Source organism: Peromyscus eremicus, chromosome 1, assembly GCF_949786415.1.
Source record: "Peromyscus eremicus chromosome 1, PerEre_H2_v1, whole genome shotgun sequence".
In the NCBI taxonomy this organism is placed as follows: domain Eukaryota; kingdom Metazoa; phylum Chordata; class Mammalia; order Rodentia; family Cricetidae; genus Peromyscus; species Peromyscus eremicus.
Genome location: NC_081416.1, coordinates 187,055,319 through 187,127,407, shown reverse-complemented (window position 1 = coordinate 187,127,407; position 72,089 = coordinate 187,055,319). Strand labels below are relative to the sequence as shown.

At 39.0% G+C, this 72,089-nt stretch overlaps 1 protein-coding gene and 1 pseudogene across 4 annotated transcripts; both read left to right on the top strand.

Annotated features, from left to right (window-relative positions):
- The first annotated feature begins 3,163 nt into the window (after positions 1-3,163).
- LOC131903425 (zinc finger protein 54-like) lies at positions 3,164-6,351 on the top strand (annotated as a pseudogene).
- A 17,697-nt stretch (positions 6,352-24,048) lies between these two features.
- LOC131894214 (zinc finger protein 54-like) lies at positions 24,049-71,725 on the top strand. Of its 4 annotated transcripts, XM_059244465.1 has the most exons (5): positions 25,712-26,241; positions 31,053-31,179; positions 36,208-38,064; positions 40,167-40,176; positions 68,644-71,721. In XM_059244465.1, the coding sequence occupies exons 1-5, from the start codon at positions 26,143-26,145 to the stop codon at positions 69,227-69,229; spliced, it is 2,679 nt and encodes an 892-aa protein (XP_059100448.1). In that variant the 5' UTR covers positions 25,712-26,142; the 3' UTR covers positions 69,230-71,721. The 4 variants fall into 4 exon arrangements, with proteins under 4 accessions (XP_059100437.1, XP_059100448.1, XP_059100429.1 ...); XM_059244454.1 differs by lacking the exons at positions 40,167-40,176; positions 68,644-71,721 and adding an exon at positions 24,049-24,181 and having other exon boundaries at positions 26,150-26,241; positions 36,208-38,367; XM_059244446.1 differs by lacking the exons at positions 40,167-40,176; positions 68,644-71,721 and having other exon boundaries at positions 25,717-26,241; positions 36,208-38,367.
- Positions 71,726-72,089: the final 364 nt, after the last annotated feature.

Below are 72,089 nucleotides of genomic sequence, written 5' to 3'. Positions count from 1 at the left end.
GGGGCTGGTCTCTTAAGTCTCAGGAAGTGGCTGGGGTCTCGGGTGGATGGGCGTGTGGGCAGGGCGTGGAGATAGCAGGGTCTGTCAGGGGTCTTGGAGAAGGGGGACGGGTGTAGGGGATCCTGCCAGATGGCCAGAACCTGGGGGCAAGTTGGGCAGGTCTTTTCCGGAAGGGCTGGTACCCAGAGATGGGACCTAGGGGGTAGGCCTCTCTGGGTATGAGCCCAAGCACTCACCTCTTGTCCAGATGGGAGGTCCGGGGCAGGATGGGAGCTGGGGCCTGGTCTCTAAGTCTCAGGAAGTGGCTGGGGTCTTGGGCAGATGGGCGTGGGGGCAGGGTATGGAGATTGCAGGGTCTGCCGGAGGTCTTGGAGAAGGGGAATCTTCCCTGTGGGGGTGGAGGGGATCCTCTTGTCCAGATGGAAGGTCTGCGCTAATATATTCTTTTACTGACAGGAAATCTATGTCACTTCTGAATGCATCCACAGTTACTACACTGACGTGTACATGTTTAGCTACAACTTAAACATTGCTTGGTGTGTTTTTGGACATTGTGTGACAGTCAGCCCCTGAATAATGACACTGAGATTTACTAATTATGAAACCTCGGCCTTTTGCTTAGGCTTGTTCCCACCTAGCTCTTATAACTTAAATTAACCTGTTTCTATTATCTATGTTCTGTCATGTGGCTTTTTATCTTTCTTTCCTTCTTTCCTTCCAATTTCCTCTGTATCTTGCTGGCATCTCTCTCTCCACCAGATTCTTAGTTTCTCTCCTTCTTGGAACTCCTGCCTAACTATTGGACATTCAGCTCTTTATTAAATCAAACAAGTGCCTTAGGCAGGTGAGGCAAATACACAGACACATCTTACCACTGTGTAAACAAATATGCTATAATAGAACTTCCCTCAATTTTTATAACACTTCAGAAATGAAATAGTCTTCAAAACTTCTTCAATTGTGATTTTTACCTAAGTTGGCATATTCCTATTTTATTAGGAAATTTTTAGATTATATTAAATGTGGTTGATGTAGATTTTCCTATCTGCTTGTTAGTGGCAAGAAAATGCTTAGAAAATAATCCCATAAACTACCTGTTCTTATATGTTAATGTTAAAATTAACACTATGCAATGTTATTACACTCATTATTACTATGGAAAAAGGAAAATTCTTTGCCTATTACAGAATTCTCCACAGCTGCCTACCCTGAGGAGATTTCTACCAGGGTCCAGAACAGAAGCTACAAGCAGCTAGGATATTGATCTGGGGGATATTAAATGAATGTAAGCACACTGAGGTTTTTTGTCCATTCACTTTATTCTTCTAAGTCAATTATATCTATACAGCTTCTTTTCTGTTCTCATACTTAGCTCCTCTCCATCCCTTCTGCTGTTCTCCTATATCTATCTAGTTCTTTCCATCTCCCTTACCCTCTTTGTTCCCCCAAGCATGCACATATATATATAAATACATAAATATATACTGAATCCCCAGGGGAGTCTTTGCCCTGGAGGAGATGGGAATGGGGGATGAGCTGTGGGGAAGGGGGGTGGGAGGGGGGAGGACAGGGGAATCTGTGGCTGATATGTAAAATTAAATTAAATTATAAAATTTAAAAAATTATATATATATATATATATCCACTAACAACGTGTTATTAAAAACTACAAAGTAAACTCTCAGGGACAAGTATTCTGATAAGAGTCACATTTGGCAAATACTTGGTCAACTTAATTGGTGACTGACAACAGCTGTAGGTTGTAAAATTTTCTGGCTATCTCTTAAAGGGATAGCTACAAGGTTTACAAGGGAAGAAATTAAACCAATGAGAGATTTAAGGAAAAGGCAAAGAATATGTTTACTATTTTATGTGATTAATAATATCCAGACATGGTTAGTCAGTTAACAGCCTTTTTCTGTTAATCATCTGAATCTCAGACTTATACATAATTAGTCCACTGAGCCTAAAATCTTCCATTAAAAACTGGTATAGAAATAAATACAAAATGTTAATTGTTTTTTTAATCAGAGCAGGGAGGTGCCTGGAGAAGAAGCTTAGGGCAACATAGGTGCTATTGATCTCTTGAAGGACTAAGATATACCAAGGCCAGACACGTGCACTATCATTTCTAGTTCACTATAATTCTTCTGAAGGGTTTTGATCCAACAAGTCCAGGCACCTGCAATTCCACTCTGTGAAAGTTCTATGAGGATACTTTGTCTGGCCAATGTTTACCTAGTCAGTGGCTAAGGATGAAAAATAAGACCTCTAAGTGTCTACAGTCCACCTGGAACAATAGACCCAGTTATGAAGCATATTTTAGTATGTTTCTAATCATAAATATTGTACAATTAAATAAGAAACTATCTTGTAAGCTATCCACAATTATGTATGCTCACAAGATTAAGATGCAATCATGAGATTACATGGACATATGACAAGGAAATACAAGGTAAACGGGGAGAATCATAGCTGTTATTGCACAAGAAGTTTACAACAAGAAACAGCCAATTCACTCAAAAGGCAGTAATTCCATAACGCCTTGTGTTTCCTCCAACAGAACCCTTAGTTCAGATAGGATGACCTTCTGAACACTAGCTGTTATCTGCTGTATATTTTCATGGCCTTTTGCTACCAGCAGGTCTCAATAGCCTATGAACTCAACATGAATCCTATCTTCCATATCTTCCATGTTGCTCTATAATGGAATGGCATTGGACCTAGAGTTTTTACATATGAACTGAGCACAGGAGAATACAGTCATGTAAGGCTAAAGAATGCACAGAATTGATTGAGTGGCAGTATTTTGCCATGATGTACAGGTACAGCAATTAAAGCACATTTCTTCATCATAAATTTTCCTTCTGAGACATTTACACTGTGATCCTGTGGGACACAAACACAGCATCCATGGCAGATGGACATCCATGTCCAGACCTTAAATGTGTGTTGTTTTGTGTATATTGCATGTGAGCCTATTGTGTCATCCTGTTTCCAGAAAGTTTGAAAGTCCATCATATGATGTGACTATATTGAAATCATCTGTTTGGGTAATTGTCTTCATAATTTACATCCTCAATTTCCTCATGTCTTCTTATATCCAGGAAAGCATTCTGGCTGGTGGCACATGGTCAAAAACTTTTTTTTGTTTCAGGGTCTATTGACATTCAGGGATGTGACTGTGGACTTCTCCCAAGAGGAATGGGAAAGCCTGGACTCTTCTCAGAGAGCTTTGTACATTGATGTGATGTTGGAGAATTACAACAACCTGGTCTCTGTGGGTGAGAATATTTTGCTTCTAGAATTCCTAACTAATATTTTGTATGTACTGGTATTATACATTGTAAACTCTCTATTAAGCTGTCTTAGAAACAACAGGAGACTAGGGAAAGATTGGTAGTAGAAAAGAACATTTTCATGGTTATTTGATTTTTTTCTTTCCATTTTCCATGTTAGAGGTGTCATGTACCCCTCATTTTGGTTGCACAATGCATTCAGATGCGTAGTATTGTATAACATTTATACCCATATCTTAAAGCTCCATGTCCATAGTTGTACCTGGCATGGTTTTAATTGTGAGAGAAAACTCAAGATGTGCAAACTTAAAATTCTTCCTAAATATTCTGAAGATTCTAACATGAAATAGCAATAGAAAATCATTCTTAGATTCCTCTACTTTCTGTTCTCTTCATGTACTGGGCACAGTACTGTGTTAGACATCTGTATTCTTTCTAAAAATTCTAGCATGTGTCATGGGCTACCTCAGAGAACACTTGGATTATTGTATGGAAGGTAGGCCTGGTCACCTGTCCAGAGCAAATGAGATTGCCCTGGAATATGAAGAGGTGAGGCTAGCCACAAGCAGGGTGGGCTATGGAATGAGCAGGAAAGCAGTGATGGCTTCCAGGGAAAGAGAAGGCAAGACTGAGAGTGGTTTTTTTTTTATGCAATTCCACTTGAAAAGATTCCTGATTATTTGACTTAGTGTAACGTCCTGGTCCCAGGATGCATCCTGCCTGTTGTTAACTATTAGAACAGGTGCCAATTACACCTTAATTGTGGTGACAATATTAGTACAAAATGCAATTTTAGTCAACTATTCTGACATCAGATTGAAATAATTTTACAATATACAAGTCTAATGTGGATCCATGAAGTAGGACTAGTCTTTAATTGCCTTCCTTGCTGCCTGTCTTTATATTACATTGTTCATTTACTTCCTAGTGGAGAATACACAGACACAGTTCTGGAAAATATTCTCTGGAGCTGGTGTACAGACTAGACTTGAGAATGACCATACAAGCAAAGATAAACACAGCAGTGTGTGGATTTCAGACAATGGAGGATAGACATAAGTAGTAGCTGCCCATGACAGCCAGGCCTTAAAGATCTAGAGCCTCTGATGTCTGGCAAAATACTTGGTTTGCCTCCATTAGTTTTGAAAAATCTAATGTGTTATTCTAGAGAGAAAAATAAACCCTGTAATGCTTTTAAGTAAGACTTTAACCCTTAAAGGAATTGGGTCTTCTGAACAGTACTCATTTCCTGACACTTAGTAAGTATAAATACTGTGAACCTGGTATTGGATTAAATTCATCATCAATTCCTGAGAAGAAATATTTCAACATAGAGACATGTGTTCTAAATATAATCAGTCAATGAATTCCATCCTAAAGCTAATTACTGATTCCTCAATTTCCTGATCCATCTTGTGCCATTAGGCATTTTTCTATAAGGATAAGATATGTATTGTGATTCACAGACCCTTGTAGTCTGTCAGGTTGTATTGGAGAATACATTGAATTACAGTGAAAGAAAAATTTCTAAGTAGTTGCTGGTTAACTTATCTTAAGACAGAACTTAGAGAAACAGTTATTTATCAAATGTTTAATCTTAGAAAAAGCCCTATTAATATGACCTTACTCATTTTGCAGGGAATAATTACATATGTGCTCCTGTCCATCAGTATTTGAAGACTGAAAAAGAGTCTTGTCAGTGTAATGAGCTTGGCAAAGTGCTTCATGACCCCCCCACATGTGCAGTTTATAAAATGGCTGAAACTACAGAAAACTCTAATAATAGCAGATTCAGTAATCACAGGGATGCCTCTATTGACTCATCAAATCCAGATACACATGAAAGCATGCACACTGGAGAAGAACCTTGCAAATCTAAAGGCTGTGAGAAATCTTTAAATTTGTGTTTCAACATTACTCAAGATCAGAAACTCTACCCTGCAAAGAAAGAGCACAGGCAGGGAGAACATGATGGCTATTTTGACTCTATGCACAGTCTTTTGCAACAACCAATCTGCATTAGAGAGAAACCTTACCAGTATGGGAAATGCAGGAAATGCTTCAGTACTGCCTCATACCTCAAGGAACATGAGAGAATTCATACAGGAGAGAAGCCTTACAAATGTAAGGAATGTGACAAATTGTTTGCCCATGGATCCAGTTTCAGGAGACATCAGAAAACCCATACTGCTGAGGAACACTGCAGTTGTCAAGAATGTGGCAAGGTCTTTCATCAGCTTTCACATCTTAAAAGCCACTACAGACTCCATAGTGGAGAGAAGCCTTACAAATGCAATGAGTGTGACAGATCCTTTTTCCACCATTCATCACTTAGATGGCATAAGAAAACTCATTCTCTAGAGAAATTACACAAATGCAAAGAATGTTGTAAGTCTTTTCTTAAATTATCAAATCTTAACAGGCATTACAGGATCCATACTGGTGAAAAGTCTTACAAATGTGAGGTATGTGACAAATCCTTTACCTTGAACTTAACCCTTAGAAGACATCAGAAAATTCATACTGGGGAGAAACCTTACAGATGTAAGGAATGTGACAAATCTTTTGCCCAGGCCTCGGGCCTTAGAATACATCAGAAAATTCATACTGGAGAGAAACCTTACAAATGTGGAGAATGTGACAAATCCTTTATCCAGAGAGGAAATTTTAAAAGACATCAGAGAGTCCATACTGGAGAGAAACCGAACAAATGTAAGGAATGTGGCAAATCTTTACCTACACATTCAACTCTTAGAGAACATCAGAAGATACACACTGGAGAGAAACTTTGTAAATGTAGGGAATGAGACAAATCTTTTACTACATGCTCATTTCCTAAACAATATCAGAAAATTCATACTGGAGAGAAACCTTACAAATGCAAAGTCTGCGACATATCCTTTAATCAGATTTTAGATCTCAGACTACCTAAGAAAATTCTTCTGGAGAAAAATCTTACAAATGTATGGAATGTGACAAATCCTTTACCTACATGTCAAATCTTAGAACACATTGGAGAGTTCACAGTGGAAAAAGGCATTACAGATGTTAGGTGTAACGGTAACGCCCGCGTTACTGTCACCCATTCACCATGTCCGAGCGAGGGGCTGTGGATTAAAAAATAAGGGACAAGAGACAGCGGGTCATTTGCCTCAGCTGAATGCCAAATGCCAAATGCCGTTTATTGAAAGAGGGAGGAAACCTTAAATACAGGCTTACAGCACAATGGCGGATCCCCAGAGGGCAGAAGTTTGCTACTGAATGTTCTGCATTCTTGCATCTAAGCTGTTAACGCCCAATATGCAGGATACACAAACAAGGAACTTCCCTAAAGCATTCAGGAGGGTGGATACCGGCAGGGAATTAGCATAGGGAGGACATATGGTCAAGGTCGGCAAGCAGGCAACGGCTTTACTCAATATGGGAGGAGACCAGGGCCCTACAGGTCCCCCCTTTTTACTAAAAAATGAGCTTCTGACTTAGGTTGCGTGGGACGTCAGCAGGTCACCTTACCCATCATGGAGACACCTGCCCAGGCCCCGCAAGTGCTCTGTCTTAGGTTGGTGAGCGCCCCCCAAGCATTACCCGTCTCTGAATACTCATTATCATACAGGCTCAACCACGTGAGCTGTAGAGTAAACTGTTGCCAAAGATCTCAAAGTGGCGCTGGGCTTGCAATCTGTGCGACCCAGAAAAGACCAACAGTAGTCCTAACCCACCCATAGCCAGGAGGCTAAAGGCTATTGAGCCATTCCCTTCTTAAACGAGCCTTACTGCAAATTGGAGTCCTTGTAAGGTGGTATCCCATACGCAAATGGAACTTGAGTTTAAATAATTTTTGCAACTTTCAAAGCCAATTTAAATGTATAAATGTAGAATTAAATTTATCGTGCCCAATAAAATAAAAGATTAACTAACTGTGGTAGCTACTTTTGCTGCCAGGATCTCCATTGTGCTAGCTGTAGAACCCAATTATGAAATAGCCATCCCAGAAATAGTAGCAGCAGTGGCCACCACCGCTGTAACAGCAACAATGGCAACATCGATGTCCGAGTCTCTTCTGGAGCGTGTGAGCATCATCTGTGTCTAACTGCCATGGTCCACTGGCATGGATGCAGCTCCAGGAACACGAACCACCAAGGCCCATTTTTCTTCATCCCAGCACTACTTAGGCTGGGAGGTCTGCAAAAGAACAACTAAGAACCATAAAGAAAACAAAAACAAAAACAGCAAACAAGGAGCAGAACTAATGGTCTCATAAATGGCTACATTCAGGCTCACAAATTTTAAGGTGTCTTCAAAAGAGGCTAGATGAATTTCAGGAGGCCAATAAATGTTGCACAGAGCCATTCCTGAAAAGTAGGTACTACACCAGCTTGAAGAGGGTTGCAAAATGTGAAAAGGCTTAGCTTGCATGCTACTGTTAACAAATAGAGGTCAGTGACCTTCATGGTTATCCTTAGTCTCCAAGGTGTGACACATTCTCAACATTTTTGAAAAGTTACCATACATTACCTTCTGAAGAATCCAACCACATGGCTACAGTTCCTAGGCTTACAATAATGTTTGCCAAGGCTGGCAGTATTGGGCTCTCAATCCCCATTGGCATCAGAAGGGGAGAGTTTTTTACGAAGGCCCAATAGGTCTCTGCCATGTCAGGATTCAGCAGCAGCCACAGGGTGCACACAGCGTTCAGGAACCCAAAGAGGAACTTCATTGTCCTGCGGAAAGACACAAACAGATCCCCGGGCCCACACCAACACCGGATCGGGTCCCCTTTAAGTGCCAGTAGAAAGATCCTTCCATCGCACCAGAGGATGATTTGCAACAGGAGCCCTCCAGTGCTTATCTGCAGTGGATACTCCAGCAGAATCCACCAATAAAAAATTTAAAATATATAAAACAAGGGAAAGAGTAGAATGTGGAGAGGAGAGATGAGCCCCTAGCTCCCCCCTTTTTACTTTAGCAATATATGTTTTTAAGGTACGATGGCAGAGTTCTACTATAGCCTGTCCTTGGGGATTATAAGGAATACCAGTCTTATTAACAATAGAAAAGTCTTGGCAGAATTTTGAAAATCCCGTACTGCTGTAGGCGGGACCATTATCAGTTTTTATGCATTTTGGCACGCCCATGTAAGCAAAAGCATGAAGGCAATGATTCTTTACATCCTTAACCGTTTCCCCTGAATGGGCAGAAGCAAAAATTAAAGAAGAATATGTATCAATAGACATATGGACATATTGTAATTTTCCAAAGGAAGGTACATGTGTGACGTCCATCTGCCACACATGATTAGGTAAAAGTCCTCGGGGATTTACTCCCAAATGAGGAACAGGTAAAAATTCAACACAAATAGGACATGATTTAACTATCTGGATGGCTTGTTCCCGGGTTATGCCTGTATGATGACGAAGAGATCCAGCATTAAGATGATAACGTTGATGCAACTGAGTAGCCTTATCAAAGGCAGAACAAACTAATGTAACAGCCATACGAGTAATGGCGTCAGCCCTCTGATTACCTTCACTTAGAGGTCCAGGCAATTGAGTGTGAGCTCTAATATGACCCACATAAAGGTTATGTGAGCAGGACCATATAAGTCCTTGCACTTCCAATAAATATTCATGAATGGGAGAAATGGATGGTATGTAGGCTGTTGTCTCCAAAGGCATAATGGCATGTGCCACATATTGACTATCAGTATAAATATTTACACTCTCATCAGAAAACATCTGTAAAGCAAGCAACAGCGCCTGTACCTCTGCCATTTGGGCAGAAGTGCCCTGGACTTTTATTCTCTTTACTATGTTACCAGAAACCACCACAGCAAAACCACGTGAAGTGCCATCAATAAATACTACACGGGCCTGAGGAATAGGAGTCATCTGTACTATCTTGGGAAATATAACAGGATGCAATTTAAAAAAAATTTACACACATCATTGGAGGGGTAGTGAGTATCAAACCGACCCTGCATGGAGCATGTGAATATGGTCCAATCATTATCATTAGCTTGCAACCATGCTATTTGAGACTGGGTGTATGGGGTCACTACAATATCTGGCTCCTTACCAAAAGTTTGAACACTGATCTTGATTCCCTTAAATATAATCTGAGCAATAGCCTGTGGATAAGGAGTGATGTTTTTTGCTGGAGAAGCTGGGCAATGTACCCATAGAATAGAACCTGTTTGCCAAAACGCTCCAGTAGGTGAATGAGAAAAACAAAATATTCATGACCTAAATAATGATAGGGAAAAGATACCTGTACCTTTTCTGGGGCAATCTGTAAATTAGCCAGGCTAAGAACTTCTTGTAATTTAGAAAAGGCATCAAAAACAAGTTTTTTATCTTTAGCAGCCAATAAAATATCATCCATGAGTCAATCACAATTAAATGCCAATGTTTAGGAATTGCCACAGGAGCAGGCAAGCCAGGTTGTGTTGCTCCCATGAGAAGCATGGTTTTATTTACAGCTCTAAGATCCTGTAATAGCCGCCATTTTCCTGACTTCTTGTAGAGGCCAGTTGGGATCTCAGGATTCTTGTGAAGTTATAGATATGTCCAGCACCAGAATCCAGTAATCTTTTAATCTCAATCCCATATAATTTTATTTTTAACTTAGGCTGTTTATCATTGATAACTGTTTGTCAAAACACCTTTTTCCTATACTTTCAAAGCCTCCAGTTCTACATATAGGTGCCATTTTGCAATTAAAATAGGAAAGCAATATTAATCGAGCAATTTTATCACCAGCTTCTATTTTCATGGTCCTTTTTACATATACCAATTATAAAAGCATTAAATACAATCTCTATAGGATTTGAAGAGGTAACTTTAGGTAATACTCTTGAGTATTTTTATAAAATGTTAAAATTAGGATCCTTTTTTATAAATTCCAAGTAACATTAATGTAAATTGCCAATTATTAACAATGTGGACCAAACAATTTACCTGTATTTTATTTACTGGAAAAATAATTTTGTAACCTCTTTATCAGTAAAAGATTATTATTTATGGGTTTATCTTAGCAACATTATTTAATAAGCTAACAACCCAATCCATTTCAGGTGTTATATTTCTATAGAATTCTAGAAAGCAACTTAAAGAGCAGAGCCAAATTTTCAGTAATGATCAACAGACAAGAGCATACCTAATATATAGTTCACAATTATGAATTCTGTTCCTTAATTTATCTACCATGAGAATCAAATATTCATCCAAACATTTATTAAGACAATCAAAAGAACAGAACATCCTTTATTCAAACAGCATTGACTTAGCATTCTATGTCCTGACCGAAACCATTTTTCACCAGAAGTTAGGCCCGTTTAAACTTTTAGGCGCTAGTCCCTCTCCCGGACTCTGCTGGCTTGGTCCATTCTGTTGGCCTTGTGGCTCCACCTCCTGCTTTGGCATACCTGCCCACCCACTGCTCCGGGCTATCTCACACACTGCTGCTGCAGCATGTGCCTTTGACCACAGCCATACTGGACATGCAACACACACACACACACACATTTCTGTTTAAACTTTTAGCGTTAGTCCCTTCCTGGGCCTCTGCTCACTTGGAGCGAGCTGAAGCTGTGGCTTAGCTTTGGCTCCGTCCAGTGCCCAGGCTCTAGTGCTGGTGCCCGCCCAGGCCGCGCTCCATTGCAGCTCCACCTCCCACCGGCCTGTACCTGTCTGCCCGCCGCTCCGAGCTATCTTGTGCATGTCCACCACTGCCGCCGGTGGGCGCGCGCCCCGCACACACAAACTCATGTTTAAACTTCCTACTCCCATGAAGGGACTACCTAATGAGTTATTCCCACCATAAGGGAAAAACAGAAAAACATTTCCCACGAAGGGATCCTAAATATTGAATTGTTCCCACTCTGAGGGAGAAATAAAAAGCATTTGAACCAAAATAAGCAAACAGACAGCAGAACTTCTAACCTCTGGGCTTGCTTGCTGTTCAGCCAGCAGCAATGAGGCCTACCTGCCGATTCTTAGTAATTCAGATGCTGCACTGCAGAAAGAGGTCAGAGTTTCAGCTATCCTGAAAATTCTACAATTGGAAAGAGTCTTTTCTTCCTCTATTACCACTGGGAAGAGGCTTCTCTCTTTTCTTCATCCTTCCTCTACAGGGCCCTAATCTTTAGGCCTAGTTTCAAAAAATTTTTCCCCTTTTTACCGGGAAAATCCTTTTTTCTTGATTAAAATTTTTCTCCCTTTTCTAATGGGAAATTTCCTTTCCTTCCCTCTTCTCTTTTGGGAAGATTTCCTTTTTTATTTAAAATCTTTAGCTGTCTTGCCCTTTCTTAACTTCGGTGCCTTCCTGCTTCAACAGTCCAACTGACTGTGAGCTAGCTGCACCCATTTCAATTCACCCTCATCTTTTCTTTTTTCTTTAAATTGCTGGCCAGCCTTACCTTTCGGGTGTCCATCAGCTTGTCCCTTCTTTCTCGGATCTCGGTGACGTCTTGGTAGAATCTCGGTAGGGACCTCCATTTGTAACGGTAACGCCCGCGTTACTGTCACCCATTCACCATGTCCGAGCGAGGGGCTGTGGATTAAAAAATAAGGGACAAGAGACAGCGGGTCATTTGCCTCAGCTGAATGCCAAATGCCAAATGCCGTTTATTGAAAGAGGGAGGAAACCTTAAATACAGGCTTACAGCACAATGGCGGATCCCCAGAGGGCAGAAGTTTGCTACTGAATGTTCTACATTCTTGCATCTAAGCTGTTAACGCCCAATATGCAGGATACACAAACAAGGAACTTCCCTAAAGCATTCAGGAGGGTGGATACCGGCAGGGAATTAGCATAGGGAGGACATATGGTCAAGGTCGGCAAGCAGGCAACGGCTTTACTCAATATGGGAGGAGACCAGGGCCCTACAGTTAGGAATGTAAAAACTTTTTACTAGCTGCTTTTATGTATCTTAGAGAATATCAGAAAATTCACACTGGAGAGAAACTTCAAAATGCAAAGACTGTAATATAACTTATATTCACCTTTCAAATTTTAGAAGACATCAGAGAGTTCATACTGGACAAAAAAAATATCATTGTAAATAATGTAACATAGCATTTGTATGGTATTCTTGACTTACAAATCCCTAGTATACATAATAGAAATGTAAAGATAAGAAACTTGTGAAAGTCTTCCATCGAGTTTTAAATTTTATAAACTATCACAGAGTTTATATTCAAATAAAATTCTGTGATAGTAACTGTGTTAATTATTCCTTATGTGTGTGGGTGCTTTGTCTACAAGACTTTCTGTGCACTCCATGTTTGTCTGTGGAGGCCCAAAGAGGGCATCAGATACCCCGAAGCTGTAGTTAAAAACAGTTGTGAGCTATTGTGTATGGTGATGATTGAACCCTGGTCTTCTGGAAGAGCAAGCAGTGCTGCTATACACTAAGCCTCTCTCCAGCCCCTGGGAGTAGATGTAATAAAATTATCTTTCAACATACAAAAATTGATAATAATGCCATGCAAGGTGGTGCTCACCTTCAATTCCTGCACTCAGGAAGTGGAGGCAAGAAGATCTCTGTGAGTCTGAGGCCACACTGGTCTATACAGTGAGTTCCAGGACTTCCAGGACCACATAGACCTTTTCTCAATAATAATAATAATAATAATAATAATATGACAAAATATAGTAACATAAAAATGTGACAAAGCCCTCTAACTGTGCTGTACATCAAAAATTCATACTTCTGAGAAACCACATCAATGTATACTATAAATAATCCTCTTGTCTTGTTGTCCATTAGGAATTATAGCCGTCAAACACATTCAGTTTGAGAAATCCTTTACCTAGTGCTCAGATTGCTGACAGAAAAGCAAGTCCAACCTGAAAGAAAACACAAAAAAGGTGCTCCAATAAAGTTTCACTATTTGTTCACTTTCTAAATTTTCATACTAGAGTTAAACCTTAAAATAGAAAGAAGGCAAGAAAGCCTAAAGAAAAGCTGTCCATGTTGGTGCAGCCATGTTTGATGGGAACGGTGAAAGTCAGAAAGCCAGCAGAGCTGCTTGAGAAAGATCCAGCAAAGCCGAGCCACGTGATGGCCACCATGCCACTTTAGGCTTTGATAACTGCATCTTCCATGTTTGGGGGAGGATTCATATTTGTCCAAATTGGGGATACTGGATTCATGGGCAATTTCTTATGAATCATTTATGACTTCTACCAGGAGTACTGCTTCTAAGCTTCCCCAGTAAAGTCCTGAGCATACTACCCTGCCTGCTTTTAGGGAGATATCCTCATCTACTTTAAGCTCTTCCTTATGCCTTGGAGGTTGTGATACACATAAAGAAGCCAGAGATTTCTTGTTGAAAATCTGAGATATTCTTGAAACATCTGCCCCTATACTTACTCAGGAATAAGATAATCAGAATAAAGTACAAGCTTCTTCCTACTATACACTCTGGTGATTGTGTGGCATACCCAGTATCAAAGTTAGATTAACTGGAGTTACTTCTACCTTATACAGCGATTTAGGTTGATGGGCAAAGACTGTTGTGAAAAACTGATAAAAGAATAAGGTGTCAGGACCTCCCTTTCTTATAAAAGTTATCTTGTGCAGGGCCACTGTGGTGTCCTATGACCAAGGAATAAAAATAACAGAATTAGACATATAAATAAATTTTATAAACGTATAAAATATGAACATTGTATTATGCCAGAAACTGAATAATAACTGCAGCAGCTTTGGCCTGAGGATTTTTCTTGGGCACTCTCACCATTAAGAGTTAATAATACACTGCTCAGAACATGGCAATATGCCTGGGCTGGCTTGAGATTTCTTTTCTGTCTTGTGGCCTTAAATCCACAAGAGCTGCCAGACTGAGAATGGGCTGTAATAAACCTCTAGATTCTTAGAAGTTGGGTTATGGGGTTGTGAGTAAAAATGATTGTAAAAGATAACTTTTTTCACAGTTTATCAATGATGAGCAAACGATACAAAGGAAAGTTAAACATGTCCAGGAACAAAAATGACATGATCAATGTTTTGGAAAAATGTGAATCTATCCCTATTTACTGAGTTCTATATAAACAAAGAAGCACTCTATTAATAAGTCAGGCTGAGAGATTCTCCCAACCACCAAGGTCTGGAACCTGTCGACCAAAGCAGCTTCCCACACCCCCTTGCAGCATATGACATCACAGGCATGCTCAGAAATAACTTAGAAATCCCCAAGGGCTCTGGGCTCAGTTGTGCATAATCTCAGCACTCTGGAGGCAGAAGCAGGTGGATCTCTGTGGGTTTGACCTGGTCCATAGTCCAAATCCTAAGACAACCAGGACTACATCAGATACCTCATCTGGAAAAAAGTCAAAATAATAAAAAAAGAAATACTTGAGGGCATATAGGAATTTATTTTCAAGTACTGAATAACAATGGAAAGTGTTTACTCCACACTTTAAAATTAATGATATAGCTTCCATTGACTGCAACCTGAATGGAGGTAAGAAGACTTGTGGGACCCCCCTTCAGTCATGATGAAGTAGTAATTGGCCCAATCTTACACAGTTGTTTATTCTTAGTACTTTCTAAATAATTATGAGTCTCTGAATTACCCAATACTAACTTCAAGAGGAGACTTCTTTCACCAAGTTTGAGAGTAGTAAAAATTGATAATTCTAAACATGAATATTTAGAAGGCAGATTAACAAAAAGGTCATTAACAAAACATCAATGGGTTCTCTTGTTGGATTTATTAATTCTAAGCTTTAGTTTTTACCATGGCCTGAATTTCTCTCTATGGACCAGGTTTCAAATATAATCAAGAGAGACACTGGTCATGCCTATAAACAGTTGTGCCACTATTGCGCAGTACAAACAACTTGCCTAGAAGGATGGTATTGTATGATACAGGGTCCAGGGGTAAGTAAGACAGTTAACATCTTTTCTCTGACAACAGCCTATGAAAGGTAGCCAGGAGGGAAAAGTTTCCAGGTACATTCAACATTGTGCCGCTTTCTCTCATCTCTCTCTCTCTTTCACACACACACACACACACACACACACACACACACACACACACACCAAATATTTTGTGTCTTTAGCAACACCATCTACTTAGGGTGTTCAAGCAAGAGCACTGGCAATGACCTGTTTTGTTTAAGGTGGCTCTGAGGCCTCCCTGACTCTAAAGTCCTAGTCGGGTAACCAGTACTTGGCACAGAGAGTTCCATTTAATATCCCTGTGACTGGGAGAAGCATTATTGACCCATGTGGGATAGCTCTGTTCAAAGTTTTAAAATCGTATTTTCTATTAACTTGTAAGACAATGGGATTTTATGAGGCTTCTTCATACATTCTTTCTTTTGGTTAACCCACCCACTCCTCCTCCTTTCTTTCTAACCCATACCCAGCTGAACATCTAGCACACATTTTTCAATGATCTATACTGTGATAGCACTTGTGTTCTACTATCCTTTCTTATTGTGTATTTTACTCAGGTTGCAAAATGATAGGTTCCCATGCAGCTTCTTCATGGACATCTCATTTGGGTTGACCTTACAGCAGTCCCCTCTTGTCCATCACTGCACCACATATTTGAAATATTCTGCCCTATGGTGATATTTTATTTGTATTAAAATGTTATTTGTATGTTAATAAATAAAGTTGCCCGGGGGTCAGAGCTATTAGCAAGCCATAGGAAAGCAGGGCAGTGGTGGTGTATGCTTGTGATCCCAGCACTTGGTAGGCAGAGCTGGGTAAGTCTCTGTGTGTTCAGAGATACAGCCATTATTGGATACACATGTCTTTAATCTCAATACCAATCATGGAAAACCTGGAGGCCTATACAGACAGGCCGTGACGAGGCGGTCATGTGGTTGGGTTTACAACCAGTGAGAAGGCAGAACAGGAACTCTATATAAAGATTTTAACACAGGGGTAGCTCTGGTTCGGAGAGGTAAGACCACTGCAGGAGGAAGGGTTAGGTTTTAGCTCTTAGCTCTGACCTCTTGGCTTTCTTCTTTGCATTGGTTCTGTGTTTCTTATTTAATAAGAAGGTTGGTTGAATCTACACTGCCCACTCTCTAATTTCATATCATCTATAGTCTATTATTCAGCCTCTCTTCCTGCATCTCCCCATTAAAGGTATATTTCTGGCTTACTGGCTTCTACGTGTAGTCTTACTTGAACACAAAAAGCAACAACTTTGAAGTAGGAAGCACATTCTGATTTACCCATGTGTCAGACAATGGACATCTAAGTTGATTCTATATCCTAGATTCTGTCGATAAAGCAGCGTTGAACATGATGGGCAAGTTCTCATTGGTAAGTTGGCAAGTCCTTGGAGTTCATGACGAGGAGTGTTTACTTTGTGTCCATTTTCTCTGAGATTAAACCCTTTTATTTGTAGGATGCTCCTTTAAAAACAGGATATTAAGAGAGACATGAAAGAATGGGATGCTCCAAGGCAGTAGTTCTCAACCTTCCTTATGTTGTGACCCTTTGATAACGTTCCTCATGTTGTAGTGTCCTCCAACTGTAATATTATTCTTGTTCTACTTTATAACTGTAATTTTTCTACTGTTAAAAAATCACAATGTAAATATCTGTCTGATATGCAGGATGTCTGATATGTTACTCCAAAGGGTCCTGTACAAGAGTTGAGTGCCACTGCTCTGAGGGAAGGTGAAATATTCCATCCTGCAGATAATCTCCAGAAACTCAGAAATAGAGAACTTATAGCTTCAGGAAGTCATAGGAACTGGCAAGATTCACTATTGCCCTCCTGTCTCAATCATATATAGTCAGTAAGAACTACTGACATTGTCAAGACAGCTGAGCTGTACAGAAGATGCTCAGACCAGTCATGGAGCAGACACCAGTCAAGTTGCCTGAACCAGACCAGACAGGACAAGACAAGCTGGCTGGAGGAGGTAGTGAGTGCCTTGAAGGACACTTCCAACCTCCCTTGAGCTGCCTGCAAGCTGTGCAGTGATCCCCACGTTTCCAGCTTCATTAGCCATCACCCTCACAGAGTGATGCAGCTGTCATTGAGTCCTTTGCACTTCTATAAGTAACCCCTCTCCACCACTCTTGTAGGTCACCCCAATAAAACTCACTTACCCACTTAGCTTTAGTGATGACTCAGTGGTTAAGAGCACTATCTGCTCTTTCAGAAGATTCACTATGAATTCTCAGCACCCTCACCTGGGTATTCAATTTGTAACCACACTCCAGGGTACCCAATGCCCTGTTCTGGCCTCTACTAGCACTAGTATAGGGGCCCAAATTACTCAAGGTCAGAGAATCTGAGCTTGCATTAGCCAGCAGAGCTGCATAATGGGATGATTTGGCTATGGGCATGTTTACTAGGTATTTGGAAGGGTCTATACTTGATTGTACATTGTGCTTTGATCTTGAAAGGGGGGAGGTCTTTTGCCTTGTCCCTTGGAATTGTACAAAAAGTCCTTTGGAATAAACCTCGAGGCAACTGGGTATTGACCCAGTGCCCTCCTGAAGCTATGCTGTGTCTCCGTCTTTCTTATCATCTCTTTCTTTCTATCTATCATTTCCTCATTCCTCTCTGCTCCACCCAAGAACCCTTTGAAAGGTGGGAGCAGGTCAGAGCTGGAATCAGGTAGACACCCACACATTAGGAACTCAGATACACTAGGAACACAGGAAAAAACCTAAAAAAGAGAAAACAAACAGAACCTCATTGGTTCACCAAGATAAACATTGTTGGTTCCCAAATTTGGCTTTCATTGGTTCTTTATCTGCCATTAGTAGATGTTTGTTATTGTTTCCACAGGAATAGTATCACACATCAGTGCTGTAACTGGGTAGAAGAGTAGTTTTCTTTCTTTCTTTCATTTATTCATTATTTTTGAGAACACTAGACTAATTTTAAAAGCTCATTCTCTAATTATCACTCCCATAGCTGTGTTTGATCTCCTTTCCCCACATTTAAGCCAGCATTAGTTATCATTTCTATTCTTGATGATTTTCATTGTAGCTAGGGCACCATAGAGGCTTAAAGGAATCTTAGTCTTCATTTCTCTAATAAATATATAACTTGTCTGTTTGTTTTGATATAGTCTGGGTTTTTAATTATTTGTTCATTTATTTTATTTTTGTTTTACTTTTTTAGATTATAATTTTTAATTTATTTTATAATTACAACATTTCTCTGCTCACTTTCCTCTTTGCAAATTTTCATATATACCCTCCATGCTTGCATTCAAATTCATGGCATCTTTTTCATTAATTTTTATTGTATGCATATGTCTATTTGTATACATATATAATCATAACTAAACTGCTCAGTCCATATAATGTAACTTTGTATGCATGTTTTCAAGGCTGACTGTTTGGTACTGAATAACCAGTTGGTGTGCTCTTCCCTGGGGGAGACTAGTTCTCCTGCTCCCACCATCCCCCAGTTGTCTGTAGTTCTCTGTGTGGGGTTGAGGCAGTGTGGGCTTTTCCCCATCTACTTTGGCACGTTCATTGTTCTTGTCTTTGTCCAGCTCACATTTTGGAGGTTGTGTTAGTGAGGTTTTTACAGACAAAGCTTCTGGCATTGCTAGGTGTGATGATTATTCTTGGTTGTCAATTTGACTACATGTGGAATGAAGTACAATCCAGAAATGGAGAGCACACCTGTGAGACTATTTTGCTTGTTTTAAAGTGACTGAATCCACTTCTATTCTGGAACTTTAAGATAGGAAGACAAATGATGCCATCAATCCTCATCTTGAGGCTGAAGGACACATCCCTTTGATCAGGATAAAGAGGCTGGAAGGAAGATACACCTTTAATTTGGACCACACCTTCTGCTGAAAGACTATTAAGGACATGGAAATAGGAAATATTTTGTTCATTGCCTGTTTGTTGGCTCATTTTCTTGCTAGCATATCCATTCCTTCACTGGCATTGGAACCTACTTCTTTGGGATTCCAGCATATACTGAAGACCAGCCAAAACATCCAGGTTTGTGGACTAAGCAACTACTAGATTTTTGGACTTTCTGTTACACTCAGCCATTGTTGGATCAGTTTCTCTCCTGTTAAGTGGGTCTTAAGTCCAATGAGACAGGTGTCAGTTACCACCAATGTATGCTTGACACGACTACATTCTTAGGGCTATTGTGCAAGGGTGACAGTTGATGTGGTTCATAGTCTGGCTAGGATTTGATTTAGCTCCCTCCTTTGGAAGCTTGCATGTGCTTCTGGTATCATGAAAGCTATTCCTCAGGGAGCAATTTACATTGGTTTTTTTTTTTTACAATGTCTACTTCCAAGACTCATGATATATAGACTTGCCTGCCCTTGAGCTCAGAGTTCCCCTTGACTGTGCCTCCTGAGTTAAATGGGTTAGAAGACTTGCATGACCTTGCTCAGCTATACATATCTTTTTGAATCTATGTCTTTTTGGTGGGTTTTTTTTGAGACAGGATTTTGCTGTGTAACCTTTGCTGACCTGGAACTCACTCTGTAGACCAGACTGTCCTGGAACTCAGAGATATGCCTCCCTCTGCCTCCTGAGTGCTCGGATTAAAGGTGTGTGCCACTACCACCCATTCTGTTATCATGTCTTCACAATTACCCAAGATAACCACACAGTCTACATGATGGAAATGAGTGACCAACTGGATCTTTTCTTTACTGACATTAAAGATTTCTATTACACTAAATTGGAAACTCTAATTGAAATAGATTGATTTCCAGGTGAATATAACATACAAAATTTCAACAACATGAAATAAATGTGTAAAAAGAACATCAGTAGCAATGTGACTGAAGCAGGTATAAAATGCCACCCTAAAACAACCCCTTGACCAGATCGATAGGATTCTAACAGAGCTCCAGAGAAAAACTAACAGTAAAGTTACTTAAAATACTTCTTGACATCTGGGTAGTGGTGACACAGGTCTTTAATCCCAGTACTCTGGAGTTCAAAGCAAGCCTGGTTTTCAGAGTTCCGGGACAGTCAGGACTACACAGTGAAACCCTGCATCAAATAAAACAAACAAAAAACCTTCTTGACATGAAAAAAAGAAGATTCCCCCAACTCTTAGTGTTACCTGATATTAAACCAGATAATAAGTGGATCTTGGTGGCATACTCCTTTTATCCCAGCATTACGGAGGCAGATATAGGTGGTTCTCCATAAATTCAAGGCCATCGTTGCGTATAAAGGGAGTTCCAGGAGAGCCAGTGCTGTTACACAGAGAAACCCAGCCTTGAAAAAAATAAAAAATAAACCTCACCATATATTGATACAACCAAAAAAAAATGCTGACTGATGTGATCATTTAAAATTTTTTCTGAATTGGGCAAGGTGGGACACACCTTTAATCCCAGCATACCTGAGACAGAGGAAGGAAGATCTCTGAGATTTTGAGGCCAGCCTGGTCTACAAAGGGAGTTCCAGGAAAGCCAGGGTTACAAAGAGAAACCTAACAAAAATATTTTTTTCTATTCTTAACTATTTCATACTCACACACATATATATTCATACTTCATGTGTGTTTGTGCCTGTGCACCTCAAACACTGTCCACTCTCACTTCCTACCTATCTACTATCCTAGTCCGCAATTCCAATAAACCCCTGTTGTGTTCATCTCCATTCATTTTGCTTGGGACCCACTGAGATTATCCAGGGCCATCTGTGAGACTGTGGGTTTGGAGCTATGTGTTGGTGTCTGGTTGGCTCAGCAGAGAACTGCAGCTAAAGGCAGTGATTCTTCTATAATCCATCCATAGACAACATTTGAGAGATAAAGGTAGGCCCTATGAGCCTTTCCTTTTCCTAAACTAATTGTGGTCTAGTGTGAGGTCCATGCAGGTCAGTACAGCTGCTGTTGGTTACTGTTTACAACAGCTGTGTGGAGTCTAGAGAATGGCATGTCTTAGTCCTTCCTCCTCTTTCTCTTCTTATTCCCTTCTTCCTCCTCTTCCTCAATGTTCTCAGAGCCATAGATGGGAAGGTATAACTGACGTTTTTAGCCCAGGAATCACATACCTTACTTATTTTCTGCATTCGGCACAATGAGTTTCTGTGCTCACCCCTGCTTAAAAAAAAAAAAAAAAAAAAAAAAAAAAAAGCTCTGTTTTACTGTTTTATCTCAAAGCACCTTTAGCATGAGTCACAAACTTGTCTGAGTTAGTGAAATGACAAGACCACCATTTAATGGTGAGAGCTGTACAGAGCGGGATGAATTCAGCCCTGGGCTGTTAGGGATGGGCTGACCACTGACTTGAGACACCTATTTCTTTTCAAAATCCAAGTTCCCGATATGATTCTAAGTCAAAATTGCAGTATTTGGTTTTGAGGTGTCATGTTTGTGTTGGCGATGGAACGCTGGCATCTGAATTTAGCGGGTTATCGTCTGTTGTAAATATGTAGCCCGGGAGGCTGGTAGTCAAGTTGAGGTTAGGTTGCCTGTGTTTTATCTGAAGGGCTCGGAACTCACTGTGGGGTCAGATACCGGGGTGCAGCGTCCTCCTAGATCCAGTTCTGGTCTAGGCTGGCAGCAAGCATGTGGGGAGGCTGTGCAGAGCGGGTCCAGGGCAGCCTGACAGCTGGAGCTGTGTGGAAGGCAGCCTGAGACCCAGTGGGAAGGACGAGTCTAGAAGGGCGGGGACACACAACCGGAAACAGCCGCTGGGTGCTGAACATTACGTGAGTGTAGGGGAAGAGCGGAGAAGTGGGAGGAGTTAGTGGGGTGACGTGAACGGAAGCTGTGAAACCCAGGGAGAGAGAACTGGGAAGTGGAGTGGAGAGCCAGACAGAAGTGTCAAGTGTCCATTTCTGTAGGAGCTCGGGACCCTGCACGGTGGGGAACCGCGTGGTGCAGACCTGGGAGCGGAGGACACGGCGGGGTGTCGCGGGGACCCGAAACCTCCCCGGAGCCGCAGTCTCCGCGCCGGGCGGCCTGGGAAAGTCACCAGTCAGCAGCGCAGTGGCGGGAACCGCAGCCCGGCGGCCCTGGAACCTCCCAGGTCAGAGGAGCTGCGGGGCTGGGACACGGGAGGGGAGGGATCGGGGTGCGAGCAGTTTCTCTGCTGTTCATGAGGAAGCCGGCTCCGAAGTTCTGCTGTGGGTGTCTTCCCTTGTCAGTAAATTTTAGGTCATATGAACTGGACTAATCCTGATTCTTTTTTTCATTGATCTTCATTGCCAAAATATTATACAAATTATGTAGTAGAATATTTGAATTTATGTGTTGATATTTGCAAACATGGTTCTTTTTGCGACGGTGGAAAGGGCAAAGCTCTTTAAATTTGTGTTTGTCCAGGCTAACTTCCATGTTAAACCACTTTCCTCTTCAACAGATTAGCATAGAATTAGGGACTTGGACTCCCAGAGAGCTTTTATATATTGGTCATGAAAAGAACACCTGTAAATGTAATTGAATCGGAAAGTATAGTTTTTGCAAGTTGCAAGGCTATGGCTGTAAACATTAACATTTAAAAGTAAACTTTTTATCCACCATATTATTTTTTCATCTGAGACGTATGCACTCTGATGTAAATACAGTCTTCTAAAAAATGTCTTTGACAAGCTTGGTGGCACACACCTTTAATCCCACCACTGGGGAGGCAAAGGCAGATGGACCTCAGTGAGTTGGAGGCCAGCTTGGTCTCCATAGTGAGTTCCAGGACAGACGAAGATTCATGGTGACACCCAGTCTCAAAAAAAAAAAAAAAAAAGAAAAGAAAAGAAAAACGAAAGCATAGAGCCTGGGGAAGCACAGTATGCTTTTTTATGGTATTAAGTCATAATATTTTCTCTGTTAGAAATGGCATTATAAGCCACATGGCGGTGGTAGGCACGCCTTTAACCCCAGCATTTGAGGCAGAAGCAGGTGGATCTTGGAGTTCCTTGCCAGCCTGGTCTACAGAGCAAGTTTAAGGACAGCTGGGGCTACACAGAGGAACCCTATCTTGTGTGGGTGGGAAGGGGGAGAAAAAGGAATTGAAAACATATTAGAAGCATCTCTTAAATAATTATAATCACTCATCTACATCAGAAAGATATCTACAATGGTCTTTTGTCCCCTTGGTCAAAGAAAATCTCTCTGTCCCTAGACACATGACCAAACTGTTTTTGGTTTGGTTTGGTTTTTGTTTGTTTGTTTGTTGTTGTTGTTGTTGTTGTTGGCTCTTGTGTTTGAGATCTGAATTCATTGTCTGGCTCAAAACTGACCATGAAGAGCAGGTTAGACTGGAACTCATAGTTCTACCCACCTCTGTCTCACTTTGGCTGACATTAAAAGTGTGCACCAACACAACCTTTATAACTGTTGTTTTATTTTCTGGTGTGTTGACAGCCAGTGTTGTGACTGTGGACTTCTCCCAGGAGGAGGGGCAATGCCTGGATCCTGCCCTGAGGGCTTTGTACAGAGACCTGGATGTTGCAGAATTAGAGCAGTCTGGTTTCTGTGGGTGAGAACAGTTTGCTTGCAGTCTCCCTTGCTCCTCCTCAGGGTTTCTTGACACACTAAGCTGCAAGTGTGTATCTTTTTGAGAGATGTGAAGCTTCTTGGGTCTGTGATAAATTCAGAATGTCACTAGTGTGTGATATTTTCATCCCAATCATTCAGTCCCATTTCTGCCCCTAAGATTTGACTGAGCTGTGATTGGAAGTGGCATTCAAGTTACACTAACTGAAAATGCTTTCTAATTGTCTTCAGTATTCTGACATTGCATCACAATTAGGGAATCACTTGTATGATGTTGTATTTAGTTTTCTCTTTATCCACTGAGCACAATACTGTGTAAGAAATCCAGGTGCTTCCTGAACAATCTCTTTCTCTTGTGCAGGGCTCACTGGTCACCCAGACCTGCTCACCTGTGCTGCAGAACAAAGTGGCCTGGAAGGAGAGAGGAGACAGTAGCTAAGGGTCCAGGTATGGTGGAGACATTGGTGAAGGAGTGGAAAGGGGATTAAGTGAATGTGGAAGTGGGACATGAAATCAGTTTTGCCACATTCTGTTTCACTAAAAATATTTCCAGAGAGTTCCACTAAGAAAGATCTCCTCAGGATTTTCCTATTCTAGGCATGAATTTACTCTTCCTGTGAGTGACAGTGGTTGTAAGTTCTCCTCCAAGATCCATTACTTCCATAACTGTACTGAAACTGGCTAGGTGTCCAGTACCAGGCATGATTTCCCTCTTCTTGAGAGGGTCTTGAGTCCAACTAGTAAGCTGTTGGTTACCACCTAGTTATGTGTACCACTCTTGCACCCTTAGGGCTATCATGCCATGCAGATTATTCTTGTGGTTCATAGGTGTCATAGCTGGGCAGGACTGTTGGTTGGCTCCTTCCTTTGAAGCTTGAATGTTGCCTTCTGGTACCATGAAAGCTGATCCACAGGAGGAAAGTTTTACGTTCTGACCCATCCCGAGTCCTCTGAAGTGCATGGCTTCTTCAACAGGAACTCTCCTTCTACCTCTGAGAGGCAAACCTGGATGACAGCAATAGGCTACAATGTTTTGGGACTCTCTTAGACAGCTGTGACCAACAGTTTCAAAATAGGCTTCTCATGCCTGTGTTATTGTTTTTGTTAGAAAATCTATGGCTCTTGTGGGATCATTATCAGCTCAGGTGGGAAATTTTCATTTACACTCTAAATGTATATGCTTACACAGACTTATATGTATTGTAGGCATATTTGGTGAATGAATAATCGTATGATTCCTTATGACTTTTTAGACATCCTTGCTGTTATTGTACCCTCCTCCTTCTTCTTTGTTTATTTCTGTCCCTTCTCCAGAGTTAAATCCTCACCCCTGTTTTCCCATTTCCCCCTTCAGACACTTGGTCCCTGTTACTCCATCTCTATTACTCCCCCACACCCCACAGTGATCTCTTCTTACTTTTCTGGTTACTGCAGTCACTCCAGGTTGTGGACTCACATCTGAAGATTTGGAGCTAGGAATTTCCTATGAGAGAGAACACGCAGTGTCTGTCTAAGTCCATCCATTTAGCTGCAAAGCTCATGATTTCAATTTTCTTAACAGCTGAATACTATTCCATAGATTATATGTACCGCATTTTCACTATCCATTGTCAGTTGAAGGTCATTTAGGTTGTTTCCATTTTGTAGCTATTGTGAGTAGAGCAGCAATGAACATGGCCAAGCAAGTATCAGTGAAAGTAGGATGTTGAGTCCTTTGAGAATATGCCAAGGAGTGGAGCAGCTGGGTCATGTGCTAGATTTATTTAACTTGAGGAGTTATTTATTTAATTGAGGATACTCCATATTGATTTCCAGAGTGGCTAGATATTTTGTTGATAGGGTTTTCCCTATGTTTTTGTTTCTGATGATGCTCTTGGATAAATGGTAGTATTTTTCTTCCTTCTCTGTGAGAATTAGTGGTTTGCTGTCTTGCCTGTGAATGATTATATCCCAGTTCTCCTGTATTTATCTATTCGTTACATGAAATTTGTTTCCTGTCGTGTAATGCACTTATGTCTCCATCAATTATAAGAATTTTTATGGATGCAACAATATTGGTTTTGGGTTTTTTGTTTTGTTTTGTTTTGTTTTTTTGGTTTTTCGAGACAGAGTTTCTCTGTGTAGCTTTGACCTTTCCTGGAATTCACTCCGTAGCCCAGGCTGGCCTCGAACTCACAGAAATCCACCTGCCTCTGCCTCCCAAGTGCACCACCACCAACCAGCGTGCAACAATATTGTTTACAGTGATTTTCTCTTCAGGCTTTGAATGTCAACCCATGCTCTCCCAGATTTGGGATCATTGTTTGGATACTTGATCGTATTGTGTTGCTTGGGTCTTTCATGTGGTTTGACATTGTTCTCTAACAGCTTTCACTATTAATTTTTGCCTTTTCCTTTTGACCCCTTATATGAAAGGGCAGCAAGTCATCTATTCCTTGTTCCTGAAGGAGAAACTCAAAGAAAAGAAACAGAAAGAAATGGCCGATTCTCCAGTAAGCATGTCCCAGGTCAGTGGTCATATCCACTATTTTTCTAGAAATGTTATATATTCAGACATTCTAAGCCTTTAATTTATGCTTCTGAATTTTTTAATTTTTTTATGAAAAATTTTCAAACAACAACAATAAAAAAAATCACACACCAAAATTAACCAGACCTAAAGAGTATACAACTCAATGTACTTTTATGCAGTTAGAGTAGTCATTGGAAACAGAAGCTCTGCAGCCTCAAAGGGATTTTATACATTTTTCTATCAAATATGTTTTTATGAATTTATCCACCACACACACACAAAAAAAATCTGTGACAGAATTAGAGCTCGAAAGGCACTTAGCTTTATATCCTTTTTCATACCTGGTGTTCATTACCTGCGTTCAGTCCCTGATAATTAACATTTCTTGTTCTCTCTTCTCCATGTTCTGCTGTGCCCACACGTACATTTTTTCCATATACACATATTTTTGGCTAGATTCTGCATATGAGGAAAAACGTGGTTTCTTCTTTCTGACACTATCTGACTGCACTTAATATTACATGTTTTGAGTCTATCCATTTTCCTGCAAATTTTTATTACATGTTTCTCTTCAGCTGTATAGTATTCCATTTTATATGTTTACCATTTTCATTATCCATTGACCTGTTGATAGGCAATTAGGTTGATTCCGATACTTTGCTATGGTGAATAATGCAGCATTGAACATGTGGTGTAAATATCTCTACATTGGGGTGTGGAGTTCTCCGGTTATGTTCCCAGGAGTGACATTGTTTGGTCATACATTAGTTCTCTCTTCAATTTTTCTCAATAACCTCCAAATTGATTCCCACAATGGCTGTATTAATTTACACTCCCCCACATACACCAACAGTTAATGAGGGTCCCTTTCTCAAAACATTCTCCTTAACAATGGTTGTCAGGTTACTTGATGACAGCCGTTCTGCTGGGGTGAGACAATATTTCAAAGTAGTTTTTGTTTGTGTTTCCATGATGGCATTTTAGAGATCCTGAAGACTTTTTGCAATATTTATTGGCCATTTGTGTATATGTCTTTGAAATTTGTCCATTTGGTTCATTTGCCCATTTGTTGACTGGCAGTTTTATTTCCTTGGTATTTAATTTATGTAATTGTTTATAAATTCTAGGTATGAGCCCCTATCCAAAGTGTTGCTGGTACAGATTCTCTCCCATTCTGTGGGGTGTCCGTGTGCTCTGCTGATTGTTTCTTTTGATAAACAGAAACTCTTTATTTTCATGTAGTCCCATCTGTTGATACTTGGGTTAGTTCCTGTGCTGGTGGTTTTCTTTCTAATCCATATGTTCTTGCCCATCCCAGTATCCTGATGGGTATTCCCTATATTTTCTAGGTTTCTGTGTGTTTTCTGGTTTTAAATAACGTTTTTTTATACATTTTGAATGGATTTTAATATAAATGAAAGATAAGAATCTAATTTCATTCTCCTGCTGGATCCAGTTTTGCCAGCACCATTTGTTGAAAAGGCCATATTTTTTTTTTTGAAAATAAGTTTTTATTGATTCATTATGAATTTCACATTATGCACCCCAGTCCCTCTGTATCTGCCTTTCACCTTTGTAACGTCCTCCAAAGGAAAATTTAAAAAGAAAAATAGAAAAGTAAAAAAAAATAGAAAATACAATAATGATAATAATAATAATAATAAAGAAAAAAACAAGCAAACAAAAAAAGAACACTTTGCTCTTCCATCTTTCCTGCCTCTCCATCATCTCTTTGTCATTTGTCTTGTGGCATTGGGAGCTGTGCTGTGTCACTCAGTAGACTCTTTTGTCCATACGCCTTTACTTGCAAATGATCATTGTATATTGAGTAAGTCAAATTCAGGACCTCTAGATTCTGGTACACCATCAGTACTGGACCATCACCAAAACGTTGTCTCACATCATGGAACATGGTAATCCTAAGACTATGGTTCCACAGGACCAATCCCTTCACTCATTCCAGCAGGTCATTGATAGGGTAGATATTGGGGTATGCCAACTTAAAGCACTGGATGTGTGCCTGGGAGGTAGCTGAGTTCTCATCCAGGCCTCAGATGAAGGGTGGGGCCAGCTTTCCAAATTGTGTGTTGGGGGTGGGGCTCCACTATGAATGGCAGGCCAGGGTCCTTGAGCCTCTATCCCAGGGCCAGTGAGGGGCATTGCTGGCTCAGCACAGCCTTTGGACTTCAACAGGCATGGTTTGCATGGGCTCCTGTAATAACACAGGCCATGGACATTAACACAGATCTCAGCTACAGCAGGACCATGGACCCAGACATAGAAAAGGCCATATTTTTGTAATGTATCTTTTTACCTCCATTGTCAAAGCTTTTTGATAGCTTTATGGTATTCTTTCTGGATTCTGTATCATATTCTGTTATCCTCTAGTCTATTTGTATGACCAAACCAGGCTATCTTTATGACTACAGCTATACAATATAATTCCATGTATCTATACCTATAGTACTTTTCTCCACTCTGTCCTTCCCATATTAATTACCTTTTCCCAGGGGCTAATATCTCACATGAACTTATGACCTGTAATTTTGAAAGTATTTCCACTTCAACACATGAACAAAAAAATATGTTGATGCCTAATTGCTATAGAGGATGAACTATATCTTTATATATTAGTGAGTGAGGACTCCTGCGTAATCTGTCACATTTCCTTGAATCATGGTTATAAAAAATCGAGTATTGAGGCTGGTTGTTGGTGGCTCATGCCTTTAATCCCAGCACTCAGGAGGGAGAGGCAGGTGGAGCTCTTGTGAGTTCAAGGCCAGCCTGGTCTACAGAGTGAGTTCCAGGATAGCCAAGGCTACACAGAGATACCCTGTCTCGGGGGGAAAAAAAATGAGTATTGAAACACATGGAAGAGTTGTCACAACACCTTAGCAATCTGTGGAATTAAAAGAGACATATCTTGGTTTTTAGTACTAAATAATATTTGGGTCCTACTACTAAAAATTTAAGCACACTAGACAATGTAGAACATAGCTTGTACCTGTGGCTTGATCCTACCATGAAAATGATGTTCTTGAGTATAGATTCAGATTGTAGTCTGTTTGTATTTCTTTTTGGTGTTTAATATCACAACAGTGATGATGTGTCCATGTGTTTGTTGACACCTGCTGTCTATTTGTCTCAGGAGAATTGCTGCTCACATCACTCACTTGGTTAGGGGGCTCAATGGTAACTTCCCAAACAGAGATCAGGTTTCTGGTTTTTCATTTTGTTTTTTGAGACAGGGTTTCTATGTGTAGTTCTGGCTGTTCCTGGAACCAGCACTGGAGACCAGGCTGGCCTCAAACTCACAAAGGTCCCTCTGCCTCTGCCTCCCAAGCACTGGATTAAAGGCATGTACCACCACACATGGCCTGAGATCAGTATTTTTTTTATTTCTCTTTTTCTTTTTGTCCCAAACAGGATCCCACTGTGCAGCCCTTTCTTGCTGGGACATGTTTTATAGCATTATGTGGAATGCATCAGTGATAATGTCTGGAGAGCACTGACTGATTGATGTGCATAAGCCATGACATATGTTGCAGAATGAACATTCCTCATGATTGCCTTCCTCTAGTCAGTTCCTGTGAGAGTCATGGCTCGACTCCCCTGTGCTGAAGCTGCAGTGTTTGAAAGTGGAGATTTGGGGAATAGGCTCTGTCTGACCTGCAGGTTTGCATTTCCATCCCTTACTCATGGGTCAGACAGAATAAAGGAAGAATCATAAGCACTACTAACCTGAAATCTGTTAGACAATACAGCATAAGTACTAAAAAGGAACACATTGAGGACTACAAAATTCAAATGCAATAGCTCAGATTTTCTCCTGAGCCATTCTTTGAGCTATATTATGTTTGCAAAGCACTGAAAAGTGACAATAATTCCCATAGAATTTAATATCTTCATTTACTCACAGGAAATCTATGTCACTTCTGAATTATGTTACTTCACAATAACTACACTTATGTATACATACTTAGCTGCAATTTAAACATTATTAGACATGCTGTCTAATGGACTTTTGGACTTCCCTCAATTTTTACAACTCTTTTGGAATGAAATATTCTTCAAATCTTCTGAAATTGCCATTTGTCTAAGTTGCCCAATGCCTATTTCCTAAGAAAATTTTAGATTATATCAAATGTGGCTGATGCAGATTTTTCTGTCTGCACTAGCTAAATATTCTTATAAAATATTCATAATCTACTTGATCTTATATATTAATGCTAAAATTGATAGTAGACAGTGTTATTACACTCTTATTGTGGAAAAAAACAAAATGTTTTGTCTATAAAGTCAATCATAAATTCTGCCTTCCATACATGCCCCTTTTCTCTTTAATAGAATGAAATTGGATCTAGAGTTTAAACATCCCAACTGAGCCTGTTATAATATAGTCATATAAGGCCCAAGTACACACAGAATTGATTTGTGTCAGTATTTTAGCATGGTCTACAGATCCAGCATTTAAAACATATTTCTTCCTCACAAATTTTCCTTCTGAGACTTGTACACTATGATCCTGTGCAACATAACACAGGATCCATTACAGATAGATAACCCTAGCTGGATCCATTACAGATAGATAACCCTAGCTGTGTGTCTTGTTACAGGGATATGCTTGTAAGACTATTATGTTTTCACAGAGTTGGAACATTCATTGTAGAATGTGACTACATTAGAAGTCATCTTTTTGAGTAATTATTTTCACTCATCTACATCCCTAATTTCCTCAACTCTCCTTATATCCAAGAAAGCACTCTGCCCGGGATCATGTGGTCAAACTGGACTTTTTCATTTCAGGGTCTGTTGACTTTCAGGGATGTGACTGTGGACTTCCCCCAGGAGGAGTGGGAATGCCTGGACTCTGCTCAGAGGGCTTTGTACATTGATGTGATGTTGGAGAATTACAGCAACCTAATCTCTGTGGGTGAGAACATTTTGCTTCTAGAGTGTGTAACTCATCCTTTCTATGAACTGACTTCATAGGTTATAAACTCTCTGTTAAGCTGTTTTGGAAACAATGAGAAACTAGGGAAATGTTTGGTAGTAGGAAAGAACTTTTTCATGCAATTCAATTTTTTCTTTCCATTTTCTATGTTACAGGTGTCATGCACCACTCATTTTGGTTCCTCAATGCATTCAGAAACTTAGTATGGTATAATATTTATACTCATATCTTAAAGCTCCATGTCCATAGTTGTAGCTGACATGGTTTTAATTGTGACAAAAACTCAAGATTTACAAACTTAAAATTCTGAATATGCTAAAGAAAATATGCTGAAAAAAGTATGCTGAAGATTCTGACAGGAAATAGCAATAGGAAATCATTCCTAGATTTATAGTAGAATATTTTAAGGTGTGTTACTTTTGTTTATGTTGCATTTGTTTAACTCTATGAAGCTGCACTACTGTGCCTGTCTAAAGCACCGGATGGATGGTCTAATAAAGAACTAGCCAATAGCAAGGCAGGAGAAAGGATAGGCAGGGCTGGCAGGCAGAGAGAGTATATAGAGGGAGAAATCTAAAAAGAGAGATCTAGCAGCCAGAGGAGGAGGACTCCAGCGGCCAGCCACCCAGCTACACAGCAAGCCACGGAGTAAGAGTAAGATTTATAGAAATAAGAGAATGGGAAAAGCCCAAAGTAAAAGGTAGAGGGGATAATTTAAGTTAAGAAAAGCTGAGTAGAAACTAAGGCAAGCTAAGGCCAGGCATTCACAATTAAGAATAAGCCTCCACGTGTGACTTATTTGGGAGCTGGGTGGCAGGTCTCTCAAAAGTCTAAAATACCAGCAACAACATAGATTCCTCTACTTTGTGTTCTTTTCATGTAATGATCACAGTACTGTCTTAGACTTCTGTATTCTTTCTAAAAATTTTATCATGGGTCACAGAACACATGGATTATTGTATGCAAGGTTGGCCTGGTCACCTGTTCAGAGCAAATGAGATAGTCCTGGAATGTGGAGAAGAGAGAGTAAATACTGTAGTAGAATATTTTAAGGTGTGTTACTTTTGTTTACGTTGCATTTGTTTAACTCTGTGAAGCTGTGTTAATGTGCCTGCGTAAAACACCTGATGGTCTAATAAAGAGCTGGCCAATAGCAAGGCAGGAGAAAGGATAGGTGGGGCTAGCAGGCAGAGAGAATATATAGAAGGACTAATCTGGAAGAAGAGGATCAAAGAGCTAGCAGCCAGAGGAGCGGGGACTCCAGGGGCCAGCCACCCATCTACACAACCAGAAAGCCATAGAGTAAGAATAAGACATACAGAAGTTAGAAAATGGGAAAAGCCCAGAGGCAAAAGATAGACAGGTTAATTTAAGGAAAGCTGGCTAGAAACTAAGCCAAGCTAAGGCCAGGCGTTCATAATTAAAAATAAGCCTCCATGTATAAATTTATTTGGAAGCTGAGTGGCTGAGTTTTTTAAACTCCCAACAACATTTTGGCCTTCCAACGTGGGCCATATTTCCATGTAGGGTTTAAGAAAACAGAAAAAAAATGGAGGAGTTATGGCTCCTTTAAAAGTTTTGGCCGGACCATCTCTGCTGGTCACCGAGCCCTTGAGCTAAGTAGGAACAAAAAACTAAGTAAAAACACCTTGCTGCAGTGCAAGCACTGGCATTCTAGAGTTCTAAGAAGGTTTATTGCATGCAGTTTTTGGTCTCCTACCTCTGACCAGGACTAGGGTTTTAGGCTTGGCTTTCATGACCGAAGAAGTGGGCAGAGCAAGACAAGAGAGCCATGTGGAGAATCAAGGAGTACCTGAGCAGTTTAAAAGTTTGCTTGTGCAGTCAAAAAAGACTAGAGATACGCAGTAAAAGAGATCCAGAAGGAAAAACCTCTAAGCAGATTTCAGGGTGTTTAACAATGGGTGTAGGCTTAAGAAAAGGAAAATGGTATAGTCATAGAAGAAAAAAAAGAATACTTTATAAAATAAATTCTTTAAAGAGATTAAAAAAGAATAAGCCATGTAAAGATGGGAAATACATGGGTAGTTTGGATCCTATATGTGTTGATTTTGAATTTTTTTACTGTTGAAAAGACAGCTGCTAGGACACATGGGATTGTGAACTGGACTGCTAAATTGAACCATTCTAGATATTTTAGGAATGCCTTAACTTTAAAGAAGTCAAAAAATATATTTGTCAAATGGAAATCAAAAATGCTTTGGAGTTTTTTTCCCACAGATGAGAGGCTGTGGATTCCTTCAGGGTTAATATGGATCAGGTTTGATCAGGCAAGACCTCCTGAAACTTGACAGGTGATATCTATCAGCAAAGGTTACTGCTGGTCTTCCCAGGACTTGGTCATTATCTCAAAATTTTCTCTCTAGGACCTAAAGATAATTCATCCACACACAGCAGAAAGAAGCATGGAGAAACTATGCCCATATTCCCATGAATTGGGGGGTGTGGGTGGCTGTTGGTTATTTGGTGGGTTGTAGATGTTTATTATCATTTGGGAGAACATAGAATATTGATACAATTTTAAAGTTATTTTTGTTACACTGTATATGTGTTTCTACTCTTGTTTAAGGTATTGTATCTATGCAGTTCATTTAAAAATGTAAGGTGAAGTTCTAGTTTTTGAAAGGTATTATAACTATATAGGACAATCAGGAAACATAGGTTAGTAGTTAGTCTTTTATAACAATCAAACTGGTAGATATGTTAGGTATGATTTCCAGATCATATAGAGATACATTTTATATAGATAGATGGTTTTCAAACCTTTCAAAGACCTACAGAATATGGCATTTAAAATGTTTTGTTAACTTAGGGCTTTTCATGACAAAAGCACATCTGCTCCTGGTAGCACTAATTTATCTCAGAGAAGATGATGGGCATTGAAGATACTCCTATGGAGTTTGCTTTCATTGTGGCAAGATTAGCCACTGGGCAAAGATACTGTTCTTGCCTCTGACTGCTGACAATGTGCTGAACAGACCGGACGTGCAGGACAGACAGGAAAAAGACTTTAACTTTGCCAAAACAAGGCAGGACAGTCCTTCAAAATTCTGTATCACAGAAAAGTCTGCCAGATATTCTGCAGGACACAAAGGAAAGTGACTGACAAACTTTGCCAAAACAAGGCAGAACAGTTCAAAATTCCTGCTTCATAGAAAAGTCTGCCCAATACTCTAGGCCTGTAGGCTAAAGATGGATGCCCCAACATTGCAAAGGAAATTTGGGTGACTTTCCAGGCAGCCAGATGTCTCTGGTGTTAGATAATAGTACTTCCTTCTGAGTCTTTGATGGAGTTGAAGACTAAATAGTTATATTTGCATGTTTTCCTAGTTATGATAGAAAGTAAGTTAGGTATAAAACTTTAGATTCACTAAGACAGGATAGATAATGCATTATTTTCTTTGAATATGCTAACTACAAATGGACTGAATATTGTAAATTAATTCTTACTTGATAAATGCTTTTGTTATGTTAAAGTTAAAACTTTTTTTTAGTCAAAAATGAGTAAATGTAGTAGAATATTTTAAGGTGTGTTACTTTTGTTTATGTTGCATTTGTTTAACTCCATGAAGCTGTGTTAATGTGCCTGCATAAAACACCTGATGGTCTAATAAAGAACTGACTAATAGCAAAGCAGGAGAAAGGATAGGTGGGGCTGGCAGGCAGAGAGAATATATAGAAGGAGAAATCTGGGAGAAGAGGATCAAAGCTAGCAGCCAGAGGAGGAGGACTCCAGGGGCTAGCCACCCAGCTACACAACCAGAGAGCCATGGAGTAAAAATAAGACATACAGAAGTTAGAGAATGGGAAAAGTCCAGAGGCAAATGATATAATTTAAGGAAAGCTGGCTAGAAACTAAGCCAAGCTAACGCCAGGCATTCATAATTAAAAATAAGCCTCCATGTATGAATTTATTTGGGAGCTGGGTGGCAGCCCCCCCCCCAAAAAAAAGAGTGAAAAACTACCAACAATAAAACACAACTAGGGTAGGCTAGTAAATGAGCAGGACAACAGTAATGGCTTCCAGTGAAAGAGAAAGCAAGAGCTGAGAATGTTTTGGCTATGTTCAATTCCACCTGAAAAGAGTCCTGATCATTAACTGACTGTAGTGTCCTGGTCCCAGGATGCATCCTGTCTGTTGTAACTGTTAGAAGGCATTGTGTCCATGGCACCTGAACTATGGTGACAATACTAGTACAAAATGAAATTCTATTTGACAATGCTGACATCAGATTGGAATAATTTTACAAAAATTTAAGTCTAAAGTGAGTCCATGAAGTAGGATTATTCTTTAATTGTCTTCCTTGCATGTATGTCTTCTTATTACATCCTTCATTTTCTTCCCAGTGGAAAATACACAGACATCTTTCTGGGAGATAATCCTAGGAGCCGGTGGACAGAGTGGACTTGAGAATAACCCTATGAGGAAAGTTAAGAAACACAGCAGTGTGTGGAGCTCAGACAGTGGAGGATAGAAATAAGCAATAGCTGCCCATGACAGCCCTGCCTCAAAGGATCTAGAGCCTCTGGTGCCTGGACGAATACTGTCTTTGCATTCATTACTTTTCAAGAATCTAATGCCTTGCTTTAGAAAAAAAATAAAATAAACCCTTTGATGCTTTTAAGTAAGACTTTAATCTTTAAAGAGATTGGGTCTTCTGAACAGTATTTCTCATTGCTTATCACTTAGTAAGTACAAACACTTGTAAATCTGGGATTGGATTAAACTCTTTATCAATTTCTGAGATGAAATATTTAAAAAGAGATGTGTGCCATTAGACATTTTTGATAAGGAGGAGATATCCATTACATCACACACCCTTGAAGGCTGTGAGGCTGTTTTTATGAGAATACATAAAATTACACTGAAAGAAAAATATTTAAGTAGTTGCTGGTTGACTTATCTTAAGAGAGATCTTAGAAACAGTCTTTTATCAGATGTTTAATCTTAGAACAAGCCCTATTAATCTGAACTGTACTCATTTCCAGAGAACTTTTACATATGTGATCCTGTCCATCAACATGTGAAGACTGAAAAGGAGTCTTGTCAGTGTAATGAGCTTGGCAAAGTGCTTCATGACCCCTCCACAAGTGCGTTTTATAAAACAAGTGAAACTACGGAAAATGCTAATAACAGCAGATGCAGTAATCACAGCGATGCCTCTATTGACTCATCAAATCCACATAGACATGAACACATCCTCCCTGGAGAAGAACCTTGCAAATCTAAAGACTGTGAGAAATCTTTAAATTTGTGTTCCAACATTACTCAAGATCAGAGACTCTTCACTGCAAAGAAGGAGCACAGGCAGGGAGAATATGATGACTATTTCAGCTCTACATACAGTCTTTTGCAACAACCAATCTACATTGAAGAGACACCACACCAATGTGAGAAATGTGGGAAATGCTTCAGAACTGCCTCACACCTCTCTGTACATCAGAGAATACATACTGGAAAGAAACTTTACAAGTGCAACAGTTGTGATAAATCCTATAACCAGTGGGCAAATCTTAAAACACATCAAAGAATTCATACTGGGGAGAAACTTTACAAATGCAAAGAATGTGGAAAGTTGTTTCCTCAGGCCTCAGCACTTAAAAGCCATCAGAAAACACATACAGGAGAAAAGCCTTACAAATGTAAGGAATGTGACAAGTCCTTTGCCCACTGTTCCAGTTTCAGGAGACATCAGAAAATCCATACTGATGAGGAACATTGTAGTTGCCAAGAATGTGGCAAGGTCTTTCATCAGCTTTCACATCTTAAAAGCCACTACAGACTCCATAGTGGAGAGAAGCCTTACAAATGCAATGAGTGTGGTAGATCCTTTCCCCACTATTCATCTCTTAAATGGCATCAGAAAACTCATTCTCTAGAGACATTTTATAAATGCAAAGAATGTGGTAAGTCCTTTCTAGAAATATCACATCTTAACAGGCATTACAGAATCCATACTGGTGAAAAACCTTACAAGTGTGAGGTATGTGACAAATCTTTTACCGTGAATTCAACTCTTAGAACACATCAGAAAATTCATACTGGAGAGAAATCTTACAAATGTAGGGAATGTGACAAATCCTTTACCCGGGACTCACATCTTAGAAGACATCAGAGTGTTCATACTGGAGAGAGACCTTACAGTTGTAAAGAATGTGGCAAATCTTTTACTACATGCACATATCTTAGAGAACATCAGAAAATTCATACTGGAGAGAAACCTTACAAATGTGGAGAGTGTGACATGTCTTTTATCCAGCGTTCAAATCTTAGAACACATCAGAGAGTCCATACTGGAGAGAAACCTTACAGATGTAAGGAATGTGGCAAATCTTTAACTACGAGCTCAACTCTTAGAGAACATCAGAAAATTCATACTGGAGAGAAACTTTACAAATGTATGGAATGTGACAAATTCTTTACTCATAACTCACATCTTAGAATACATCAGAGAATTCATACTGGAGAGAGACCTTACACTTGTCGGGAATGTGACAAATCTTTTACTACATGCTCATATCTTAGAGCACATCAGAAAATTCATACTGGAGAGAAACTCTACAAATGCAAAGACTGTGACATGTCCTTTCTCCGAATTTTTAGTCTTAAAATACATCAGAAGACTCATACTGGGGAGAGATCTTACAAATGTAAAGACTGTGACCTATCTTTTAATCAGAGTTCAGATCTTAGAAGACATCAGAAACTTCATACTGCAGAGAAACCTTACAAGTGTCTGGAATGTGACAAATCTTTTACCTACATGTCAAATCTTAGAACACATCAGAGTGTTCATACTGGAGAGAGACATTACAGATGTAAGGAATGTGACAAATCTTTTACTAGTTGTTCTTATCTTAGAGCACATCAGAAAATTCATACTGGAGAGAAACTTCACAAATGCAAAGACTGTGGCATATCCTATATCCACCTTTCAAATCTTAGAAGACATCAGAGAGTTCATACTGAAGAGGAAAATACTGTTGTAAATCATGTGACATAGCATTTATATGGTATTCTCTACTTACAAGCCCCAAGAGTATACATTATAGAAACAAAGACAAGAAATTTGTGAAAGCCTTTAATGAAGTTTTAAATCTTACAAAATATCACAGTTTATATTCAAATAAAATTCTGCAATAGTAACTATGAATTATTTTTAATTTGTGTGGGTGCTTTGTCTACAAGACTTTCTGGGCACTATATGTTTGTCTGATGCCTGTTGAGGCCAGAAGAGGGCATCACATTCCCTGAAGCTGGAGTTCCAGACAGTTGTGAGCTATTGTATGTGTTGAAAATTGAACACGGTGCTCCTCTGGAAGAGGAACCAGTGCTCTTACCCTCCAAACCATTTACCCAGCCCCTGGGAATAACTGTAATAAAAAAACATTTATCTTGTTCAACATCCAAAAATTGATAATAATACCAGGCATGGTGCTGCATGTCTTTAATCCCAGCACTCGGAGGCAAAAGAATAAAGATCTCTTGAGTCTGAGGCCATCCTGGGCTACATAGTGAGTTCCAGGAGTGCCAGGACTACATAGACTCTGTCTCAAAAGAATAATAATGACAAAATTACTAACAAAAATGTGACAAACTCTTTAGTTTTCTGCTGTGGATATTGCTCTGTGTAAATAAAATGCTGATTGGCCAGTAGCCAGGCAGAAAGTATAGGAGGGACAAGTAGAAAAGAGAATTCTGGGAACAGGAAGGCTGAGTCAGGAGACCAGCTGCCGCCATGAGTAACAACATGTAAAATACTGGTAAGCCATGAGCCATGTGGCAAGGTATAGATTTATAGACATGGGTTAATTTAAGATGTAAAAACTAGATAACAAAAAGCCTGCCACGGCCATACAGTTTGTAAACAATATAAGTCTCTGTGTGTTTACGTGGTTAGGTCTGAGCAGCTGTGGGACTGGTGGGTGAGAGAGATTTGTCCTGACTCTGGGCCAGGCAAGACTGGAAAAAACTCCGACTACAGTTTTCCTTCTAAATGTGCTGTACATCACAAAATTCATAGTTCTGAGAAAACATAAAAGGTACACCATATATAATCCCTATATCTTGCTGTTCATTGTAAATTACAGTCACTAAATTCATTGAATTTATAAAATCCTTTACCCATAAAAGAAAACACAAGAAAATGCTCTAGTAAAGTCTCATTTTTTGTTCACTTTCAAAAATCTTATGCTAGTGTTAAACCTTACAACTAGCAGAAGGTGAGACACTGTAATAGAGAGAAGCTGTGCATGTGACATCACAGGCATGACACTAACAGTTTAGAAACCCCCAAAACTCTGGATGGTGGTCCCTGCCTTTGTTGTAGGAATTTAGCAGAATGTAAGGGGTAGATATTACAATGAACAGCTATTTTATAGGAGTACTTAGACCTAGAAGAATCCTTGTGGAAAACAGTGATTATTTGCTGAAGGGACATTGCAGCCATCCCATGACTTTGGTCACAAGACACCTTAGACACACCTGAGGATCTTGTATTATTGTGTATTGCAAACAATACATAATAAAGGACGAGAGTCATGGGGGCATGTGATGCTCTCTTTTAGTAAGACGTATAAATTAGATTATAGATCTTGGTATGAGGAAATACTTTGTATAACTTTCAATAAATATGCCTTCGCATGGCTGTTCAGGGTTCAGTCAATCAGACAAGGTCGGACCTTCCTGCTGCCATAGAGGCCTTAAAATTTCATGCCTTCTTTCTTCAACTGACCCATGCTACAGGATACACCCTAGCATTTGGTGACCATGGTATAGGGTGTGAGAAAAGAAGTGTCCAGACACCCCAAGACTGGAAGTAACATATGTCCATAGTAGTAGTCAAGACTCTAGGACAGGGCAGGAACATGGAGAATTTAAATTCTCCCTCTCAAGTGTGGCAACAAGTAAAATGACTCCTGAAACAAAGGATAAATCCAGGAAAAAGAATCTTCCCAGTAGAGAAAGAAAAAAGAAAGGAAGTTTAAAAAAAAAAATGTATCTTCAGAATAGAGAAATGTGAAAGAACGGAAATGAAAAATTTTTCCCTCAGAGCAAGAATGACTCAATATTAAAGGTCATTATATGGGAAATGTTTTTTGTTTTTGCATAATAATAATAACTTATCAATGGTCCCTTTGAGGGAGAAAGAAAAAAATTAAAACAAGCCCAACTTCTATTTAAAAAAAAAAAAATCCGGGCGGTGGTGGCACATGCCTTTAGTCCCAGCACTCGGGAGGCAGAGGCAGGTGGATCTCTGTGAGTTCGAGGCCAGCCTGGTCTACAGAACAAGATCCAGGAAAGGCGCAAATCTACACAGAGAAACCCTGTCTGGAAAAACCAAAAAAAAAGAAAGAAAAGAAAAGAAAACAGTTCCAGTCAAAATACTAAGCCAATGCTGTTTGAATTTCCAGAGGTATTATTCAGTGTATGGAGGATGTTCTCCTCTCTTGATTGTCTAATTAATGTTTAAATGACTTTAATTTTCATAGTAAATGGACTAAAAACAAAACTCATGATTTTAAACTGTAATATTGGGTATTGGGTATGCTCTTGTTTGTTTATCATTTCATTACTGAAAATATGGATCTGCTCTTTAAGTTGCTTTCTGGAAATTACATTCTATAAAATGTAACTTATTAAATAATGTGATTACTAAGGTAAAAGTTATAAAAATTAATCTCTTACTGATAAAGAGCTGGTAGTAACTATTTAGGAGAAATCAATAATAAATACCCCAAAAGTAAAAGACTTCAGTTCATAAAAAGAACTGAATGGATTCTTCCCAGCATAGTGAAAAGAGCACCTTTTTCTGGGGTTCTTACATTCTATACTAATGCAAATAAATTAGGACTGGCTGGTTATACAGCAAGAAACACAAGTAAAGTGATTTGAAGTCCATATGATTCCATTAAAACATCAGAGTTGTATGCAATTCTAATGGCTTTATTTGACTCTAATGAATCTCTTGATATAATTACTGATTCTCAATATGCAGAAGGGGTTGTATTACATATTGAAACTGCTGAACTTATTCCTGATAATTCAGAATTAACTTTGTTATTTGTACAATTACAACAGGCAATCTGAGAAAGGAATTGCCCACTTTATATTACCTATATTTGGTCCCATACTGGAATGCCTTGGCCATTAGCAAAAGGAAATGGAGAAATTGATCAAATATTAATAGAAAATTTACTAGAAGCTTCAGAATTTCATAAAAAATGTTGATAGTAAAGGCTTTAATAAATTTTCCATAACCTGGCAATAGCTAAAAAGATTATAAAAAATTGTCCTAATTATTCTTTGTATAATCAAATTCCTTTACCTACAGGAAGTAATCCTAAGGTTACTCAAAGAAATGAAATTTGACAAATGGCTATATTTCATTTAGCAAAATTTGGAAAATTAAAATATGTTCATCATACTATTGAAACATACTCTGGACTTCAATGGGCATCTGCCTTAAATTGTCAATAGGCTGATTCTGTAATTACACATTTATTAAAGACAATGGCTAATACAAATTAAAATTGATAATGCTCCTGCTTATGTTTCCAGTAAAATAAAGTATTTTTACATATTATAACATAAAATACACACATACATATATATATGTATATATATATCATGTAATCCAACAGGACAAGCAGTTGTTGAAAATCTAATTTCACTCTAAAAGAGATGCTTATAAAACAAAAGGAGGATATAAGGACTCCCAAAGATAAATTACATAATGCTTTACTAACATTAAAATTTTTAAATGCTAGTGAGTCAGGGACAACAGCTGATGAAAGGCATTGGACCATAGGAAAAAACTGCTGAATTAAATATGACTGTGTACAAGGATGCCATGAGATCTTCATGGAGAATGGGGAAGTTGTTACGATAGGGTTGAGGTTATGCTCGTGTTTCTGCAGAAGACAAGAAGTTGTGGATGCTATCAAAATTAGTTAAATTAGACATGAGCAAGAGAAGTCTCCCAGATGCCTTGGCTGCTGATATGGATAGCATATCTCTAGGGAGAAAAATACAGAAAGCCTTTAAAGCAAACAGCTGATCTCCTACATGGGGACAGCTTAAGAAATTGGCTGAAGAAGGAAAAGCAATAGTTTGGCTGGCTTGGGAACCTTTGAATGCTACAACATTGTTCCTTGCTATGCTGTCTGTGGTAACTGTACAGGTAACAGGGACCAATCATACCTACTGGGCTTATATTACCAATCCTCCAATTAACAAAGGGGTAAGTTGTGGAGATATGAATATTTCTGTTGTGGTCAATGAATCCTCTCGGCTACCTGGTCCTTATGACCACAGAGGACCTACTAAGCCTGAGGAAGAGAGTAAGGTAACAACTTTTTCTACCATCACAGCAGCCGCACCTGAATTTACTGCTGTTTCAGCCAGTAAATGTGATTCCAAAATCACTACCCCACTTCTCAGGCAATAGGCAGGCAGGCCTTCTACATCCCACCAGATATGCATCCTGCCAATGCCACCAAATGTAGTTTTTAACAAAATCGCTATCATTCTATTTACTAATAAAGACTCAGAGTCAGAGGCTAGGGTGAAAACCTGCTAGCTCAGAGAGGTTGAGGAGCAGCTAGCTGACCTTCCCTCTTTGAAGGGACTTCAGAAACAGAGAGTGTCTCTTCCACCACTCCAAACCAAAAAGGACCACTACACTCAAAGTCCCTCCCTACTACTTCCTACACATTTCTCTATCATTTTCTGGATGCCCTCTGACTCTCTATGCTTACTATCTGTAAACTAGTTGTTGACCCCACCTCCTGACCCAAGATTGATTTTATTTAATTAATGCAAACGCAAACTCAAGATTCACAGTGTGACCATATATCCCAAAACAGGTGATTACAAATTATTCCTTGGGAGTACAATGAAGTCCTATTTGTATGAATAATGTTAGAAATCACTGTCTAAAAATAACTTTTCAAATTTGGCTATCTATATTTAATCATAATACTACCCAGGATTTTCATAATAAATTTTATATGCTTTATTCATCTGGTTTTAGAGGACAGGAGATTAATGCTGCTAGTTCCATAAATCTACTGTCTTGTGAGACATGTGTTACCAACAAGGAATCTGACTGGGTACTTTGGCAATAGCGTAATGGTAAGAAACCTCAAGTGCTTACTGATTTTTCCAAGGAGACATCATTGATTGGAGTCCTTATAGCTTCCCTCAAGAAAAATATTCTCAGTCAGAATTAAGATGGCAGAAGTATAGTTTTAATGGAACTGTGGAAATTACCTCTATTGTTAATGAACCTATCCAATAGCATGGAGTTGGGAGGTCAGGCCCTATGTTGCACTTTGGCAATTTAGTTCAGACTAATTTATGGAAATTGGCAAGTGCCTTACACCCTCTTAAAATATGAAAAGGAATATAAAAAGTGAAGGACCTGTTTGATAAGAACTTTAAATCTCTAAAGAAAGAAATTGAAGAAGATATCAGAAAATAGAAGGATCTCCCATGCTCATGGATAAGTGGGATTAACATAGTAAAAATGGCAATTTTACCAAAAGCAATCTACAGATTCAATGCAATCCCCATCAAAATCCCAGCACAATTCCTCACAGACTTGGAAAGAAAAATATTCAACTTCATATGGAAAAACAAAAGACCCAGGATAGCTAAAAGAATCCTGTATAATAAAGCAACCTCTGGAGACATCACCATCCCTGACCTCAAGCTCTACTATAGAGCTATAGTAATAAAAACAGCTTGGTACTGGCATAAAAACCAACATACAGACCAATGGAATCGAATTGAAGACCCTGACATTAATCCACGCACATATGAACACCTGATTTTTGACATAGAAGCCAAAACTATACAATGGAAAAAAGAAAGCATCTTCAACAAATGGTGCTAGCATAACTGGATGTCAATATGTAAAAGATTACAAATAGGTCCATATCTGTCACCATGCACAAAACTCAAGTCCAAGTGGACGAAAGACCTCAACATAAATCTGTTAAACTGAACTTGATAGAAGAGAAAGTAGGAAGTAATCTGGAATGCATTGGCACAGGAGATCACTTCCTAAATATAACATCAGCAGCACAGACACTGAGAACAACAATTAATATATGGGACCTCTTGAAACTGAGAAGCTTTTGTAGGGCAATAGACACGGTCAATAAGACAAAAAGACAGCCTACAGAATGGAAAAAGACATTCACCAACCCCACATCTGACAGAAGACTGATCTCCAAAGTATATAAAGAACTCAAGAAACTAGACATCAAAATACTGAACAATCCAATTAAAAAATGGGCTAGAGAGCTAAACAGAGAATTCTCAAAAGAAGAATCACAAATGGCTGAAAGACATTTAAAGAAATGCTCAACATCCTTAATCATCAGAGAAATGCAAATCAAAACGACTCTGAGATACCACCTTACACCTGTCAGAATGGCTAAGATCAAAAACACTAATGATAGTCAATGTTGGAGAGGATGTGGAGCAAAGGGAACACTCCTCCACTGGTGGTGGGAATGCAAACTTGTACAACCACTGTGGAAATCAGTATGGCGCTTTCTCAGAAAATTGGGAATCAATCTACCTCTTAGGCATATACCCAAGGAATGCTCAATCATACCACAAAGATACATGCTCAACTGTGTTCATATCAGCACTATTATTTGTAATAGCCAGAACTGGAAACAACCCTAGATGCCCATCAACTTAAGAATGGATTAAGAAAATGTGGTATATATACACAATGGAATACTACTCAGCAGAGAAAAACAATAACAGCATGAAATTTGCAGGCAAATGGATGGAACTAGAAAATATCATCCTGAGTGAGGTAAATCAAACCCAGAAGGACAAACATGGTATGTACTCACTCATAAGTGGATACTAGATATAAAGCAAAGAACAATTAGACTGCAACCCACAGAATCAAGGAGGCTATATAGCAGGGGGGACCTTTGGATGACTGTGGCTTATAATAAGTTTTGGTTTTACTCAATTACTGGGCAAGCCTCAATTAAACATTTCACTATTAGGATAAGAATTTATACTGTATCAAGCTGATAATAGAAAAATAAATAAATAAAAATGAAAAAAATAAAAGTGTAATGTAAAGTTCTAGTACTTGAAATCTATTAAGGATAATAAAGAATGACAGATTAATAATTAGTCATCTATAACAATCAAAAATATGAAAAGTAAAGGTAAATGTTTATGATGGTAAGTATACTTTGTCCTTTAGATTAAATCAAAATCAAACATTTATAGCATGTATACCATTACCTAAAATATTATATAATGGCACCCTAATAACTATAGTATCATGTATGAATGTTGTACTCTTCATACATTTATTAATGCTAGTATATTATTGGATGTCACTTGCAAAAGATTAAAAATTCTTAGAAGAAAGTCAGCAGTCTGGATACTGGTGAAGCTATCAAGGCCATGGCAAGACTCACTTCTGCAGAGTCTAGTCCAAAAATGTGATGAAAGAATATTAAGATATTAAGAATATTAAGATCACATTGGATAATTGGACTGATTATTGCTATATTATTGCTCTGACAGCTACTGCTCCAACAGCTTGGATTGGCTCTTTGAAAATAAATTAAAACTGTTGAGTTTATTAGTGACTGGCATCAACATTCCACAGAACTTGGAGCTCGACAGAATAAAATAATGAGACAGTTAGTGAAAGAGGTGACTGGCGACAAGCTGTGCTACTTTTGGGAGGTCAATTAAAGACTATGAAGGAAAAAATTAAAATGTAATTGGAATATTAAATCTTATTGTTTAATGAAGCAAGTATGATTGGGGAAAGTTAAAATGCATTTGTTGAGACACCCTAATTCTTCCTTAAAAACTTGTGATTTACAACAAAAAATTAAGGAAATCTCTTCAAATAAGTTGCCTGATATAAGCCGGGCGGTGGTGGCACACACCTTTAATCCCAGCACTCGGGAGGCAGAGCCAGGCGGATCTCTGTGAGTTCAAGGCCAGCCTGGGCTACCAAGTGAGTTCCAGGAAAGGCGCAAAGCTACACAGAGAAACTCTGTCTCGAAAAACCAAAAAAAAAAAAATTGCCTGATATACCTGGAATGGATTTTATGAAAAGCCTTATAGATGCCATAGCTTCATTTAAACCTATGCATCACTTTAATAGGTTTCTTATCCTAGTGACTGTTATACTTGTTTTTGCTGTAATAATTTTACTGTTCTAGATCTATCTACATAAGACTATGAGACAGCACAAAATAGAAAATGTGCTCTTCACAGTGTGGATACATAATCATCAAAGTAAATAATTTAGCTTAAACAAAAGGGGGAAATGTTGTAGGAATCTAGCAGAGTCACTGCATCTAGGGTAAACATTAGAATGAATAGTTTTTTTTTTAAAGAAGCACTTTGTCCTTGAAGAAATCATTCTGGAAAACAGTGATGGATTTCTGTGAATTATAGAATTGTTTTTCAGAAGGAGCTTTACACCCTTTGCGTGACGTTGGTCACAAGATGTTTCTTATATTACTGAAGCTCTTACATTCCTGGATACTGGAAATGGTATGCAAGAAAGACTAAAGTGGTGGGGGTTTGATGCTTTCCTTCAAAATAAAAACCCATATAGATTAGATCAGGAACTTTGGTATGAGGAGCTTCTTTACTCAAAAAAAACTTTGTTTAAAAAATCAATAAATATGCCTTCGTACCTGTGTTCAAGGTTTAGTTCATCTGAGTCTGGACCTCCCTGCTGCCACACAGGCCTAAAAAATTCATCTTGGAGTGACCATCTTTGTAGTGATATATAAGTAAAGCCTTTATTCCTGGCTTTCAGTGAAATGTATCATAAAGCCTTTGTGTCTGACTTTGAGAGAAATGTTTAAGGAAAGCCTTTGCTATATTTAATCAGTAGAGACTGAGAAATTATTTTGGGGATGTTTAAACCTTCAGGAAATGTTGTTTCTCTGGAAAGTCTGCACTTGGTGCTAGATGAGAGCTTGCAGCTGTACTGACCTTGTCCATAAGACACTCCTGGAAGACCTGGAGCTCTTACCTTTCAGTATGGCTTGCCATAGTCAAAAGAGACTGAGATTTGTGTGGGTTTTCTCCTCTCATGGGCAGCAAAAACAAAATGACTTTAGTGTTGGAACCTTTCCCAGCCCCTGTTAACCTTGTCTGTGTTCAAATAAAGTAACTGGAGTAAGCTAGATGGGGGGTCAGTCTTTTTCAAGAAGGTTGTACCTCTCTGCTCGTTCAGAACATGAAGGCTTAACATCTTGGTGAGCTTCTCTCTCTCTACCGTGGCACCTACTGTGCCCAGATCGCATCCCCAAGGAGACCACTGAAGACCGAGGATGTCCAGAATGCAAAAGCAAGGTTTATTTCCTTTTACAAATTTACAAGCCACAGCAGGGAAACTCATCCCAAAACACTCACTCATGGCTGTGAGGCTGGGAGGAGCTCCCCCTTTCTTTGTGAGGCAGCTCTTAAAGGCACAGACCACATAATTCATTCTGCACAACCCCCCTCCTTCTCCTTGGTTAGTATCAGTTCCTTTTTTCCCAGTCTTCCATGTTATCCTTATCGTTTGTCTGTTTGTTCAGCAACTGTGTCAGGAGTTTTACGAGCTGTCTCCAGGGTTGAGATGTTTTATAGCCAATTAGTCCCCACCAGATGGCCGAATAACCTGACTTTGTATTTTTAAGTTCCTGTAGCTGATATCACCACCTGGGAACTTGAAACGGGCCTAATTTTTTATCTACACTAAGATATCCTGGATTAAGCTTCTCTTTGTCTGTACGAAATAGAGTGGGGGTCTTACTGAGGTTTCACAGCACCTACAACCCAACATCAAACAATATCTGGCACAAACATCATGGACCAGAAAGAGAAGTCCAACTTACTGGGACTGGAGTGAACAAAGTTGTGCTTACAAGGGGGTAAGTGTGTCTCCAGGATTTTGGCAGAGGTCATGGGAAATTTAGCAGCTGGTCTGAGTGTTTTCTCATCTCAGGAGCAGAAGTATGTGCAGTTAATTCAATGTTTCCTGAGCAGAGTGAAAGAGAAAGAAAGACAAATTGTTGAGCTCTTTGCAGTAACTAAAAACCATTGTCTACAGTTTAAATCAACTCCAAATGTTGAATTAAAATTGTTGGTATGGAAACAAGTGACAGGATTTAAGACAGGCCCACCAGAAAGGAGAGGAAATATTTATAAAGATTTGGTCTTTATGTAATTTAATTTCAAATGCTTTAGAACCATTACAAAGTGAACAGAAACATATAGAGCTAATGTACAACAGGATAATCTGTCAATAAATGAGGAGGTTAACTTGGAAGAAACTGGCAGTGAGGCAAGTGAGAAGGATGGAGAGGAATGTCCTCCTCTTCCTCAGATGTGATAGACTCAGAAAAGGAAGACTTTGAGTTTACTGCACAACTTCAAATGTTACGTAAACAAGTTTAAAAGCTCCTGAGACAAAAAGGTTACCTCCTGAGACAACAAGAGGAAAGGTATGAAAATAAAAATGGTTTCTTCCTGATATAAGAAGGTTGTAAAAATTTTTAAAAAAAAAGTTACTTCCCAAAACAAGAAGAAGGGTATGAAAGACAAATTTTTTTAAACGGTGTTTAGACAAGAATTGAACCAAACAAAGCCCTTCTCCTTAAAAAGAGAAGTGTTTAGCCAGGTGGTGTGGTAGTGGCACACACCTTTAATCCCAGCACTTGGGAGGCAGAGGCAGGTGGACCTCTGTGAGTTCGAGGGCAGCCTGGACTACAGAGTGAGTTCCAGGACAGGCTCCAAAGCTACACAGAGAAACCCTGTCTCAAAAAACCAAAAAAAAAAAAGAAAAGAAAAGAAAAAAAGAATGCCAAAAAGTGATAAGACCATTAAAGGCTCAAAGTGCCTCCCTACATAAATGGATAAAAGCTACCACTGATATTGGATCTGCTGCATATAATGCAACTTCAATTGGAAAACCCTTAGCTAAAGTTTTAACTCTCAGAAAATATGATGCTCTAACTGTGGGAGGCTTGGACATTTGAAAAAAGAATGTAGACATTTGCCTACTAGAGGAAATACAACATTCAAAAATAATCAAAATATACCACCAAGAATTTGTAGTAGATGCACAAAAGGCAGACATTGGGATAATGAATGCTGATCAGTAAGAGATGTCCAAGGCAATTTTTACCATCAGGAAACAAGATAATGGGTTCGCTTGGGGCCCAAGAACAAACAGCATGAGCCAATAATATTCTGTCAACAATGGAAATAGTTCACCAAAAAGGCAATCTGGGGAATATAAACACAGTATTGGAGATTTCATAGATGCTATTTCAGGTAGTGATGCTCTTGACTTAGTAGTTGGTAAGCACTGTCTCCACTGATTACTTGTTATAAAATAGCCATGGGCATATATGGTCCTATTCCTAGAGGAACAATAGGGATAATTTTGGGAAGTAGTTTTGCAGGTCAAGTGTTTATTGAACATCCCAGATTAATAGATGAAGATTATCAGGGTGAAATTAAAATCATGGCTTATGTTAAGAAAATTATACAACTAGAGCCAGTTATTTTCAAATCATAAAGCTAAATCAGTTCCAATAAATAGGAAAGTAGGATTTTGAAGTACTGGGAAGAAAGTATTTTGGCAAACTGTTATTAAGGATGAAAGGCCAAAATTAAGGTTAATGGTAAATGATATTAAAATTGAAGGCCTGGTGGACACTGGGGTGGATGTATATTTTCAGAGGAATATTGGAATCAAAATTGACCTTTGGAACAAGTCTCCACTCAGTTTCTAGTGTTGGAACACTATCTCATGTGGAACAGAAAGTTGACTGGATTAAATGTATAGGGTCAGAAGCACAAGTTGGAAAGTTAAAACCATATAGTGCTGACCAATGGGGAAGGGATTTATTAGAACAATGGGGAAGTCAAATTAATATTTCTTCAATTTCAGAAACAGTTTGTAAAATCATGATTAAAATCGATTATATTCCTGGAAAAAGATATTGGGAAAAAAACTATCAAGGAACTATACAGGTTGTCCATAAGCAGGACAAAGCAGGAATTGGCTTTACAGATTTAGACTGGGGGCCACTGCTAATAATACACCAACTACCCTGCCTTTAAAATGGCTTAACAATAAGCTATCATAGATAGAGCAGTGGCCTTTAACAGAAGAAAAATTACAGGCACTGGAGCAACTGATGCAAGAACAATTGGATGCTAAACATATTGAGGAGTCTATTAGTTCTTGGAAGTCTCATGTATTTGTAATAAAAAAGAAACCTGGAAAATGGAAAATATTGAAATATTTAAGAACAGTAAATAAAGTAATTCAGTCTATGGATTCTTTGAAGTCTGGAATTCCTTTATCTTCTATACTACCCAGAGATTGGCCTATTATAGTTATTCACTTTAAAAAAAATTTTTATTACACCCATGCAAGAAAAAGACAGAAAAATTTGCTTTTACTGTACCCACATATAATAATGCTAAACCTGTAAAGATTCTTCCTTAAGGAATGTTAAATAGCCCAACCTTATGTCACTATTTTGTACAACAACCTCTAGAAATAATTCAGAAACTATTTCCTCAATCCATTACTTACCTTTACATGCATGATACTTTATTGGCTGATTCTGATATAGGTACCTTAGAAAAATGTTTAATAAAAAAGAAAGATTTTATCTTACTGGAGACTACATATTGTACCTGAATAAATACAGAAAGGAAGTTCTATAAATTACTTAGGATTTAAATTGAGCCAACAAAAAATTCAACAACAAAAGGTTCAAATTAGAAGAGGTAAATTAAAAACTCTTAATAACTTTCAAAAAATTATTGCAAAACTTTAACTGGTTATGTCCTACTATTGGAATAACTCCATAATTAAGTAATTTGTTTCAAACCCTGCAAGATGATTCAAATTTAAACAGCCCATGAAAATTAATAACTGAAGCAGAAAAGGAATTGGTCTAGGTAGAACAGAGATTACAAGATGCCTATGTGGACAAGTTAGATACTAAACTTGATTGAATTTTAATTATTTTACCCTCCACTCATTCTCCTACTGGGATAATTTTGCAAAGAGAAGATAATATTTTAGAATGGATTTTTTAGCACATAAATGGATTTAAAAATTAAGAACCTATATAAAATAAGTTTCTGAATTAATTATTAAAGTCAGAATAAGATTTTATCTATTGAAAAGAATTGATCCAGCAGAGATTGTAGTCCCATATACAAAGGCTCAAATTATACAATTATGGATGATTGACAATAACTAGCAGAGAGCTTGCAGTAATTACTTGTAATAAATTAACAATAAATATCCCAAAAGCAAAAGACTTCAAGCTATGAAAAGGACAGAGTGGATTCTCCCATGAATATTGAAAAAAATCACCAATACATGGAGCTTTAACAGTTTACACTGATGCAAATAAATTAGGAATGGCAGGTTATAAATCAAGCAACAAAAGTAAAGTAGTTCAAAGTCCCTATTCTCCTGTTCAAAAATTAGAATTTTATGTAATTCTTACAGTATTATTAGATTTTCCTGAAACTCTCAATATAATTACTGATTCTCAATATGCAAAGTTGTTTATATACAGAAACTGTTTAACATGTTCATGACACAATAGGTAATTAGAGACAGAAATTATCCATTTTATATAACTCATATTCACTCTCATACTAGATTTCTAGGACCATTGACACAAGGAAACGATGAAACAGATCAATTAACAATAGGAAAGTGTTAGAAGCACTGAAACTTCATGAAACATATTACATTAATAGAAAAAGTTTCTTGGTGACATGGCAAGCTAGAGAAATATAAAAAAAATTGTCCTAGTTGTTCCTTATATAATCAAATTCTTTACCTGCAAGCAGTAATCCTAAAGGTGAACACAGAAATGAAATTTGGCAAATGGATGTATTTCATTAAACAGAATTTGGAAAGCTAAAATATGTACATCATTCTATTAATACTTATTCTGGGTGTCAATGGGCAACTGCCTTAAGCTCTGAAAGGGCAGATTCTGTAATTACACATTTATTAGAAACAATGGCTGTTATGGAAATACCATTACAAATTAAAACTGATAACGCACCAGCTTATGTTTCTAATAAATGAAATAATTTTTACATAATATAACATAAGACATATTACAGGTATATCTCATAATCTTACAGGAAAAGCAATTGTAGAAAGATCTAATCATACATTAAAAGAGATGCTTTTAAAACAAAAGGGAGGAAATAATAAGGATCCCCAGAGACAGATTGAACAATGGCTTATTAACTTCAAATTTTTTAAATGCTAGTGAAACAGGAACAACAGCTGCTGAAAGGCATTGGATTATAGAAAAATACTGAGTTAAATCACACAGTAAATACTGTGTATTACAAGGATGGAATATCAGAATGGAAATCAGGGAAGGTATTATGATGGGGTTGAGGCTATGCTTTTGCTTCTACAGGAGAAGAAAAACTGTAGATCCCATCAAAACTAATTAAAATTTGACATGAGAAAGGGAGGTCTCATGGAAGCCTTGGCTGCTGATATAGACAGCATGGCTTGAGAAGAAAATACAAAGATTTTGAGGCAGACAGCTGATCCTCCTACTTTAGGACAGCTTAAGAAATTGGCTGATGAAGGAGGCACAATATCTCAACATTCTGGAAAGCCTCTGAACACTACAACCTTGATTCTTGCCATGCTTTCTATAGGAACTGTACAGGTAATGAGGATAAACCATACTTACTGGGCTTATATTCCTAATCCTCCAATTAACACAGGAGTAAGTTGAGGAGACATGGATATTCCTGTGATGGTCAATGAATCTTCTTGGCTACCTAGCTTGTTCTTATGACCCTCATGGACCTGCTCAACTTGCAGAGGAGGGTACAGAAATTGTGCATTATATTGTGGAAATAAAAGGAATTTCTATTTGTGTGGTGATATATTGTGTACACTAATAAACTTACCTGGGGATCAGAGGACAGAGCCAGAAACTAAATTAGACATAGAGGTCAGGCAATAGTGACACACACCTTTAAACCTACCACTTGGGAGGCAGAGATCTGTCTGGATCTCTTTGAGTTCAAGGCCACTCTGGGAACAGAGCCGGGCAGTGGTAGCACACATCTTTAATCCCAGTACTGGGAAGCACACATGCCTTTAATCCCAAGAAGTAAGATGGCAGGGAACAGAAAGGTATATAAGGTGTGAGTAAACAGAAGTCTCACTCTTTGAGGCTGAGGATTTCATAGAGGTAAGAATGTGGCTTGCTTGTTCTGTTTCTCTGATCTTTCAGCTTTCACACCAATATCTGCCTATGGGTTTTTTTTTTATTAATAAGACCTTTTAGTAATTAGTGTTACATATTTGTATGGGTAATGAAATTCATTGTTTAAATATAACTTCTCAAATTTCGTTATATAGAATTAATCATAGTACTACCCAGAATTCTCACAGAAAACGTCTTATTCTTAGTGCATCTGGATTTGAAGGGAAAAGATTAATGCCACTAGTTCTATAAATTTATCATGTTGCAAACTATGGAATCTAATTGGATACATTGGCAGCAATATATAGGTGAGAATCCATGGGTGCTTGTTAATATCTCTCAAGGAGAAGTCATTGATTGGAGTTCTTATGGCTCCCCTCAAGGACTATATTCTCACTTAGAATTGATAAAGCAATGGTCCAATTCAAATAAAACTATGGAGGTTATCTCTGCTTTTAGAGACTCTTTTGAGTGGCATGAAGTTGGAATGTCAGGCCCTCTATTACAATTTGGTAATTCTACTCAGATTTATTCATGGAAATTGGCAAGTGCTTTTCACCCACTTAAGGCATGGAACAAAAAGTCAAACTTTAATAATGACAAATTTCATCAGTCCTTTAATTTAGATCAAATTCACACTTTTGTGGCCTGTGTGCAGTTTCCTTATCTGTTACTGAAAGGACCTGTGCAATGTCACCCTAATAATGACAGCAAATTATAGCATCACTTGTACATCATGTACTCTTCACGCCTGTGTCAATGCTAGTATGTCTTCAAATGTCACTTTTGAAAGTTTCTATATTCTCAGAGTAAGACCAGCAGTCTGTATACCGGTGAGGATGTCGAGACCATGGCAAGACTCACTTGTGATGATGCTAGTGAGCTTCCTGAAAGAATATTAAGTAGAACATAGTGGACGCTGGGATTGATAATTGCTGAGGTCCTGGGAACCACCACATTAACTGCTACTGCTACCACAGCTGTAGTTACACTTCATAAAAAAATTTCAAACTGCTGAATTTGTTAAAGACTGGCATATACATTCTTACAAACTTTGGGCTCAACAAAATAAGATAGATAGGGAAGTGTTGATGAAATAGCTGAATTGAGACAGGTTATAATACTCATTGAAGATCAGTTAGAATTATTAAGAGAACAAATGAAACTGAAATGAAATTGGAAAATTACTTCTTATTGTATAACGCCTTTAAGATTAAATGACAGCAAATATGATTGGAAAAAGTTAAGATGCATTTGTTGGGTCATCCTAATTCTTCTCAAATGATTTATAATTTGCAGAAAGAAATTATAGAAACATTTTCAAAGAAGCTGCCTGAAGTAACAGGATGGATGTTATAGAACATCTTGCAGATGTTGTAGCCTCATTTTATCCCAGGAATCATTTTGATTAGTTCCTTGCTTTTGTGATTATTTATAATTCTCTTTATTGTGATAGCTTTGCTGGCTTTGAAATGTATGCTGATTTATCTGCATAACACTGTTAGAAAGATAAAAGGCCATATTTACAGAACAAACTTCATAATCTACAATACAATTGTTATCCCTAACAACTCTGCACTTTGATTAGGTGTGGATTTTTGTACTGGTGTCTGTCTAATGAGAAGAAATGTTTCCTGGATGAGGGTTGAAAACTAAGCTTACCTGTGGGTACAAGGAAATATGTTTACTTATTTATAGGGATTATGATAGCTTAGTAAAATGGTGGTTCTTTCTTGTCCTCCAGGATTCATAACTTCACCAGCACCAGTAGGTAGCTAGATTTCAAGTACCAGTCATGATTTCTATTTTGTTAAGAGGGTCTTAAGTCCAGTGAAATAAATCTTGGTTATCACCAAGGTATGCTTGCCACTGCCACATCCTTAGGGCTATTGTGCCAGGATGATAGTTGATGTGGTTCATAGCTGGCTAGGACTGTTGGTTGGCTCCCACCTTTGGAAGCTTGCATGGTGCTTCTGATATCATGAAAGCAATTCCTCAGGGAGCAATTTAATTTATTTTGAGACAAGATCTCTGTATTTCCAGCTGTCTGAGACTCACTATGTAGAGCTTGCTGGCCTTGAACTCAGAGTTCCCCTTGCCCATGCCTCTTGAATGCTGGGTTAAAGGGCTTTCCTGACCTTATCAGACTATACATTACTTTTTGCTATTAAGTCTTTTTGTTTTGTTTTGTTTTTTGAGACAGGGTTTTGTTATGTAGCCTTGGCTGACCTGGAACCCATTCTGTAGACCAGGCTGGCCATTAATTCACAGAGATACACCTGCCTCTGCCTCAGTAGTGCTGGGATTAAGGAACTGTGCCACTACTACCTGGCCTGACAATTGCCCAAGGTAGCTGCACAGCTTACTTGACAGAAATGAGTGATCACCTGGAACTCTTCTTCATTCACATTAAAGACTTCTATTCCACTAAATTGGCAACTCTAATTGAAATAGATGAGTTTCCATGTGCATAAAACATACCAGATTTCAACAACATGAAATAAATAATGTAAACAGAACTACTAGTAGCAATGACACTAGTAGCAATGAGACAGTTACAAAATGTCCCCTTAAGAAAACATCAGGACCAGATTGACAGGATTCCATCAGAACTCCAAAGAACTAACAGCAAAGCTACTTAAAATACTTCTTGACATGAAAAAGACTTCTTGACTTTTATTATAATATTACCTGATATTATACCAGATCATGATCCAAGCATGGTGGCACACACCACATTCTAGAGGCAGAGATAGGTGGATTTCAATGAGGCCAGCCTGGTCTGCTAAGGGAGTTCTAGGACAGTCAGGGTTACACAGAGAAACCTGTTTCAAAAAACCAAAAAAACAAGCCAAAACAAACAAAGAAAAACCCACAGATAATATTACAACCAAAAAGAAATTAGACTGATAAGGTCGTTTAAAATTTTTTTCTCAGCAGTGCAGGGTGAGGTACACCTTTAATCCCAGCACACCTAAGTCAGAGGTAGGCAGATCTCTGAGATTTCCAGGATAGTTTGGTCTACAAAGCTAGTTCCAGGATACCCAGGGTTTCAGAGAGAAACTCTGTCTCAAAAAAAAAAAAATCTATTACTCTCTATTACAAACACACACACACACACACACACACACACACACACACATACAGACAAACTCTGTACGTGTGTGCGCGCACTTCAAACACTGCCCACTCTCACCTCCTACCTCTCTACTATCCTGGCCGAGAATTCCAACAAATCTCTGTATTGTGTTCATCTCTATTCATTTTGCTTGGGACCCACTAAGATAAACTAGGGCCATCTGTGAGAATGTGGATTTGGAGGTATGTATTGGAGCCTGGTGGGCTCAGCAGAGCACTACAGCTAAAGGCAGTGATTCTTCTACAATCCACCCATTGCCAACATTTGAGAGGTAAAGGGTGTGCCCTGTGAGCCTTTCCTTTTCCTAAACTGATTGTGGTCTAGTGTGAGGTCAATGTAGGTAAGTACAGTTGCTATTGGTTACTGATTACAGTAACTAGGTGGCATGTCTTAGCCCTTCCTCCTCTTACCCTTCTTATTCCCTTTCCTCCTCCTCCTCTTCCTCAATGTTCCCCATAGTCATAGACAGTTTGATGTAACTGATACTTTTAGGGCTGAGACCATGTACCTTAGTCATTTTCAGCATCTGGGACAGCAAGAGTCTGTGCATTCACCATTGCATTTTTTTCTCCAAATAATTTTTCTATGTTTTATCTCAAATCACCTTTAGCATGAGTCACAGACTAACTTGTTTCTGAGATAGTAAGATGATGAGACCATCTAGTGGTGAGAGCAGTACAGTGCGTGATGAACTCAGCCCTGGGCTGTTCCCAATGGGCTGATTACTGACTTCTTTTTGGGGTGTGTTTGTTTGTTTTTGTTTTTTGTTGTTTTGCTTTGTTTTTTTTTGTTTTGTTTTTTGGTTGAGACAGGGTTTCTCTGTGTAGCTTTGGAGCCTTTCCTGGAACTTACTCTGTAGCCCAGGCTGGCCTCGTACTCACATAAGTCCGCCTGCCTCTGCCTCCCTAGTGCTGGGATTAAAGATGTGCACCACCACCGCCCAGCCAACCACTGACTTCTTGAGTCAACCTATTCCTTTGCAAAATTCAAGTTCCTGTAATGTCCCTCCCCAAGTCACAGGTGCAGTATTTGGTTTTGACTTGTCATGTTTGTGTTAGCGATGGGACGCTGGCATCTGCATTTACCCTGTTATCCTTTGGTGTAAGTATGTAGACCAGGAGGCTGGTAGTCAAGTCGAGGTTAGGCTGCCTGTCTTTTATCCGAAGGGTTCAGACTCACTGTGGGGGTCAGATACCGGGATGCAGCGTCCTCCTAGATCCAGTTCTGGTCCAGGCTGGCAGCGAGCATGTGGGGAGGCTGTGCAGAGCGGGTCCAGGGCAGCCTGACAGCTGGAGCTGTGTGGAAGGCAGCCTGAGACCGAGTGGGAGGGACGGGTCCCCAATGGGCGGGGCCACCTGCCTGATCATTGGCCTTTAGGAGAAAAGAAACAGCGGGGTGGACCTGGGAAACAAGGCGGGGCGGGGGGGGGGGGGGGGGTACATAAAAGCCCGAGGTAGGCGGGTTTAGAGAAATCACGTAACCGGAAGCGGGGTGCTTCGGGCGGGGCCAGGAGGTGCGGCTCCAAGGAACCAGACTGAAGGGACAGGAAATTCCACCATTCCCTGTTGGACTTGGGGAATGGCGTGGTCCGGAAGTGCATGAGGAAGACCCGTCCAGGTATTCGGGACCCGAAACCTCCCCGGAGCCGCAGTCTCCGCGGGGCGGCCTGGGAAAGTCACCAGTCAGCAGCGCAGTGGCGGGAACCGCAGCCCAGCGGCCCTGGAACCTCCCAGGTCAGAGGAGCTGCGGGGCTGGGACACGGGAGGGGAGGGACCCGGGGGTGCGAGCAGTTTCTCTGCTGTTCATAAGGAAACCGGCTCTGAAGTTCTGCTGTGGATGTCTTTCCCTTGTCTGCAACACGTGTTTGTGTTATTTTGGTGACAATCACGTGGTCATTGCTATTGGGCAGGTTCTGGATCTGCTGCTGTAGTACATTGGGCTGTTCCTTTGTTTTCTCCCGTTTCTATGATGCTGTGGTTGGGTGGCTCTGCAGTGTCATCTGGAATCACACTGGGGTAGCTACAGCATTGTAACATTTGCCTAGGGTTTGCTCTGTACCCAGGGAATCTGTGTCAATATAAATTCTAGGTTTCTCCTTACTATTTCTATGAAGTATGTTGTGGGAAGGTTAAGTGTCATGGAGTTTGAACTGATCACATAAACCACTTCAAGAAATACTGCAAATTTCACAATATTAGGTTCCCTTCCATCTGTGTGAAACATCTTTGTCCTAGTTAGCTCAAGGATTTTTAATTTGGTTCTCGCTCTCTCCTAATGTTTATTGACTATTTGGGTTTTTGTTAAGGGGTCTCTAAGAGAACAACAGGTGCTCTGAAGCACTGAGCTATCTCTCTAGCCCCCTACTAAGTTTAATTATGTGAAGAGCAGTTATAGAAAATACAATTTTTTTAATTGAGAGGATTCAGATTTTTGACTTTACACAGGCATTTATTATTTCTTAACTTTTTCTTTCATTGTTGTTGTATGTTTGTGTCAATTCCTGAACACAAAAATACAACCTACTCAGTGTGTATGTTTTCAGGGATGAACATTTGGTATTGGATAACCATAGGGTGCATTCTCTCTGGGGAAGACTATTTCCTCTAGCTCTCAAATCCCTTGATGTTGACTAGGGTTGAGGCCTAGTGAGCTTTCTCCCTTCTATATTACCATGTCTCATGGTGTTGTCTTTGTTCAGCTCATGTTTACTCAGCCATGTTTGTATGATTTCATGTGTGTAGCTTCTCTGACATTTCTAGGAAACACAATCTCACAGCAAACATCCTTTTCTTCTGTCTCTTCCAATGTTCCCACCCCTCTTTCTCAGTGTTCCCTGAGCCTGAGGTGAAGAAGATGTGTTGCTTATGTATCATTGGGCATGAACATCACAACTTGCATTTTGACTGATTGTGATTTTCTGTTTTAATCTCCATGTGTTCCAAAAAGAACTTTCCATGAGGGGTGAGAACTCAGTTATCTGTGTGAATAAGGAAAATATTTAAAATGCAGTTAGGGATTATGCTGATTTAGTAAAATAGTGGTTGTAGATTCTCCTCCAAGATTCATGCCCTTACTAGCACTAGGGAAACTAGCTAGGTTTCCAATACCAGCCATGATTTCCCTCTTGTTGAGAGGGTCTTAATCCAAATTGAAGCTGTTGTTTACCACCAAGGTCTGTGTGCCACTCTTGCACCCTTAGAGCTATCATGCAGGGCAGATCATTGTTAGGGTTCATACATGTCATAGTTGGACAGGACTGTTGACTGGCTCCCTCCTTTGGAAGGTTGCATGTTGCCTTCTGGTACCATGAAAGCTAGTCCCCAGGGAGGAGGCTTTAGGTCATATCCATCTGGAGTCCTCTGGGTTTTGTGTCTGAAGTACATGGCTTCTTCAACATTAGTGGCTCACCTTCAACAGTAGTGCCTGACCTCTAGGAGGCAACCATGGGCAACAGCAATAGCCTATGTTTTGGGAGTCTCTTCGACATTTGTGACCAACAACTTCTAAGTAGGCTTCTCGTGGCTGGTTTCAGCGATTCTGTTAGAAAATCTGTGGCTCTTGTAAGTAGCATCATCAGTCCAGATGGGAACTCTTCATTTATACTGTCAATGTATGTGCTTATGCAGACTTACATGTATTGTGGGCAATTTAGGATACATCAATGGTAGTATAATTCATTATGGCTCTTTAACATCTTTACTGTTATTTTACCCTTCTTTTTGTTTATGTCTGTCCCTTCTCCATAATTAAATCTCCCCCCCACCCTGTTTTTCATTTCCCTCTTCAGATCACTTGTTCCCCGTTACTCCAGTCTCTATTACACCCCACTGTGGTCTCTTTTTACTTTTCTGGTTACACAGTTACTCCATGTTGTGTACTCACATCTGAATTTGGAACTAGGAACTTACTATGAGAAACAACGTGCAATGTCTGTGTTTGGGTCCGAGTTCCCTCACTCAATGTATTTTCTAGGTCCATCCATGTACCTGCAAAACTTATGATTACAATTTTCTTTACAGATAAATACTATTGCATATTGGATATGTACCACATTTTCACTATCCATTTGTCAAATGAAGGACATAAAGGTTGGTTCCCTTTTGTAGCTATTGTGAGTAGAACAGTAATGAACATAGCTGAGCAAGTATCTCTGGAATAGGATGTCGAGTCCTTTGAGCATTCCCAAAGCTTCAGTGGGGTTCAGTTCCCAAAGAGGAGGTGTGGAGTCGAGTGGGGGTGGGGGTGGAGAAAAGGACAAACGCACATCTGAGGGTTCAGCAGCTCTTTCTCTTAATCAGAGAAACTCTTTATATAGCATATATACCACATAAGTCATTTGGCAAGCATCAGAGCGCTGAATCTCTTAGGTGTTTCCCCATTAAATGTTCAGACTGAAAAAGCAAAGTATAAAACAGACAGTCTTATTCGAAACAATATCTTCAGACAGTATCTGTAAAATCAGCAAGTTACTAATTTCTCAGGGTCTGCAAAGCGTAGGACCTTCTGATTTTACAGCCTGTAACTAAGCTGGCTGCTCATGCAATTATATTATATTAGACAGTCTGAAATTATTTTTACCTTAACCAAGTTACATATAGAATCACTTGATATTTTCTAAAATGTAGGGGTTACGAAATATCTCATAATAAGCATTTAACTAACTGATTATAACATTTTTCTGTTCCTCAGTTCTATAGTAGAGGCCTGCTCTTTTCAAATGCTTTCAGAAAGGAAGACCCTGGCATCTCATTCCTTTTTCATCAACTCACACTTTTTTTTGTTTTTGTTTTGTTGTTTTGAGACAGGGTTTTTCTGTGTAGTTTTGGAGCCTGTCCTGGAACTCGCTCTGTAGACCAGACTGGCCTCGAACTCACAGAGATCCACCTGCCTCTGCCTCCCAAGTGCTGGGATTAAAGGCCTGCATTACCACCACCTGGCAACCCACACTATTTCCTCAATATAGGCTGCTATATAGGGTAATGGATATGCTTGTGACATCTTGTATCCAGAGCTGAGTTAAGAAATTTCTCAGCATTTTCCCTATTGGTACCACAGTCCTTAGGGCACAAGGAAGAAGACTCTTCTTACTCTGACTCACCTTTCATGCTATGACCCCCTGTCTTCAAAGTTTTCTCTTGGGAGCATACATATATTTCCACAGGAGCTGCATAAGCAGAATTTGCCCCCCCCCACCTCCCATTTTGCAAAGGAATGCTCCTGAAAGTGAAAGCAGAAGCCAGCATGCTAGTGAACAAATCTCTTGGCAAAGTTTTGCTGGAATTTTGTCAAGCAGTGTCCTTTGCCCCAGGACTCAAGCTGTCACTTGTGCCATGCCTGTGCCAGAGCAGATACCAAGGAGTGGAACAGCTGGGTCATATGCTGTGTTTATTTAACTTGAGAATTTATTTATTTATTTATTTATTTATTTATTTGAGGACTTTATATTTCTGGAGTGGCTAGGTATTTTGTTGCTAGAGTTTTTATTCCCCGTGCTTTTGTTTTTGATGTTGTTGGTTGGGTTATTCATAGTATTCCTCTCCTTCTCTGTGAGAATTAGTGGTTTTCTGTCTTGAACATGGATGATTACTTCCCATTTCTCCTGTGTTTATCTATTCTTCACATGAAGTTTATTTTTGCCCGCGTTCTCATGGGTGATTCCTCTGATTCTCCTGTATGTATTTTGCCTTTGATAAATTGTCTGCTGTCCCGCTTTGTTGAAATGAATTGTTTTACTTCATAAATATCTTGAACTGTACTTACATCTCCATCAATTTTAAGATAGAATTTTTCTGGATGCAACAATATGGTTGACGGTGATTTTCTCCCCAAGCTTCAAATATTGTTCCATGCTCTCCTGGCTTTAGGATCATAAACTAGACACCTGGTCATATCCTATTTCTTGGGTCTTTTCAAGTGTTTTGACATTTTTCTTCAATAGCTTTCAGTATTAATTTTTGCTTTTTCTTTTTGACTCCTTATATGAAAGGGCAACAAGCCATCTGTTCATTGTTCCTGAAAGAAAAACTCAAAGAAGAGAAATGGCTGATTCTCCAGTAAACATGTCCCAGGTCAGTAGTCATGTCTTCCTTATTTTGTAGAAATGTTATAGTTTCAGACATTGGAAGCCTTTAATTTTCTGCTTCTGGTTGGTTGTTTTAACTTTGTTACGAAAAATGTTGTGAACGAACGAGCAAACAAAAAAATTACAGGCTGAAATTAACCAGATCCAAAGATTACACAACTCAGTGTCCTTTTATGCAGTTAGAGTAGTCATTGGAAACTGCAGCCTCACAAGGGATTTTATATTTTCATTATAGAATATATTTTTGTGAACTTGTCCACCATGAAAAAGGGAAAAAAAAAAAACTGTGATAGAATTAGAACTAAAAAAGAAATTAGCTTTACATCCTTTTTTATAACTTGTGTCCATTACATGCATTCAGTCTACCTCAACCCTGATATTTAACCTTTCTTGTTCTCTTTTCTCTGTATTCTGCTGTGCCCACATGTACATTATTTCCATATACACATATTGTTGGCTAGATTCTGCATTTGGGAGAAAATATGATTTCTTCCTTCTGACACTGTATAACCTCACTTAATATTGCATATTTTGAGTCCATCCATTTTCTTGCAAATTTTTATTCTTGCAGGCCGCAAGAATATATTATAGAGATTCAGCTGTGTATTAAAGCTATACTTTGACACACCAAGGGTCTGTCAAGAGGCAAGCCATTTATTATGAATATTCGGTGTTATCCAGCCTTTAATATTTCAGCTGTCTTCTGCTATGAAATTCTTGCTTACCCAGTCCAGTTGGCAAACAGTTCAGCTGCCCAGACCTGCTGATCTTCTAAGTTACTAACTCCCCCCGCTGAGCCTAGGAGACAAGCTGGCTGGAGACACATAGGTTTCCTTCTTGAAGCTCAGACCATCCTCCCCATGACCGGAGGCCTAGTGGCTCTCCAGCAACTGACTGAGAACAAAAGAGGTTTTTACATATCAAGGTGAGAGGTAGAGTAACATTCCTGAGGAGGCAGAGAACCACATGCCCAGGGAAAGAAAGGGCAGGCATTTTCTGTAGAAACAGGCAAACAGCATGGTGAGAGAGAAGAGAGGAAGACAGAGGTTCCATAGAGGGTAAGCAGATCTCCAGTAGAGTTTTCTGAGTGCCAGAAGTAGAGAGTAGCAGAGATGGAGAAAGAGGATACAGAGGACGAAGATGAGGCTGAAAGCATAGGAATTTAGTTGTTAGCAGGACTATGAGCTAGGGAACTGGACGAAACTGAAGCTATGGAAATAGGATTTCATCTCAGAGAAATATAGTAGACAGATACAGAACTTGGTGTATCTAGAGGTATTTCTGCCTTAAATGCCTGACGGAGCTATAGCTGTATTGATAGAATTTTGTCTTAAAGGAATAAAGTTAACAGACACAAGAGCATAGTGTACATAGATTTTTTTTTTCCCCTCAGATATCCCACGCCAGACGTAGCTAACCCCCAGACCCCTGGGTACTCTATATTTTATTGCATGTTTCTATTCAGCTGAATAGTATTCCATTTTATATGTGTACCATTTTCATTATCCATTGACCTGTTGATAGACAATTAGATTGATTCCAATACTTTGCTGTGGTAAATACAGTAGCAGTGAACATGGGATGTAAATATCTCTATATTGGGGTGTGGAGTACCCTAGGTATATGCCCAGGAGTGAGAGAGCTGAGTCTTACATTAATTCTATCTTCAATTTTTTCAATAATCTCCGAACAGATTTCCACAATGGCTGTATTAATTTACACTTCCACACACACACCAACAGTTAATGGGGATTCTTTTCTCTGGGGTGAAGCAGTATTTCAAAGTAGTTTTAGTCTGTGTTTGCATGATGGCATTTTAGAGATCCTGAAGTCTTTTGCACTGTTTTTTGGCTATTTGCGTATTTGTCTTTGAAAGTGTCTATTTAGTTCATTTGCCCATTTGTTGGTTGGCAGTTTTATTCCTCTGGTATTTAATATCTGTAATTGTTTGTAAATTCTATATATGAGCCCTTATCCAAAGTGTCACTGGTACAGATTCTCTACCATTCTATGGGGTGTCTTTGTAGTCTGCTGATAGTTTCTGTTGATACTGGGGTCAGTTCCTGTGCTGGTAGTTTTCTTTCTAATCACTAAATCCTTGCCCATCCCAATATTTTCATGGGTATTCCCTATGTTTTCTAGGTTTCTGTGTTTCTGGTTTTAAATAAGGCTTTTGATCCATTTTAATAGATTTTTGTATGAATAAAAGATAAGAATCTAATTTTCTTGCTGGATCCAATACTAGAGAGATCAGTATTTTTTATTTCTCTTTTTTACCCCCCAAACAGGATCCCATTGTGCAGCCCTTTCTTTCTGGATGGTACTCATTATGTAGCATTATATGGAATGCATCAGGAATAATGTCTTGTGGGCATTGACTGATTGATGTGCATAAACCATCATATTTAAGGCAGAAAAAAACATTCCTCATGATTGCCTTGCTCTAGTCAGTTCCTGAGAGAGTCTTGGCTCGACTCCCCTATCCTGAAGCTGCAGTGTTTTAAAGTGGAGATTTGGGGAATGGGCTCTGACCCAAAGGTTTGCATTTCTATACCCGACTCATGGCTCAGACAGAATATGTCACCAGTATACACTTCCAGAGAAATAAAGGAAGAATCATAAACACTACTAACCTAAAATCTGTTAGTCAATACAGCATAAATACTAAAAAGGGACGCACTGAGGGCTACAAAATTCAGACACAATAGCTCAAGTTTTCACCTGAGCCAGTCTTCTGAACTATATATTTGCAAAGCACTGAAAGGTGACAGTAATTCTCACACAATTTAATATATTCATTACTCACAGGAAATCTGTCACTTCTGAATGCATCCACAGTTACTACACACACGTGTACATGCTTACCTGCAACTTAAACATTATTTGATGTGCTTTTGGACTTCCCTCAACTTTTATAACTCTTTGAGAGTGAAATATTCTTCAAATCTTCTGAAAATATTACTTGTCTAAGTTGCCCTATGCCTATTTTTTAAAGAAAATTTTAGATTATATCAAATGTGGCTGATGCGAATTTTTCTATCTGATTCATTGTCGCTCAAATATTTTTATAAAAGTAATTCTATAGACTACTTGATCTTATATTTTAATGTTAAAATTGACAGTATGCAGTGCTGTTACACTCCTTGTTACTGTGGGAAAAAAAACAAAACAAAATTCTTTACCTATAAAGCCAATTATGAATTCTGTCTTCCATATCTACCTGTTCTCTTTAATGGAATGGCACTGATGGAATGGAGTTTAAACATATGAACTGAGCATGTTAGAATACAATCATGTATGCATAGAATCAAGAAATGTACAAAATTGATTCACTATCAGTATTTTAGTGTGATAGAGCAATTAAAGCACATTTCCTCATGACTATTTTCCTCCTGAGACATGTACACTGTGATGCTGTGGGACATAAAAACAACATCCCTAAGAAATAGAAAGTCATGTCCAGGCCTTAAATGTGTGTCTCTTTTTTATGGGTCTGCTTGTGAAACTATTGTGTCATCCTGATTTCAGGGACTTAGAACATTCAATATAGAGTGTGACTATATCAGCAATCATCACTTTGACTAATTGTCTTTGCTTGTCTATATCCCTAATTTCCTCAAGTCTCCTTATCTCAAGGAAAGCATGCTTCCCGGGATCATATGATTCAACTCTACCTCTTCATTTCAGGATCTGCTGGGTCTGCTGACATTCAAGGATGTGACTGTGAACTTCTCCCAGGAGGAGTGGGAATGCCTGGACACTGCTCAGAGGGCTTTGTACATTGATGTGATGTTGGAGAATTATGGCAACCTGCTCTCTGTGGGTGAGAACATTTTGCTTGTAGAACACCTAACTCATCCTTTATATGTACCTACATCATAGGTTGTAAACTCTGTTAAGCTGTCTTGGAAACAAAGTGAGACTAGGGAAAGTTTGGAAGTAGAAAAGAACTTTTTCATGGAATTTGACCTTTCTTTCCATTTTCCATGTTAGAGGTGTTGTGAACTCCTCATTTTGGTTCCAAAATGCATTCAGAAACCCAGTAGCATATAATATTTCCATATATACCTTAAAGCTCCAAATCCATCATTGTACCTCACATGGTTTTCTGAGAAAAAAACTCAAGATAGGGGAGCTGAAAATTATTCTTAAATATGCTAAAGCTTCTGACAGGAAATATCAATTGGAAATCATTCCTAGATTCTTCTACTTCATGTTCTTTTCATGCACTGAGCACAGTACTGTGTTAGACATCTGTATTCTTTCTAAAACTTCTAATATGAGTCATGGGCTACCTCACAGAACACGTAGATTGTTATATGCAAGGTAGTCCTGGTCACCTGTCCAGAGCAAATGAGATTGCCCTGAAATATAGAGAGAAGAGAGTAGCTACAACCAGGGTGGGCTAGGGAATGAGCAGGACAACAATGATGGCTTCAGAACAAGAGCAGAAAATGGTTTTGCTGGATTCAATTCCACCTGAAAGGATTCCTGATCATTTAACTTAGTGTAGTATCCTAGTCCCAGGATGCATCCTGCCTTTTATAACTGTTAAAAGGCTTGTGTCTTATTGCACCTGAATTATGGTGACAATATTAATACAAAATGCAGTTTTTTTTTAAACTATGCTGTCATCAGTTTGGAATAATTTTACAAATTATAAGCCAGATATGAATCCATGAGGTGTGATTATTTTGTAATTACCTTCCTTGCATGTTTGTCCTGATATTACATTTTTCATTTTTGTCCCAGTGGAGAATACACAGACAGCCTTCTGGAAAATAGTCTCAGGAATCAGTGTACCAAATGGACTTGAGAATAACCCTGTGAGGAAAGTTAAGAAACACAGCAGTGTGTGGAGCTCAGACAGTGGAGGATAGAAATCAGCAATAGCTGCCCATGACAGCCCTGCCTCAAACGATCTAGAGCATCTGATGCCTGGCCGAATACTGTCTTTACATCCATTACTTTTGAAGATCAATGTGTTTTTCTAGAGAGAAAAAACCTCTGATGTTTTTAAGTAAGACTTTAATCTTTAAAGGAATTGGGTCTTCTGAACAGTACTCCTCATTGCCTATCACTTAATAAGTGTAAATACTGTGAACCTGGGATTGGAATAAACTCCTCTTCATCCATTTCTGAGAAGAAATATTTAAAAAATAGTGGCAGGTACTCTAAATAAAATCAGTCAATGAGCTCTATCCCAAAGCTAATTGCTAATTCTTCAATTTCCTGATCCATCTTTTGCCATTAGACATTTTTGATAAGGATGAGATACCTATTATAACATAGACCTTGAAGGCTGGCAGGCTGTTTTTGAGAGAATACATTCAACTATAGTGAAAGAAAAATGTGTAAGTAGATGCTGGTTCACTTAAGAGAGAATTTATGGAGACAGTTATTTATCAGAGGTTTAATCTTGGAACAAGCCCTTTTAATCTGAATTATACTCATTTTCAGGGAACTATTATATATGCGATCCTGTCTATCAACATGTGAAGACTGAAAAGGAGTCTTGTCAGTATAATGAGTGTAGCAAAGTGCTTCATGACCCCTGCACATGTGCACTTTATAGAACAAATGAAACTATAGAAAACACTAATAACTACAGATGCAGTAATCACAGGGATGACTCTATTGATTCATCAAACACAGATCAACATGAAAGCATGCACACTGGAGAAGAACCTTCCAAATCTAAAGATTGTGATAAATCTTTAAATTTGTGTTCCAGCATTACTCAAGATCAGAGACTGTACACTGCAAAGACACAGCACAGGCAGGGAGAATATGATGACTACTTTGACTCTACATACAGTCTTTTGCAACAAAAATTCTCCATTGGAGAGAAACCACACCAGTGTGGGAAATGTGGGAAATACTTCAGTGCTGCCTCAAGCCTCACTAGACATCAGAGAATTCATACTGGAGAGAAACCTTACAAATGTGGAGAATGTGACAAATCCTTTAGCCAACGTTCAAACCTTAGAGCACATCAGAAAATTCATACTGGAGACAGACCTTACAAATGTATGGAATGTGACAAATCCTTCACCCATAACTCGTATCTTCAGACACATCGGAGAGTTCATACTGGAGAGAGACCTTATAGTTGTAAGGAATGTGACAAATCTTTTATTAGGTGCTCCTACCTCAGAGCACATCAGAAAATTCATACTGGAGAGAAACTTCACAAATGTGAAGAGTGTGATATGTCCTTTCTCCGGATTTCAAGTCTTAAAAGACATCAGAAAATTCATACTGGAGAGAAACCCTTCAAATGCAAAGATTGTGACATGTCCTTTCTCCGGATATCTCTTCTTAGGATACATCAGAAAATTCATACTGGGGAGAAACCTTACAAATGTCTGGAATGTGACATATCCTTTAAATGGATTTCAAATTTTAGACGACATCAGAAACGTCATACTGGAGAGAAACCTTACAAATATCTGGAATATGACAAATCCTTTACCCATTTGTAAAATCTTAGAACACATCAGAGAGCTCATACTATAGAGAGACCTTACAGTTGTAATTTTTCACTATTCTCTGCTTATAAATCCCAATAGCATACATAATATGCTACAGGATAACTTTTTATGTACTGTGAAGATGTGTGTTTTCAAAAGAACCTTCTGATTGGTTTAATAAAAAGCTGAATGGCCAATAACTAGGCAAGAGAGAATAGGCAGAACTTATTAGGAGAGAGAGCAACTTGGGATATATCTGGTGTAGCAGGAGATGCCAGCAAGACATGAGAAGAATCATATGTACAAAATGGAGGAGAAATAAAGAACCACTTGGCAAAACGTAGGTTAGTAGAAACATGTTACTTTAAGTTATAAGAGCAAGTTGGGAACAAGCCTAAGCTAAAGGCCAATCTTTCATAATTAATAATAAGTCTTTGTGTCATTATTTAGGAGCTGTCAGTCCAAAGAAAGTCTAACAAGAAAGACAAACTACAATAATAGAAACATAAAGATAAGAAGCTTGTGAAAGACTATACGAAGTTTTAAATCTAAGAAAATATCACAGAGTTCATATTTTTAAAAATTCTGCAATAGTAACTGTGAAATTTTTTTAATGTGTATGGGTACTTTGCCCATTGTGTAAAGAGTTACTTTGCAGCTCTTTCTGTATACTACATGTTTGCCAAGTACATCTGAATGCCAGCAGAGGGCATAAGACTCCCTAAGAGTGAAGTTACATACAATTATGAACACCTATGTGTGTGTTACAAATTGAACCCCAGTCCTCTGGAAGAGCAACCAGTGCTCTTAATCACTAAATTTTGACTCCAGCCACTGTGAAATGCCATAATTATTTATCTTAGCTGGGAAATGGTAATACACACCTCTAATCCTGGCATTCAGGAGGCAGAGGCAAGTGGATAGGTGTGAGTTTGGGGCCAGCCTAGTGTACACAGCTAGTTTCAGGATAGCCAAGGCTGTTACATAATGAAATCTTTTCTCAAAAACCAAACAAACAATATTGTTCAACATTCAAGAATTCATAATAAAGACAGGCTACATGGTGTATGCCTTTAATCCCAGCACTCAGGATGCAGAGGCAAGAAGATCTCTATAAGTCTAAGGCTATCCTGGTCTTCATAGTGGGTTCCAGAACTGTCAGGAGTACATAGACCTATCTTGAAAAAGTTAAATCATAATAAGGACAAAATATAGTAACATAAAAAATGTGACAAAGACCTCTAATTGTACTGTACATTACAAAATTCATAATTCTGAGAAAAGATATAGAGGTATACCATACATAATCCCCATGTCTTCTGTTCATTGGATGTTATAGCCACCAAATGAATTGAATTTGACAAATCATTTACCTAGTGCTGAAATTGCCAATATAAAAGCAAATTCAACCTGAAGGAAAATGTTCTAATAGAGTCTCATCTTTTGTTCACTTTCAATAATCTTTATACTAGACTCAAACCTTCCAAATAGCAAGAAAGTGAGAAACTGTAGAGAGATAGGCTGTGACTGACAACAGGGACATATCACAAACAGCTTAGAAATCTCCAAGGGCTCTGGGCTTGGTGGTGCATGCCTTTAATCCCAGCTCTCTGGAGACAGAAGCAGGTGGATCTCTGTGAGTTCAGCCTGGTCTACAGTGCAAATTCCAAGACAACTAGGACTACACAGAGAAACCCCATCTCAAAAAACCAAAACAACAGCAACAAAAAACTCTCTGAGGACATGCAGAAGTTCAATTTGAACTACTGAAGAAAAATGGGGATTTACTCCACATAAAATAATAAAATGATATGGCTTTCACTAACTGCCAGTAGACCCTCATGGAGGTAAAGGAGACTTGTTGAGACCCTCTCTCAGCCATGATGACATGATAATATGTAGTAGAACAGGCCCACAAGGTCGAGGAAATTGGCTCAAACCAGTTGCCAAGGTATGTACATAATGTACTTCCTTATAAGCCAACCTGGAGTCTGCCTTAGGGCCTAGCAACAGGTGCTGTTCAGAGTTCAGATTGTGCAGAATCTGCCTGAGGGCCTAGCCACAGGCGCTGTCAGAGGTCCTGATTGTGCCCAGCCAATGAGGGACAGCCACACATTGTCACCAGATCAGGACATAGCCTGGGTGCTGGGAGGAGGGTATATAAGGCCTTCCCCATTACTGAATAAATGAGTCTGCTCTTTGTCTTTCACCTGACTCCCAGTGTATATGTTAACACCATGCCTTCTTACCCTCTCCCCTGAGGGAGCCATTAGAACCCAGCAACATCTGGCACCCAACATCCCAGTTGTACACAGTTGCTTGTTCTTAGCACTTTCTGAACAGTTATGAGTCTCTGTATTACACACGACCTACTGCAACAGAAGACTTCTTTCCCCAAGCATGAGAGTACTAAAAATTTGTCATTCTAAACATGAATGTTTAGACAGCAGACATCACCATTAATAAAACATCAATAGGTTTCCATCCATGAACCTATAACTCTGAAATCTTGGTTTGTGACCATGGCATGAATTCCTCTTTGGAGCAGGACTCAAATCCAATAGAGAGAGATTAGTTATGCCAATGAGCAGTTGTGACAGTGTTGTACCAGTATACACATTTTGCTCAGGCGGTTGGTATTGTAAGATGCAGGGTCCGTGGTAAGTAAGACTGTTAAGGCCGGGCAGTGGTAGCGCACGCCTTTAATCCCAGCACTCGGGAGGCAGAGGCAGGAGGATCTCTGTGAGTTCGAGGCCAGCCTGGGCTACCAAGTGAGTCCCAGGAAAGGCGCAAAGCTACACAGAGAAACCCTGTCTCGAAAAAAAAAAAAAAAAAAAAAAAAAAAAAAAAAAAAAAGACTGTTAATATATTT

Excerpts from the sequence above, each read along its gene's own strand:
- LOC131894214 (XM_059244465.1), top strand. The coding sequence starts at position 26,143 with ATGAAAGGGCAGCAAGTCATCTATTCCTTGTTCCTGAAGGAGAAACTC. Across the intron at positions 26,242-31,052 it reads CTCCAGTAAGCATGTCCCAG|GGTCTGTTGACTTTCAGGGA; the intron begins GTCAGTGGTCAT and ends TTTTCATTTCAG. Across the intron at positions 31,180-36,207 it reads CAGCAACCTAATCTCTGTGG|AGAACTTTTACATATGTGAT; the intron begins GTGAGAACATTT and ends ACTCATTTCCAG.